Raw genomic sequence first — 71,125 nt, 5'->3', positions numbered from 1 at the left:
AATGGAGATACCATGGATTCTTTGCTCCAAGGCAGCCCTCTGGGTCAACGACGATAGACCCTCTGCACACAACAGAAATAAATAAGGAGAGAGAGGATCCCCTTGGCGTAAGCCCCGTGTTGGAGTTATAAGCCCTTGGGGAACCCCATTGATCCGAATAGAATAGGTAACTGATGAAATACACTGCATGGTAATGTTAATCCATTTTGGATGGAAACCTATTCTTTTCATAATTTGCTTCAAACCCCCCCCCCCCCCATTCAACTCTGTCATATGTTTTACTCATATCTAATTTCAAAGTCATTTCCCCCTTCAAACCATTTTTGGATGGAAACCTATTCTTTTCATAATTTGCTTCAAACCCCCCCCCCCCCCATTCAACTCTGTCATATGTTTTACTCATATCTAATTTCAAAGTCATTTCCCCCTTCAAACCACCCTTCCTTTGGCTAATGTGGTTCATAACTTCAAAAGCTACCAAAATGTTATCTGTGATGAGTCTATTTGTCATGAATGCACTGTGGTTCTCACTGATAATTGTTGGTAAAATAACCTTCAGTCTACTTGCTACACATTTTGATGCAATCCTAGAGACCACATTACTCAAACTAATGGGCCGATATTCAGCTATTTTCTTGGGGTTTTTAACTTTAGGGATAAGTGTGATGTGTGTTTCATTAAATTTTGGTGGTATAATACCTAAATTCAGAAAATCCAGTACACACTTTATAACACAATCACCAACAGTAGGCCAAAAATGCTAATAAAAGAGAGGGTTCATACCGTCCAGTCCTGAGGCTTTCAGTGGGTGCATTTGCTTGAGTGCCTTCCTCACTTCTGATGCTTGGAAGTCTCTGATCAATAGTGCATTCATAGGCTCCGACACCCGAGCATCTATAGCTTCAAGAAGTTCCTCCTGTACAGCGACTTGATTGCTGGCAAATAAATTCTGATAATATCTTACTGCAATTCCTTTTACCACCTCTGGATCGTCCTGCCACTGATTTGATTCATCCATTAAACTTGCGATAGTGCTCTTTCATTTCCTACTTGATACTTTCTCATGGAAATATCGCGTGTTTTTGTCTCCTGACTTTGCCCAGTTACTCCGTGATCTTTGGTGCCACATATCCTCCTCTATGGCATAGAGTTTGTTTAATTCCACCCTTGTCTCTCTTATTTGTTCCTACTTAGAGAGGCCCACTAGTTGTGCTTCCAGAGTTTGTAATTTCCCCTGTATACGCTCTATATTCTTCCCAACATGGCCAAAAACTTGTGAATTCCAAATTGATAATCCTGTCCTACATTGCTCCAGACAGTGCTCCAAGGTGTTCTCCCTTCCCATGTGTATCCCTGTTTCCCATGCTTCTTGAACAACCTCTGCACATTGCTCGTGTTTAAGCCACATTAATTCAAAATGAAAGAGCATCTTACCTCTTTTCTGTCTTGTGCTTTGTTCGAGTTTTAGCAGCAATATACAATGGTCAGACGCCGAGTTTGCTCGGTGATAAAGCCTTGCCTGTGGGAAAATTCTACTCCATTCAGTTGTCGCCACTGCTCTATCCAATCTTGCTCAAATACATCCATAATCTCTTCTATCAACTGCCCAAGTGAACCAAGAACCACTAAAACCCAAGTCTCTTAGTCCATTAATATCCAAACATTGCCTAAAGTTTGCAATCTGTCGACTAGATCTTTCAGCCCCCTCTTCCTTTTTGTTGACACTCAGAACCTTACTAAAGTCACCGATGCATACCCACTGTTTATTGAACCTTTGCCCAAGTCTGGTCAAAACCTCCCATGAGTCTATTCTCTTATGTGTTTCAGGATTTCCGTAAAACCCAGTTAATCTCCATATCCTAACTTCACTACCCGAGTCAATCAAAGCATCAATGTACCACCTATCTATGAATTTTACTGAGACCTTCAATTCAGACTTCCACAATAAAGCTAAGCCTCCGCTTCTGCCTACACTTGGCACAGCAATCCCCTGCACCAAGCCTATATCATGCTATACCCTTTTCATCTCATCCACTTCTAACTTGGTTTCTATTAGAAAAACCAAGCTGGGATCTTCTCTTTTTATTGCCCTCTTAAGGGCCTGAACTACCCAAGGGTTCCCAAGCCCTCGGCAGTTCCAACTCATTATACTCATTGTCCTCGGCGGGGTTGCGCAGCAACCTCCGCCGATCCCAAAAACTTTTGAAAAACCTTACCCAAAGCAATCTCGTCGATGTCAATTTCTGCTTTCTTGTCTTGTACCCTGTTCGGATCTGTCTCTCCCAGTGGAGGTAGCAACTTCCTCTTTGGTCCTTCCTCCATTGAGCCTCCTTCCATGGCCACTGTGTTTGTTGCCTCTCTATTAAGCCGTTTCCACGTTCCTTTCGTGCTCTTTGGAGAAAACCCATCATTCTCTTTACCCTCCAGACTATTTTCGCTGAAATCCCCAGAATGGTTGTGTCTTCTGTTCTGTCTTGTGATTTTGGGTGTTGTGTTATTTTTCAGTAAGGGCTTCTTTGCTTGGCTAGGCTTTTTTACATTTGTTACCTTTAGTGGCCCCGTATTAAATGAGTCTTCTTCTGTTTTAGCATAAGTGCCCAAGCCCATTGTTGAGCCCACCATTACTTCCTCATCTGGGCTTGGGCCCATTCCTTTTGTATCTCCACTAGCCCGGGCCTTCACCCCATCAATCTTCCCTCCTTTGAATTCAAAACAGTCACCTGCACTCTTCGTATCTTTTGTCTTGGTTAGAGATCCCAAAATACCTGCTGCAGCAGCCACGTTCTTCCCCAACTCCTCATCGATTTCTGCTAATGTCTTTTCAAACATATCTCCATTACCCACTGACATTGATGTCCCCGGATTTTTCGACGTAATTTTTGTTTCGTGTTGTACACGTTTTGCTTCTTCCGTCTCCGCCGTGAGTTCCACCTCCATTCCACCCGCCTCCTCTGTTGCATTCCTACTTCGATCTCCTTTGTTCGCCACAATGATGTCCATGGGCCTTTCACTTAAGCTACTAGCCCTCCCTTTCTCCCTAGTATTGACCTGTACTCTCTAGGGGCGTTGGAGATTTTTTGGTTTCACCCTTAACCAAGCTCCATATTGCTGGTTATGTGGCTGTAGTGAGCCTCGACTTCATAGCCATATCCCACAGTCTTTTTCATCATGATTCAGTTTGCCACACCAGTAGCAAAAGATCGGCAATCGTTCATATTTAAACGATACCCACACTGACGTTGGTCCTTCAAATTTAACTAATCTTCCCCAGCACAGAGGTTGAGTGGTATCCACCTTCACACGGACCCTAATATACTTTCCCAGGAGATTTGCCGTCGCTGGGATGTCTACCTCTTCAACTTCGCCCAACGTCCCCCCGATCCTCTCTCCAGTTTCCTCTATCATTCTTCTGGCTGGGATGTCATGAAGCTGAACCCAGAAACTAATCATATCAAAACTAATATTTTGTATTTGTTCCTCCTCACCCAACTTGTGTACTGCTAAAAGATACTTGTCAAACGTCCATGGGCGATTTGTTAGAACACGAATCATGTCTGTCTCATCTTCAAATAAAAAGATTGCTTTATTCTCACCTAGATCACGAACCTCGAAACTCAGGTCCGTCCTCCATGCACTTTTCAGTGTATTTGCCACAGCTTCAAGGTTGACTCTCCTTTTCGTGAAGAACTTTGCCACAATGGCTGCCCCTTCAACCAGCTCTGTGTCTTGGAGGTCATGCTCAACTACTTCTCTTTCAGTGAGGGAGAGGTTCCCCCATTTCTTCGTTACTTCATCTATGTTGCACTCCTTCAGTTGCCAAATATCGTTTCCACCCCGAGGGAGAAATTGTTGCCAGCCTTGCTAGCAAAAGTTTCTACTGCTAAGTTTTCACCAGAAAGCTTAGAGAGAAAAAATAGCTTTTAAAAGTTTCGTGCCATAATTTTCTCCGTTTCATTTATTCCTTAATCGTACACATAAGCTCTGCATTTATTTGCTGTCGTTAATTACGACAAACTTTCAATTTGTTTATCATCCTGTTATTATGAAGTACATAGCTCAGTTGTTGACTTTCTGATGATGTTACTGTTGGTTCATGTTTTGTGATAATTTACTATGAAAATTGAGTTTAACAAACTCGGGTTTCACTTGTTCTTTTTCTTTCTATTTCCAGATCGGATTGCCACACAAATCATGCTATTTGGAACTTGAATTTGAGTTGGAATTCAAATTTGCTAAACTTGAGATTCAAAAATGTGCTATATAACTATATAACTTCATTCAAGTGCCATCCTCCTAAAATTTCTCTAAAAATGTGCTATTTGGAAAATTTGGCTGATTTTTTTATTATTGTATATTGATTCATTGATTGTGGTCAAGGTTGTTGACTTCAAAAAATAACAAAAATAAATTGACAAAAAAGAGTCAAAAATTCCGGCATATAACAAGTTGGCAACTATCAAGATTTGTTTGTTTTAACTTTTTAAGAGCTTTAGGGTCCATTTGGTAGATATGTTTAAAAACTGAAAATTTTTATTTAAAAACTTTTGTGGAAATACGTGTGAGTGAAAAAATGTGTAAAAATGCATGAAATATTGTTTAAAAATTGAAAATTGTTGTTTAGAAACACTCACCAAACACCCCCTTAGCATTGGTGTCAAGTTGTCAAATTACCAAATTTAACAACCAATATAACAAAAAAGGAGCTGCGAGCATCCATATTAGTGGAGCCATAAATTTAACAATTAGACATCACAAAAAACTACTTTATCTATTTTACTACCTCATTTTAAAAAACATCCAACATCAATGGCTTATTTTAGTTTTCAACACAATAAAATAATATAAACAACATAATAAAATAATATATTTACTACAATAAACAAAAACCACTACCACCAACACAATAAAATAATATAATTTTTAATAATTTTTTTTTACCTTCTTAGCTACAGTAAAAAGCATGTTGTAATGGTGGAGGGAAAACCAAAAAAATTGGCCATTGAGCTACAATGCATAGTCTTGGTTGTGCACTGTAGCTCAACAGCCAAATTTTTTGGCTTTCCCTCCACCATTACAACATGCTTTTTAGTATTGGTAGTGTTAAAAATAGAAATATGACTTTTTAGCAGCACTAATACTAGTGCATTGAGTGGAGCTATAGCTAAAATTTTTAGCTCTTAAGTTACAATAAACTACCATCAATAGCAATGCACTATAGCTCCAAGGTAAACAAAAAATATATATATTATATTCCATCTTCCCCCCTCCCCCCCCCCCACTCTAATTAAATACTCCATCCGTCCCAATTTGTTTGTCTTATTTGAAAAGTCAAACTTTTTAAGAGAACATCACTTATTGTCTTATCTGTCTTATAAAAATGTATAAGTTTATAAAACTACCCTTAAATAAATTTATTAGATTAAAAAAAAAAAAGTGTTACTCTTAATGAGACAACTAAAAATGTGCCCTATAAAAAAAAAAAAAAAAAAAAAAAAAAAAAAAAAAAAAAAAAAAAAAAAAAAAAAAAAACAAACAAACAAACAAACAAACAAACAAACTTAGTCAGAAGATTGAAATATGACGGCATAAAAAAAAAGCAGGTTATGAAGAATGAAGATCCTAAGACTATTTTAGAAATCCTAAGTCTAGGAAGTCACACCTGGCTTTCCTGGCTCGGTCGGACAGTGTATACCATCATGCCATGCGCCCGAGACGATTAGATAGTCGTCTTTCATCCCTTTATTTGATTTGGGAAGGCAGGAGAACAATCTAACGATGTCGGATCGGGATTTAAGGTAGTATCCCGCCTCTTTTTGGCTATGACACTCATACATATGTACCAGGTCATGCCAGGTCAATCCTAATCCTAATTGTAGGTTCAAGGCATCGATAGCTCCTAGTATCCTAAAGGTGTTGGGCGCACACTACTCAGGAAAGAGCCTACGGTTGCGAAGGTAGTTTAGGGTGATGGAACCTATTAGGAGGGTTATTCCCCTTTCGATGAAGTCTATCATTGGGATTATGACCTCTCCCTCTCCTCGGTCCGTTAGTATACGCTCCGGAGAGCAGTATCTCAGATTCACCCCCCGCGGTATGCCATAATTTCGCTTAAATTCCTCTATCAACACCGGACTATCGACGAGGTGTTGGAATTTACCCATTTTTAGAGAGTGATTGAGGCAGTGACCAGGAAACTAGGGTTTCAAAGGTTGAAAATACTAGCCAAGAAGAAAATAAGGGGCCAAAGGATGCCGAAACTTACACAGGCGAGATTGGAAAACGATCTCTGAACTCACAATGGACTCTTGGTAGATCCTGGAAAGAAAGAAGACAGAAAATCGAAGAAGTTTGAAGGATTTTTGGATGAGTGAGTTTGCTGAGTATTCTGAAGATGCGTGAAGTAAAGAAAAATAACCTCCTCTGAGGGCTTATATACGGGGGCAGGTGAAAAGATGTAGTTCCTCCCGTCCAAATCCCGAAGAACGACCCTGTCCGTTGGATCAACAATCCACCGTTGGATGCTAAAGACAAAACGCCACCTGGAGCAATCAATACAACGCTTTGGAAATACGGAACTAACAGCGGCAATAATGAAGCGCTTGTCTCTATGCCCGCGCACGTGTAAACTGGAGTATTTACGAGTTCTCTAAAACTTTTTTATTTCTCTTTCCTTACGCAGCGGGTCAAAATCTTATTCTTTCTCCTCGGATGCGAGGGAAAAATTAAAATTTTGAGGGGCTATTGTAGGGGGAAAAGGCCCAGTCTAATGTAGTGGGCCTAGTCTAATGTAGTGGGCCTAGAGCCCCGTGCGAGGATTACTGTGCGTCCGAAGAGAATGAGAGGTAAGGGCAAGGCCCATCTAGAAAAGGGACCCCCAGAAAGAAAAGTGATTACAATCCGAAGAGATCGCCTTCTGTCCGAAGAGATTATATTCCTCTGACGCGAATAGTATGGATCAATTGAACGTATAAAAGGTCAAAATAATCTTCCGAGGACTCCTCCTGATCAAGATAAGCTCTGAGTATACTTTGAGACGATAAAGATGAAGAAATATCTAAAGAGAAAGCTGCTACCACCGTATTTAAGGCTCTGCAGCAACTTTTCTGGCCTCATTTATGTGGAGAAGACCCCTAAACAGTGTAACTTCACCTACCGCCACTCACACAAAGTTAAAGGAGATATTTGACATGACATATACTCAAGTAGGCTCACGGATGAGGTACAAGTGGACGATGGAGATGAGGAGAAGGGAAGATATATAAAGGAAGGAGGCTCCTGAGAAAGGGAGGGAGAAAAAAAGAAAAAGAAAACCTTACTGTAGTTTTAAGAATTGTAACCGCTATATGATCAATGATATGCCTCTTCGGAAACAAAGTCATTCCATTTCTTATGAGTAACTTCATGTTGGTTTATGCTTGAGGGTTGTGATTAATTGTTGTCGATTCCATAATCAACCTAGCTCTTTCACCCATTCTCTACAAATTCATTGTTTTGGGCTTAGGCCACAGATCCTAACCCTACAAATATGAATCTACTTTCAAAAAGTCTTTTTTTTTTTTATACATAAAAATAGGTCTGATTTTCTTTACAAATCCCATTTTTTTTTATTCATAAAATAGATCTGATACTTTTTAACAAAAATCTTATTCTTTCTTTTACATAAAAACATATCTGATTTTTTTTTACAAATCCAATTTTTTTATTCACAAAACAGATCTGAATTTTCTTGAAAAAGAGTACACATCCATAAGGCAAATTTATTTAAATTAATTTTGTCAAGTGTGTGTCGTGTGTGTTCAACTTATCATTCAACATCATGTAAAAAGAGTATATTGATCATTAGAGTCTAGAAGACCAGACTCTGTCTGGGCGGAATGGGTACCTAACACCTTTCCATTCCGTAACCTAGCCCCCAAGCTTAAGATTTTTGGATTGGTAGATTAATGTTTTGTCTTTTAATTTTGGTAGATTGTAACTAGGACCCAAAGCCTTGTAAGGTTAATTTACCAAAGTTGTACTTTTCTTTATTCAATCAATGACAATGAAAGTATTTTGATCATGTAATTTGTATTTATTTTTTCTTATTTTTTTGTATAAAAAATAAGTGGCAACTTTACACCACTTACTTAAAAAGAGAGGTGCCCTTAAAAGCACCCAAATCTCTTTTTTGAAAGCACCCAATTTTTACGATCTCTCACAATGGTGAAAGATGATCTCTTTGACGGAGCCCCCTAGATGGAAGCATATTACCATATGGTTTCCCATTAATTAGAATAGAAAAGGATGGTGTGGTAACACATCTCATCACTCTTTCTATCCATTTTTCTAGAAAACTCATTCTCTGCATGATTCCTTATAGGAAAAGCCATTCCACTTGGTCATAGGCTTTGCTAACATCTACCTTCAACGCCAGAGATCCTTTTTTATCCTTTTTCCTAGAATGCATAGTGTGCAATGTCTCATATGCCACCAAAAAATTATTTGTAATGAGACTTCCCAGCATAAAGCACTCTGAGTGGAGGAGATAATATTAGAAAGCACCTGTCTTTAATCTATTTGCTAGAACTTTGGAAATAATTTTATAAATAACATTACATAGACTGATTGGTCTAAAGTCAAACATTTTCTTTGGATTCTTCACTTTAGGAATTAGCACAATATTAGTATGATTTACAGTAGGCAGCATGTTACCATCATTCAAGAAATCTAATACAACAGTAACTACAGTATCACCCACTACATGCCAAAATTTTTGGTAAAAGAGGGCATTCATACAATCTGGTCCAAGAGCCTTTGTTGGTCCCATCTGGAACATTGCTGCCTTAATCTTCTCAGCACTAAAATCACTGGACAATATTTCCTACATATTAGGTGTCACCTTCTCTGAGACTATATTCAGACATTCCTCCATCTGATCACATGAACCTATACAAAACAAACTATCGAAGTAGTCATTGCTACCTTGGCAACATCCTCTACCTCATCCACCCAAGGATCCTATGCATTCTTAATGCCCTTTATATGGTTTCTTCTTCTCCTTTGGGATGCTTTTGAATGGAAGAACTTCGTGTTTTTATCCCTATGTTTCAACCAAGAAACTCTTGACCATTGTGCCCAGTAAATCTCCTGCTTTAATAATAGATCATCCATTTTTTTGCTGACCTCCAAATACTCGACCTTACTATCATCAGTAGTATTAGCCCTGTTCAAACTATCAAGTTGGTTCTGGAGTTGTTTAATGGCCTCGACATTCGGTTCTATTTTTGCCGCTCCCCATGCCTTTAAATCTACCCCACAAACACTTAGCTTCTCTTTTATTGAGGCTAACCCAATTTCCTTACTACCTACCATATTCCAAGCCTCTTGTATTACCTCCTCACAGTCATCCCAGAAAAGCCAGGTTTCCTCAAACTTGAACCACCTATCCATTTTTTGTTGTTTATGACTGAATCTCTGAACTTGAATAGTAATAGGTAAATGGTCCGATGCATAAGGAGGAAGGTGCATGATTGTACTCATTTAGAACTTCTCTATCCACTCCTTTGTCACTACAGCTCTATCAAGCCGCAACTTGTATTTGCATCCACAGGTCTCTTGTTTGTCCAAGTGAAAGGATAACCTCTATAACCCAGATCTTCCAACTGGTAGAGCTCCAAAGCATCCTAAAAGGCATTAATTTGGGATGTTTGTGGCAGCCTTGTGCTTTACTTCTCCGAGGCATTAAGAATGGCATTAAAATCCCCAACGCATAACCATGGACCATCCACAAAATTTCTCAAGTGTGCCAATAGCTTTCATGATTAAACTTTTTGTTGTGCATCGGACCATCCATAAAAGCCTATCATGTACCATACAAATCCATCTTCCTTTGTTACTTTCGCTAAAACATGATTGGCAGTAAAGTTAATAACTTCCATAGTTATATCATTCTTCCACAATAAAGCTAACCCTCCACCTGAGTCTGGATGTTTGACAATAACCTTATTCTGATATGGCAAATTACTATAAAGTTTACCAAATCCTTCCCTATCCAAATGTGTTTCCATAAGAAAACACATAGTAGGAGCTTGTTCCTTCACTAATTTGCGAAGGCTACGTCTTGTCCAAGGGTTCCCAAGTCCTTGGTAGTTCCAGCTTAAAAGCCTCATTGCTCCCGGCAAGGGTGGTTCTCTACTCCTGCCGATATATCATCAATATTTGCTCCTTCATTGCCTACCTTCCCACGCTTAACCAACCCTCTATCATGAACCCCAATTTGCCCTGCTTCAAGATTAGATGTTGAAAGTCTTTTTCCAAGAGCTGGTAACATAGGGGCCTTAGATATCCCACCAAGCCCAAAGTCCATTCGATTAATTATAGTCCAAGTGGGTTTGGGCTTTGTAAGATGCGACCCCCCTGATATTTTGGACCTGTTTCCATAGTTGTAGTATTTCCATCCTTCACGTAAGCATGGCATTTAATTTCAACATTATCAACTTGCTGGAAATTAGGCTGCATCCCTGGATTCTTAGACTGACCCTCATCAAACATGGTAAGGTTTCCCTCATTCGTCCCCTCCACCATTTTCACTTCGTGTTGTAGCCCCACCAAGTTAGTTGTCCAATTTGGATAATCCCCTGAGCTTTGATCACAATCATCACTTGTTACTACATCCCTAGTTGGGGAAGTTCGTGGCCGACCCCCCATCGCTCTTAGAAAGTCCATTACTGGTAGTCCACCTCTCCTTCATTTTTAACCACTACAAAGTGTGAGGCACAGTGCTTCAAGTTATGTCCTAACATACCATAGTAGTGGCTAAACATTGGTAACCTTTTGTATTTAAACGTCACCCACGTATGTACACCATCCGAACTATCAATAAAACCACCTTGTCAAAGTGGCTTTGCTATTGGCAATGCAACTCTGACTCGCATAAAGAAATTGAGATCATCCTGTCTTCGCTTCCATTCCACCTCTTCCACCAATCCCAGTCTGTTCCCAACTTCCTTCACTACTTGGGAAAAAACCATATCAAATGGGGCACCCCATATCGGGACCTAAAGAGAAGTGTATTCCATCTTTATGTTACCCACCTTCATCCTTTTCTGCCAACATTGGAGCAAAAGGTTTGATTATCAAATGACCAAGGCCTACCTCTCAGGATTCTAGACATATTGAACTCCAATTGGAATTTGAATTGGAATAGGTTCATTCCAACCTCAATGATTTACATCCTATCTTCCAACCCCCATGCTCTTTTCAAAGTATTCTTTATCATCCTTTTGTTGAAAGGTTTGCACATAAGAAATTTACCAATGAGACTTAAATTGCAACTTTCATTATGTGAGAGACCGCGCCCCCGGCCCATTTTTAAGTTTGTTAAGCCAAACCCACATGAATGGGTGGAGTCGTGTTATTGCCTCTCAAAATGGAGGTTCGACTAGTTATATTTTCCCCCTTTAGACTAAGGGTTTTACAATGGAGTCGCCACTTATTTAATTGTTGGAATAAATAAGAAAACCATAATTGAAAAATTCATCATTTTATTAATTTGAAATTGAATTTACATTGAACATAGGAAATTACATGGCTTTGGTCCTAGATACAATCTAAGATAAAGTACATGGCTTTATTTCCTAGTTACAATCTAGAAATTGAAAATTACAAGGATAAGCATTTGATCTACTAACCCTTGATCTAAATTCCGAGGCTATGTTGCAAGGTGGGAAGGTGTTAGGCACCCACCTTGCCCGGTGAAACCGGTCTTCTAGACTATGGTGGCCAACAATCATGTCACATCATTCAATATGTTATCAATCAATTTGCATGTAGAATTTGAAGTGTGTGCATGTGATAAACCCTAATTCAATTTATTAGGCATTGCATTTGGATTGAGAAATAAATTCTAGTGAATGTGTGTGGATGGTGATAACCTAAATTCAAGGATTTGAAAGAATTATAAAACAAACATGTTTTTCATATTTTTGATGTAAATTTAAGATCAAAACTAGTGATATGCATGAACATGTGATGAACAACCAAGAATATGTGAAGAACACATAAAAACATTCAAACATATTCAAGATGATTCAAATAATTACTATCATACTTTAATCTTAAATTCTCATCATGGTAACACAAAAAACAAGTTAGGGAAAGGGATTATACCTTCATGCAAGATTTATACGGTGGAGAAAGAGACTCTTGGTGGAGGTCCTAAGGATGGAGGAAAAAAAAAGAACTAGGAGAGGGAGAGTGAGTCTCACTCAATACCTTGAGTCTCAGGAAGACCAAGATATGACAAAACTACTCTACTTCACTAGAACTCAAGAGAGGAGAAGAGATGAGATTTTTTTTAGTGCCTTGAAATGAAGGAGGGGAAGAGTTTATATAGTGGTAGTAGAGGGAATATGAATAGAAGGCCACTTAATGAGGGTTGACAAGGATTATGAACCTAAACCTCATTTTAGCCTTGGGGAAAATCTGGTGCATTAAATGGAGAGATTGGTGGGAGTGGGGAGCAAGCCAAAATTCGGTTTTCCCGTAGCTGCTGTAACAGCTTGTAGAGCTAAATTCGAAAAATCATATCTGACCCAATTCTGATCGGAATTGTCTCGTTTTTGTGCTCAAATTGAAGCCCCAGATGTGTAATTTCTGGGAAAATTAACCTCATTCACAGATTCAAAACATTCTGAGACATATTGATGAAATGGTGAGCAGAGGTCATTTGTTAGAAAATGGTTTCAGCACAATTAACATTAATAGGTCCCAAATTAGCTCCCAATTAACATTAAATGGCTCCAATTACTCCCATTTCAAAATTAATTGGTTCCAAATTTACTCTAATTAAAAGATAATTACACAAATTACTCATTGAATAATTAATGTTTAACTATCTAATTAATTAGGTGTATGCAACCTCGCCATAAAATATAGTCCTAACCAATCAAATTATGACACATTATTAATATTAAATTGATTACACTTATAACCAATTGAAATCAATTGTTCATAATCACATATAGTCGGACTCAATTTGTGATAGTACATCTTAGCCATTAAAACTTAATTTGATGATAACTTTCAATCTGGTGGTCTGATTAGGGCTTATGACCAGTCGATTTGATTATTACAACATCAAGATCATTTTGGTGAAATGAGTCCAAGGATCTAATGGCTAGAATCAAGATGCATATTTCCAAGGCAAAATTACCCTTTTACCCTCCATGCATGGTTAAATACAGGTTGCAAAATGGGGTGTCAACACATTAGCCTCGAATTGCCCTTCATCAGAAATAGGAATAACTTCCTCTTCATCAGTTGTTAACTTCATATTCTCCAAGCTATCTATAGTCTCATCTGCCATTGTAACCTAGAAAGCTAGAAAAAAAAAAAACCCTTAGACCTAGGCCAAGGGAGGGAGAGGCTCATTGAGAACAAGAGAGCTCCACTGCGGGGAGAGGATCTTGCTATCCTTTTATTTTTAGAGAACCAGGGTGTATAGATGTGCACTGTACCTGAGAGCTAAACTTTTTTTTTTTTTTTTTTTTTTTTTTTTTTTTTTTTTTTTTTACAATTTTTTACTCCTGCCCGATTAAAATAATAAAAATGGTTCTCTCTCTCTTAATCACTCCGTGCCTCTCTCTCTCTCTCAGTGTTGAAGCTCTCATCATCTCTCAAAACTCTCTCAAGTAAACTCTCTCAACGTCACTTTCTCAAGCTCCCTCATTCACCGCCGCCAGCCCAACTCATCCTCAACGTCATCGCCACCGAAACTCAATGTCACCGACCCACTAGTCATCCCAAGCTGCCGATCAACCTCAAACCCACGCCGCCATCCACCTTAGACCCATGCTGCTGATCGCCTCAAATCCACTTCTCTTTTGTTTCTCTCTCTCTCTCTCTCTCTCTCTCTCTCTCTCTCTCCATTTTTAGCTCCGATCAGGTCCCACATTACCCGACTCACCTCAAATCGAAGCATTCCGTTTTGCTTTGCACTCATCATCACTGTTTATGATCACTGACCGATGATCGGGGCAAGTCTCATCAGCTAGTACCGAATCGAACAGAGTATCAAACATGGGTTTTGGTTTGGCTGTGTTGATTTTTCTGGGTTTTTGTTTTGTTCTTCTTCATTGGTTTTGATGGGCACGGTGAGATTGTGGTTATGCAGTGATTTTTATGGGTTTGATGGTGGTTGTGGTGGTGTGTTAGTGGTTGAATGAAATATTATTTTATTGTAATATTTATATTAATTTATTGTGTTAAAAGGTAAAATAGCTCCACTGCTGTAGGATGTGAGAAGATAAAATAGATAAAGTGACTTTTTGTGTAGCTAAAAAGTTAAAAATTTAAATCTACTGCTATGGATGCTCTTAAAGGGCCCAATTCTCACTATATAGTAATATGATATGATGTGGCAACAAGAATAATTTAGCATGGTACTATATAAGCACAACAAATAGCAAACTTTTTTTTTTTGAAACAAGCAATTTTTTATTTTCATTTATTCTGAAAACAAATACAATATGTTTATGCAATGCATAATAAACAGAATCAAATAATATATATATATATATATATATTGGGGTAATATATTATTATTGCAAGGGTGTGATCGGCAGCTGGGAGTGGTACCGTACTCAATTAAAGCTAAAAAGCAAGAAGATCTGGTGGGTAAAACTTAAATTCAGAAGTGAAAAAGGAAAAAGAATAAGAATCTTTTTTTTTTTTTGAGAAGAAAAAGATTCTAAAGCGAGAATGTGCTTGTACGTGGCTAAGCATATGCTTAATCCATCCAATCCTGGACGAACAATCACGACAACAGAAAATAAATAAATAAATAAATAAGATACAGCGTGACATTTACGTGGAGTAGGTTTAAAGAAAATGTGTTGAGTGGATAATTAGTCAATTACCAAAACACACACTAATTCCACCACCTATGCAAACGTACAGCTTTCTAAAATGAATAACTTCATCTACAATCAAAATGGGGAAATTAATTTGTCTAGGCTATAATTAATTAATACATACCAGTACTAATAATGGCATTATTTTTTTGAAGTAGCTATAAATTTGAAATATTTTTCAATGTGTTTGAACAAAATGAATTGTTCTTATTTATTTATTTATTTATATTAATATAAGCAACTCTACATTACTTGAGAGTTAGAATGATAGCCCATTTTTATTTGAAATTGCAATGTAAAGGTGAAACCTAAATATATTTAGCTCCTTGTCTCCTGTTTACAATTATAATGATTCAAGACCTGTCTATAAACATGATTAAATTTACAATTTGTTTTTAATAGTTCTATAGTTATAATAACTAGTATGTAGTCCCGTGCTACCGCATGGGAATGGATATATTATTAATCATAAGTTTATTTATGTTTAAAATGCTCAGTTAAGTCTAAATTCATATTATTAACCAGAAAATTTCATTAACAAAACTTAACAGTATATATATTTCACACAGAAAGATGAACCTTAGTGACAATGTTTATCCAAAGGATCCATTCACGCTTTTGAATCTTCAATCTCTATTGGTGATTGGAATTTTCGCAGCTTAAAAAATTTAAAATTAAAAAAAAAAAAAAAAAAAAAACCCTCAGAGTTGTACTTATTTTGTAGTTTTACGATGGGTCATTTTGTAACATGATGAGCATTTGTGAGAAGAAAAAACTTCTGAAGTTCCATGGCTGATAAAAGAAATTCTCTCTAATATCTTTTTATAGAGAGATGGGTTTGTGCGTGTTTTTATACATCCTTCATAGTTGTATTATCACGAAGCAGGTCCAATGGATTTAGATTTGTACTACCAATTTCCAAAGCATGAGTGTTTAATGTATTATTAATTTCATCTTATTAGCTTTTGCACATGATAGCAAAATTAAAAATAATTAGATTATACACGTGTATAGTAAAATTGGACTCCAATTTCAGATTCTAATTGAACAATTGGAATGATAATATATGATAGTAACAACAACAGGAAAATTCAAATAAAATTTCGGATTAAATTGTAACAATCTGAATAAAAAATTCCTATAGAAAGACAGGATGAAGTGATACATTCCAAGAAGGCGAACAAACTTGCGTAAATATAGAATAATAAATCTCTCTCCGGAAAATTTACATTGTTCATAACCTTTACCTTCACTGAAAATTTTAAAAACATAGTGACTCACATCTGCCCTCCAGACATCTACAGTTGGGTCCTCTCAAATTCGCGTGAGATTCAATTGATCGCTAAGTTTCTTTGCAGCCTGCAAAAAGTATCATCCATCGGTCCACAGTAGTGCTTTCTTCATTGTTATAGGTGTCAAACCTGAACAAAAAGCCAAATATAAAAATAGTGAATTTTAGGCATAATGTGCATCTAATCACATATTAGCAATTTATAACAAATGTAAAGATGCAAACTTTGTAAGTGAATAGTAAACAAAACTCAGTGTCAGAACCAAGAAGAAAGCACTTTAATTCGAAACTCAGTACAAATGTAAAGATGCAAACTTTGTAAGCAATTTATAACAAAGATACAAACTCTGACTTTGCTATCTTTTTGAAAATTATGCAATGTACCCAAACCAAGTTCTTATCACCGATATTAATCTCTTTGGTTTTCACGTTTGACTGCAAAATTAAGAAAAACTTAATTAGCACAGTAACTCACTTGACCAGATACATAGAAGTGGTTTTAATGAGAATGAGCCCACATACATTTAGCCACATAATGAGTTCTTATTACTGATATTAATCTCTTTGGTTTTCACGTTTGACTGCAAAATAAAGAAAAAACTTAATTAGCATAGTAACCTACTTGACCCGATACATAGAAGTGGTTTTAATGAGAATGAGCTCACATACATTTAGCCATATGATGCAAAATTCAACTTCAATTTCAGATTCTAGACACATGGCACAAAATTAGAGTCCTAATTTGGAATTCAATTTCACACCCTCTTTGCTACATATGGCACAAAATTAGTGTCCTATAAAATAAGAGAAATCTGTGCAATTCTTTTTAAAAGAATTCTACAATTCGTATCCACATTAATTACAAATCGGTGCAATTCTTATCCATAAAGAGAAAATGATTGTAATTAATGAATAACCCTTTGAAATGCACCTCATTTGGAAAAGAAAATAAGAATTGTAGACCTCTTTTCCATAATTCCATCCATGCGTGCATCCATGCGCCACTTCTTTTACAAAATTGGTGCATTTCATTGGTCTAAAAAAAGTCAAATAAAAATGATTATACTTAATGTGGTCTTTTTGGTTTCAATGTTAATAACACATTTGCACAAATATTTAAAAAGTAACATGGTAAAGATGAAGTAAAATTGGACTCCAAAAAGAACACAGCGTTAATTGATTGAAATTGGTGTATACACATGACACATAATTAGAGTTTTAATTTGGAATTCAATTTCACACTTTCTCTGCTTCACCTATTATTATATATATAGATGGAGAAAGTGGATATGAACTTTGATTCTCCTAATGAAAGAGAGTAAATAATGTCACTCAACTGCAAGACACTTGGCATTAGTTTTATAATTCTTTAAGAATTTACAATCGTAGAAATTATTATTAGTTCTTAAGAGTTTACAATTGTAGAAATTGTGGATTAAGATTATAGTCTACAATACTCTGACTGACTCTTCTATCACACTCAACTGTTTGTCAAGCTTTTTGGAAGTCTGTAAAGGAAGAGTTTTTTTTTTTTTTTTAACCTTCAGACATTAACAGTTATACAAGACATCATTGTGGAGACTGCTGGTTGCCCACTCAAGTGTTTCACTGTAGTTCCAGCTTAAAGCATTTAGTTTGAAACTAGCAACATCACACACAGTACATGTTTCTCACGATGAGACTTTTTTTTTCTTTTTTTTTTTAAGAACATTTTTTTTTATATAGGTTTAATGTCATAATTATTTATTTATACATATATATATATATATATTTCTTTTAACTCAACTCAAAATCCACATTAACCATTGATTTCTAAAAAAATAACACTGTTCTTTCATGGTTCCACTCAAATTGTAAAGGTATATAGACAGTTTTTGAAAAGAAAATAAATGAATACACCAAACTAAATCAATATATACTGAAACATAAACATAATCACATTGGTGGTAATGATTCATCTTCTACATTTGAAATTAAAACTGTCAATGTAGAAGAGAAATGTACATTTACAAACCAAATCAACTTATAAAATAAAATATAATAAAGGGTAAAATACTATTTTTGTTCTTAAATTTTATCAAAAATTTGTTTTTCATTCTTGAACTAAATAAAATTTCATTTTTCATCCTTAAACATTGAAAATGTTTTAATTTTGGTCTTTAAATTTACCAAAAGTTTATTTTTCGTCTATAAACTAGTGAAAAAAGTTATTTTTCATCCATATTTTGTCTCTAAACTATTAAAAAACATCTTTACAAAGTTTAAAGATGAAAAGTTGTGTGGATATATTTAAATTATTGTGTGTGCTAATATTTAAGAAAAAGATATGTCAAACGTGTATGAGGTATATATAAATAAAAATATTATATGACTATATGCTAATTTTAAGGAAAAAAAATGTGTCAAACTTTTAAAATTTATTATAACGGTTTAGAAAAATTTTGAAAATATATTTTTTAAGTAGTTGCGGCCATATCATTTTGGAAATTAGAGAAAAAGAAAAAGAGAACATAAATTTCGGTATTAAAAAGGAAAGGGATAAAAGAGGATAAAATTTAGGATTTTGAAACATCAATAGTTTTGGAAGTTAGTAATATATTTTTAGCAAATTATTCTTAAGTTTTATTTCTGTTTAAACGTTGTAACAAACTAACAATAAAGTCCTATTCCATATTTAGCCTTAAAGTGCTACAATAGGTTGCCTTTTTTAGAATTTCTTCAAAAAAAAAAACAAAAGGTTGCCTTTTCAGAAGCTTGACATTTTTTGACATTTTTTACCACAGTAAAATTAGTAAAATCCCCCCAAAAGAGGAGAGAATCTAGGAAAAATGAGAGGTGGACCCAGTTAACTAACAGCCACGTCAGCCACATAAGCATTATTTTCTGGTTCTACTTCGACCATTCAGTGACCAAAATGTTTTATTTTTTTATTTAAATATTCTCAGATCCACATGATTAGAAAACGGGCATAACTTAAATAAAGTTGACACCTGTCAAATTAAATAAGCCAAGTAACAGACGTTAACACCCGTCTATTTTTTTTTTTTCTTTTTCTAGTTCATCGTCCTTTTCAGAACCTAGAATTCTAAAGAGGGCAAAGCACATAGTTTTATAGTACATAGTATAAGTCTTTTTCTTTTTGTTGCTAAACACATAGGATGAGTTCAACTTCAAATGTAAATAAAGGGTTTAATGGAGAAAATCGCCTTTTATGCAAGAGATCTTGTGAGATTGTGCATGAGAAAATCCAAGAGTTTTGTTCATGATAATATGATGCGCACGAACCAGCCCCTTTGTCATTCTTTGCTTGATTTTGATTATACCTCTAAGAGTTTGGGTGTGAGAATCTTAATAGCCACCTGGGTTCTTCTCAGATTGTGCGTCTGAGAGATACGAAGCTATAAAACAGAAAAGAAACGGTGTTAACGTCTAGACAGGTGTCAAAAAAATTAAAAGGTAAGGTACCTAAGCAACCGTGCCTAAAAGGTAAGGTACGTATTTAAGTTTGGCCCTTAAAAAAAAAAAAAAAAAAAGCTGTCTTTCTCATTATTCTACGTAGCTTAAGTTCATTGCAATTTTCTCTTCTCTCTGAGAATTCCAAATTTTCTCAGTCTCAGCAATGGCTTCAACAGCCACAGAAAGCCTTTCAAAACTCGACCTCAATGCTGATTTCGCCCCCTCTGCTCCTAATCTGCAGCACAACCTTCACCTTCTCACCCCTCAACAGGTCCCTTTTCACTCCTCTCTCTCTCTCTCTCTCTCTCTCTCTCTCTCTATTTGTGTGTGTTTGTGTAAAAACATGTAAATTTTGCAAAAAGTTTCCACCTTTATATGTATAATGGAGTACAATTTTGGTGGGAGTGTTTTATTTGATTTGTTTATCGAATTTTTGGGATGGTGGTGGTGTGGCAGATTGAGCTGGCGAAGATATTGCTAGAGACAGGGCAGACCCATTTGTTTGAGCATTGGGCTGAGCCTGGTGTTGAAGATGATGAAAAAAAAGCTTTCTTTGATCAGGTATCGTCTTTTTCTTTTTTTTTTTTTTTGGTTTGGGAATTTAGATTATCTGAAGATTTAGATTTTCACATGGATTTTTTTTTTTTGGTTGGGGATCTATATATAAAATCTGTGAATTGTTTTAGGATTGAGAATGAATTTGTAGAGTGAGATTGGGGAGTTCCTGGCTCATAATATGGGGTTTTGGTTTCTTTTATATTGTAATGGATTTGAAGCGAATTTTAAATGTATACACGGCAAGAGCTCAACTAGAACCTTCTGGTGTTTCCAACGGAACTATTGGGTTCAAACTCTTCTCTTCACAATTATAATAATTGAATTATCAAAAGAAAAAATGTAACTCCAGTTCATGTAAAACGATGTTAAATAAGGGGCAGAACCACATAGAAGGTTGGGGGGCCAGAGCCCTCCCAAAATTCTCAAATAATAGATTTTTACACCTAAATTTACCTAACATTTTTGAAAGATATATGATGCCCCCCTCCCTCCCCAATTCTTAAAATTCTAGTTCCACATAAGAGAAAGATCATATGGGATTTGATTTGCAAACTAATCTGGCTTTGAAGAAACAGAATTGGGTCGAGTTGCACAATAAAATGAAAAAAAAAAAAAATGTTGTTGTCGGATGTGACTGGGATTTAGAACTTTGAAGAGTTAGTGTGCAGTGAAAATCTATGCAGATGGTATGTTAAATAATGTGGTTGGCAGATTCTCTTAATGACATTGAGCACATACTTTTCTTTTTTGGGCACAAATTCCTATATTTTTATTAGGCCTAAGGTACTCCATTTTTTTTTTTTAATTATGATTTATCGATTATTGAACATAAGTTACATTACTTGAAATGGCATAAGTGAGTTGGTTTGAATTAAATTTGATAAGCCACAATTAAGGAGACAAATTTTTGTTACTGTTTTACAGATTGAGATTAAACATGCCAGCATGTTTTATTGCTCATTTAAATGTCCCACAGATAATTAAAAAAAAAAAAAAATCTTTTGTTTATATATATATATATATATAATTTTGGGTGCATGTATATATTTCTCAATGAAATGAAAAATGAATTTTGATTTAGTAACACCAATGCCTTGTGGATGAGTTAAGTGAGTGAGGACCTTCTTTTTCCTCCTTAAAAAGAGCTTGTGTTTTCATCCTGCTCCTTTTTCCATTTAAGTTCTGTTTTTGGTTTCTGTACTGGCCCTTAACAATGGTCATTGTTTGAGTGGTCTTGGGCATGGGGATTTACTAATAGTAACTCCATGGCTGAGTTTTTGGTTTTATTAAAAAAAACAAAAACCTCCATGATTGAGCTTTTAAAATCATTGTCTTTTTGTGCATAACCTTTGTAATTCTTTCACCTCCTTTGTGTTTACTACTTTACTTCAATGTACATGAAGTAGTCTTTTTCAATAAAATGATTATATACTTATAAAAAATAAATAAACTGGATCTTAACAATGGCTCTTCATGTGCTTGATTAATTCTAAATTAGCTATTTGTCTTTCCATTTCTTCTTCTAATTGCAATCTTATTTCAGGTGGCTCGGCTTGATTCAAGCTATCCTGGGGGTTTGGCATCTTATATTAAAACTGCCAGAGAACTCTTGTCAGATTCAAAAGCAGGAAAGAACCCTTTTGATGGCTTCACACCTTCCGTAAGTGAATATAGATCTCATGCTTATAAATTCATGAATGAGGCCTTCAATCTAAACTGGCACAAAAACCTAGCATAAATGCAGCATACTATTTGCACAGAGACATGCAAACACATGCAAGTTTGACTTTGTAATAAATGGAAAATTCTATAATATCAAATTCCACTTTAGTGCTCTCATCTAATTGAAATATTAATCATTTGGTATGTGTAAATCTGTACACCCTGCCACCTGAGCATTTTCTGTTGTCACTCAGAAGCATCCAGTGTGCTTCTTAAAGACCTCGGGTTTGAAGGTACCTAGTCCAAAACACAAGTGCTACAGGTGTGCATGGGAATTTAAGAAGTTCATGTTCCTTCTATGTGACATGTGCGGTATACTGTGTCATCTAGTAGTTTTAAAACATAACGACTTGGTTCCATGGAGTACTTGTCTAAGTGTATGTTTGGACCAGAAATATTCCAGCCACCTTCTCTCTCCTCTCCCTGCTCCATCTACTTCCATCCAAACATAGGGTAATGTCGGTTTTGTTACTGTTTAGAATTATGGCAATATTGATTCTAAAAAAAAAGAATTATGTTTATGTTACTTCTCTATTAGGACAGATGGTGTGTTCTGGAGGAGACCTATTAATTTCTTTTGAATTTTTTTGATTCGTCAAAAACAAAGTGATACATAAGCTTTATAATTATTATTATTATTTCTGACTTAGTTTAGTCAGCTAAACAATGAAAATGTGTAAATACTTGGAGCATCTAAAGTAATCCTATTTGTATGTATGAGTTCTTTTTGTTTGGGCAATACATACATCCTCAATCTTGACCCCTTGTACTTCATCTATACAAATATGGTTCAGATATTCAGTAAGAAGTACTGAGCCCACAATTCCCTATTGTTTAACAGATTAATAAAACTTGATCATTGTACTTTTCTTTCCTGATTTGTGGCCCCATAGTACATCCCCAATGTGCTTGGTTTGGCACTTTTTCTATTATTAATAATATTCTTACGTTACTTATCAAAAAAAAAAAGATATATGAGTAAATAATTTTGCAGGTTCCAAAAGGTGAAGTTTTGACTTATGGTGACAACAACTTTATCAACTTTGAGGACATGGGCGTCAAGGAAGCCCGAAAAGCCGCATTTGTTCTTGTTGCAGGAGGGCTTGGGGAACGTCTGGGATACAATGGAATAAAGGTAACTGCAATATAATTGTTATGGTACTTCTTTTAGATCTTTTTTTTTCCTTGTGTTTCTCTTGTATACCTCCTGTTGACTTGGATTCGCGTCATTTTGTTTTAATAAAATTTTCTGTTATTCATGCAAAAATTAGTTCTTTTGACTTCTAAATTATTTTATTACTTATAAAATAAAATGGAATAAAGGTAACAACTCCTTGGTTATATTTAGTTCTTTGGTGGATTTTAATGTTTTTAATTTCATCAATCTGGACAACCAACATAATTTTATACCATTGGGGTCAGCTACATCTATTTTGTCCTTGTTGGCTTAACACTTAACCATCAATTTCGTCTTCTTCTAGCCCTGAATTGTCCTTTTATACCCCATTTTTTTTCCTTTTTTTTTTGGTGTCTTTGAAGTTTAAATTGAATTGAATCTCCTAGTAGATTGTCACTTGGTATAAATTCTCTAGGTCATATTTTGTTGCTTGATTTTCTCCCATTTTGCCCCCAATTTTAAGCAATTTAAAACTTCTTACTATTGCATTTCTTGTTGTATCCTCATTGGTATGCACATGTTTCTTGACCCAATATCCCCTGGCTGGAAGTAATTTATGTCTGGCATATGGTCATTTTAATTATTTATGTTCAAATTTCATTGCTCATATGGGTCTGTTTGTGTGTAATTGATCCCATTATTAGATTAGTAGATGCATGTGAACTTACATGAACACTAGGTCTTATAGTTAATATGACAGGGCAGTTGTACTAGCAGGCTGTTCACTTATTTATCCATATTTTGATTAAAAATGGTTCCAATATCTTCAGCTGATTGTCTTTACCATTTGCAGGTGGCTCTTCCAGCAGAGACCACTGCAGGAACGCTTTTCTTACAGAATTACATTGAGTCTATTCTGGCTCTTCAAGATGCTAGCTGCAGACTCGCACAAGGTTTGTTACCATCCAACAGTTATGTCATGTCATATATAGAAACTGGGGTTAGAATTCTATCTTGGTATTTTTTATTTTTTCAGTTTTTCCTAAATTGCCATGCACCATTTATTATCAATCATTAGTGCAAAACCTTCACAGCAAAAAGATAAACAGAAAATTTAGATACTATGTAAGTGCTGGAAAGAGGACCGATTATCTCTGATGTCATATGTTGGAGTCTTCTAAAACCATATCAGATAAAATTGTAAGATGCCAGTAGGAACAGAACAGGATGTAGTACCATCTCCTTAGGCAGCTTCTGTCATTCTAAATAGTTTCCTCTCTCTCCCAGAGTTTTCTTCTTCTTTTTTAGAGATCCTGTTGACTTCAAAGACTCTGTGTTGCGTCATGTGAGACCAAATAACTTGAAACTTTGAAAAAAAAGTTCAAATGGAAGATACAAATGAACAGTCAATTAGTACTTGAAAATTTGAGGCCAATGAGTATGAGCTCTAGCTCAACTGGCTACACCTTCCCAATGAATGGGCTCTCCACATAATCAAGCACTCATAGAGATGATGCATCAGTAAGACAGGATATTGCAAGAATTGCTAATTATTTTTTAACTAAATCCAATTTTTTAAATAATTAAGTAGAAAATATTGAAGAAAAATGAAAAAAAAAAAAATCCTCACTACTTCAGTTGTCCTGCCCAAAACTCATTTAAGTCACTTGAACCTATTAAACATCTTATACCCAAAGAATCCAGCTAAAGGCCTGCGTGATGCTCTTCCATATACCACAACCCTGGGTTATATCTATATGTTCTGGCCTGCTTAAAGGACCCATATTTTTCCACAATTATTATGCATTAAGTTTCTCCCTCCATAAATTCCTTAGCATCCCTCATCCAGACAAAGGTCATAATTATACTACCTTTTACCTTGTTGAGACCTTCCTCTTATGTGCAAAGGTAGCAACTGCAACCTCATAATTAGATACTCCACTCAACTCACATAAGCTTAATCCCAAAATTTTGGGTTGTGTTTGCACGAATCCTTTATCAACTAACTAGGGTGGGTTGTCTGAATCCTTTATCAATAAATTGCAGTCAGCTGTACATATGTTTCTCCGCCACTCTACCCTATTTGAAGCCATCATCTTGTCATCTTTTTATTTATTACCTCATTCTTCATGACTTCTATCCTGGTCTTAGTTGTCTTTCTCGTCCCTTTCATGGAACTTAAATCAGATCACTTTTCTTCATTAGTGCAACTGTTGATCTCCTTAGCACTTGGCAGACCACCTTGGGCGACTCACCCTCACCATTTCCTTAATAGGTGCCATCTCCACCTCTGAACAGATATCTTTATTCCGTATTTTATCTTTCTTGGTACTTCTATTCATCTATCTAAATGTCTTAAGTAATTGGGCGTCACTTGGTTAATGAAGACTAGTACATGAGGCTGATTATTGCATTAACCTACTTTCTATCTTTTTCTTTTGTGTTTGAAGTAACGTTGCCTTTTGTTTGTAGATGATTGCCAGACAAAGATACCTTTGGTTATAATGACCTCCGATGACACACATGCACGTACCATAGAGCTGTTAGAATCAAATTCTTATTTCGGAATGGAACCTACTCAAGTGAAACTTTTAAAGCAGGTATGTGATGGGCCGTTGAAGTGTTATGGAGAGAGCTTATTGTAGTTGTAAAATGGCCTCATTGAAATGCTAAGTTTCTATTTATTACAGGAAAAAGTTGCATGCTTGGATGATAATGATGCCAGGCTTGCAGTTGACCTACGTAACAAATATAGAATTCAGGTAGCCATCAAATTTAGTGTACTTCATAATTTAGTCATTGACATCAGATTAGAATTTTTTAATAAATTTTAAGGTCTCTGTAATTACTCTAACCTTGAAACCTCATGGTATATGTGTTTACTTAACCTTTTTCTATTTGTGATAGACAAAACCTCATGGCCATGGTGATGTGCACGCACTTCTCTTTTCTAGTGGCCTTCTGAAAGTTTGGTAATTCTCAAAAGCACACCTAGTTTCTGGAATTTGTTATTGTCCATATGAGGTCATCCTTATGCTCACTGTATAATTGTTGCCAAGATCTTTATAGCTCAATTAGCACCTCTTGATGTTTCCAATAGAGATGTCCAGGGTTCAAGTCCCCTCACCCCCAACGGCTGATTTTTTTAAAAAAAAAAAAAAAAAAAAAATATTAAGTAGAAAATATTGAAGAAAAATGAAAAAAAAAAAAAAAAAAAAAAATCCTCACTACTTCAGTTGTCCTGCCCAAAACTCATTTAAGTCACTTGAACCTATCAAACATCTTATACCCAAAGAATCCAACTAAAGGCCTGCGTGATGCTTTTCCATATACCACAACCCTGGGTTATATCTATGTGTTCTGGCCTGCTTAAAGGACCCATATTTTTCCACAATTATTATGCATTAAGTTTCCCCCTCCATAAATTCCTTAGCATATCTCTCTAATTAGGCAGTTCATCCAGACAAAGGTCACATAAGCTTAATCCCAAAATTTTGGGTTGGGTTTGCACGAATCCTTTATCAACTAACTAGGGTGGGTTGTCTGAATCCTTTATTAACAAATTGGAGTCAGCTGTACATATGTTTTTCCGCCACTCTACCCTATTTGAAGCCATCATCTTGTCATCTTTTTATTTATTACCTCATTCTTCATGACTTCTATCCTGGTCTTAGTTGTCTTTCTCGTCCCTTTCATGGGAACTTAAATCAGATCACTTTTTTTCATTAGTGCAACTATTGATTTCCTTAGCACTTAGCAGACCACCTTGGGCGACTCACCCTCACCTTTTCCTTAATAGGTGCCATCTCCACCTCTGAACAGATATCTTTATTCCGTATTTTATCTTTCTTGGTACTTCTATTCATCTATCTAAATGTCTTAAGTAATTGGGCGTCACTTGGTTAATGAAGACTAGTACATGAGGCTGATTATTGCATTAACCTACTTTGTATCTTTTTCTTTTGTGTTTGAAGTAACGTTGCCTTTTGTTTGTAGATGATTGCCAGACAAAGATACCTTTGGTTATAATGACCTCCGATGACACACATGCACGTACCATAGAGCTGTTAGAATCAAATTCTTATTTCGGAATGGAACCTACTCAAGTGAAACTTTTAAAGCAGGTATGTGATGGGCCGTTGAAGCGTTATGGAGAAAGCTTATTGTAGTTGTAAAATGGCCTCATTGAAATGCTAAGTTTCTATTTATTACAGGAAAAAGTTGCATGCTTGGATGATAATGATGCCAGGCTTGCAGTTGACCTACGTAACAGATATAGAATTCAGGTAGCCATCAAATTTAGTGTACTTCATAATTTAGTCATTGACATCAGATTAGAATTTTTTAATAAATTTTAAGGTCTCTGTAATTACTCTAACCTTGGAACCTCATGGTATATGTGTTTACTTAACCTTTTTCTATTTGTGATAGACAAAACCTCATGGCCATGGTGATGTGCACGCTCTTCTCTTTTCTAGTGGCATTCTGAAAGTTTGGTAATTCTCAAAAGCACACCTAGTTTCTGGAATTTGTTATTGTCCATGTGAGTTCATCCTTATGCTCACTGTATAACTGTTGCCAAGAGCTTTGTAGCTCAATTAGCACCTCTTGATGTTTCCAACGGAGACGTCCAGGGTTCAAGTCCCCTCACCCCCAGTGGTTGATTTATAAAAAAAAGAAAAAGAAAAAAGAAAAAAAGCCCACTGTATAATTGTCACTGCTCATCTTGGTCTACTTGTTTGATTACAACTATGGGCTCTTAATTAATTGATCTCGTGTGAGTGTGCTCTCACATGCATCTAATACTGGTTGGAACACTTAAAAATATTTGAACTTCTAGCAGATTGAAAGCCACTACGTAATAGTAAACTATAGCTAATATCTACATCTTTGTTTCGTAAACAATCATAATGATTTATGCCTCACAGTTATCTCCTGTTAACATTATTTTTGTGCGCCTATCTGAAGTGTAAATTGATAGGTTTACAATCCTTTTATCAATTGGAAGTTTAATAGCCTAAGGTTACCTTCAGAATTTTAGTACTGTATACAGTGAAAGTGTCCCGTAATGTGGTTTGATTTCAAATTTGGCATTGTAATATGCACTTTCATGATTGTAATAGTGGTTCATGATTATTTCAGGCATGATGCTGGATTGAGATGGGTTCTGTTCTTCCAAGATACAAATGGACTTCTCTTCAAGGTTGGTTGTTTCAATATTTCGTTCTTTAATCCAAGTATGTCTTATTATTTATAGCTTGATTATAAGACCAAAGCACTGATCATTGTTTACTTGTTTGTGTAGGCAATTCCAGCTGCTCTGGGTGTAAGTGCTACCAGACAATACCATGTTAACTCTCTTGCTGTTCCACGCAAAGCAAAAGAAGCTATTGGAGGAATTACCAAACTTACTCATGCTGATGGTATTTTGCTATTTTATTGAACGCATGTTTCCCTTGTTTGTTCATTACTGTCAACTTGCATCATTACTGTCTTTGCCCCGATGTTATTTGCATGGATTAGACTGTAGTAACAAAGCTATAGTTACTGACCCATCATTCAATAACATGAATGAAGACTCAAAAGTCATGTCTTATATATATGTTTGCATTATCAATAAGACAATTGCTGTGTCCTGACACTTAATGAAAAGGAGGCCCGGGGAGTGAGAGAAGGATAGGTAATAGAGAATATGTCACTGAAGAGATGTTGAAAATCCTTGAAACTTGTAATTCATTTGTTCAATGCCTTCTTCCTTGTGTTGCAGGGGAAGATAAAAATTGTCATATCAGTCTAGATTCTTACCAGTTCTACAACTTTGTTACTGTGCTTAATTCTTTGTATAAAACATTGTATATTCTTGTGAAACTTACATTTATTGTGGCATCCATGTAGACAATACCGTTCCTATTCCAGTCTTTAATCATTCACCAATAAAATTGTTCCAGGGAGGACAATGGTGATCAATGTGGAATACAATCAGCTCGACCCTCTGCTTAGAGCAACTGGAAATCCCAATGGAGATGTTAATTGTGAGACTGGCTATTCTCCTTTCCCAGGAAATATAAATCAAGTAATCTTCTTCAAGAAATTCATAATCTTGCCCCATTAAAAGGGATGTTTGTCCCTTATAATCTTCTTTTTTTTTTTCTTTTTTTTTTTTCTTTTTTTTTTTTTTTGCTTTAATTTATTGGATTTGGCATTTTCTTGTTTGTCCCTTATAATCTTCTTTTTTTTTTTCTTTTTTTTTTTTCTTTTTTTTTTTTTTTGCTTTAATTTATTGGATTTGGCATTTTCAACTTTAATATGAGTTCTGCTGAGTTTACTGGAAAATTCACTGATATTTTCAGCTGCTAATGAAAATCTCATTATAAGTTTTCAGAATTTCCCTCACCACATTAGCAGGCAACTGAATGGGGGTGGATATATCCAGTAAAGACTTCTGTATATAACTAATACAATGTATCATATTCATAAATTTGGTTACCTGAGCATAAAAATTGAGAACTAGTGTGTTATTTCATAAATTTGGTTACCAAAGTGTAAAAGCTGAGAACTAGAGTGGAAATTGGTAGAGAGTAGTGTCTCATGTATTCCCTTCTTCCAATCTCTCTCTCAATCTCTCTCATGGATGTTTAAAGACATTTACAATTTCATTACCCCGCATGCTGGGATCTATGTAGCCATGGAGTAATGTCATCACAACACAATGATAACAAAAAAATTATTAAAAAAAGGAGGTTAAATATAATTTTACTTGGATTTTTTGATAAATTTACCAATCCTAACAACATCAATTCTTTCTTTTTAAATGAAAATTGATAAATTACTATTGTACTAAAAGCTTAAGCCATTAGAAAATGATAAATTTAATCATTTAAGCATTGTTCTAACACCTTCCCTCGCTCATGGGCTTAGACTCTCTTTTGTAAGTGAGACCTAACACGTGGGATTTTTAACTTTTTAATGGAAGGTAGATTGGAGACATGATTTGAACTCAAGACTACATCCTCTATTAGCAAATCACAAATCTAATCATTTAACATTATTCTAATAAATATTACCAAAGGTATCATTGAATTAGCATAAGATTACAATATCATATATCTTGTTTTCAGTATTTGATTCAGATTTTGATATACTGCACATCTATTTAAAGGAACTGTTGTATGCTTAGGCTTGACTTGTTTGTCTCTTTTTTTTCCCAGTTGATTTTCGAACTTGGTCCTTACATTGACGAACTCACAAAAACGGGAGGTGCTATAAAGGAGTTTGTTAATCCAAAGTAAGTCTTCTGTACTTGCTACCTTAGAGCTTCTAATTTATCTACGTGGTTTTTCTACTATGTTTAAGTGCTTTCAGTTATAAATCTCTAAAAAAAATATAAATGCTTTTTTATCTTTTGACTTGGTTTATTTGTGAAAATTTCCCAACCCCAATACATCACACCTCACCAGTAGAACAATGTGGGCTTTAGAAATTGTACTGAAATAGAAAGAGTGACAATAATTCATCTGACTGATTGGTTAACTGGGTTAATCACATCTTACATTTATTAAATTATAAATTTTCTAGTTTCTTGTTTTACCCTCTAGCATTGGAGAAATGTCATTCTTTCTTGATTTCTTTTATGCTCACAGAAATGTATAGGGATTAAAGCAGTTATACTTTAGTGGAACACTATGTAGGAAGCTGCTTAAATTTCGGACTCCCTGGCAGGCCATATCTAACTTAGATTCAGCATGTCTGTTTATTCATTTTGGGAAATTGTTAAAAAATCATCTTCTCTAAGCATACCAAATATCATATCAATACATCTCCAATAGCTATTCGATCCAATAACTTCCATATTTATATAAATAATCTTCAATTTGCAGCAGTATATAGATAGGATACCTACCGATCTCTGGTTGACTTGATTTTTAGCAAGCATAATGGGCATTGAGAGAACATGAATTACCAAAATGATCTTGCTTGGTGTCAACAGACTCCTATAATCTTTGTGTGTGTGTGTGTGTGTGTGTGTGTGTGTGTGTGTAATGTTGCAAATACATACTAGTTCTACCTTTTGCTTATCATTAAATCCTATATTCTATGGTATCTTACTGCAGATACAAAGATGCTAGCAAAACTTCATTTAAATCCTCGACAAGACTAGAATGTATGATGCAAGACTATCCAAAAACTTTGCCTCCATCAGCAAGAGTTGGATTTACGGTAATTTATTCTTTCTTGAGTGAATAAGTGGATTTTCAGCAAGTTGAAACCACTTACAATCTGACACATTTTTCGTTAAATTTGATTGCTTAGATGTTTAGATGGATTTGGTGTTTTGCCCTCTTATAATAGCACTTCACATTATTTTGTGATGGCGTATGCTATAAAGGCATTGCCACTATTGTGGCACTCACTGTTTACTCAATAGTTATTCTGCGATGATTAGGTGATGGATGCATGGCTTGCTTATGCACCTGTGAAGAACAACCCTGAGGATGCTGCTAAGGTAAGAATATTGTATAAATATTTTGTTTGTTAGAATGCTATTCTGGAGGGTTTTCTAAAAAAAATGAAACTTCTTTTTTGACGAAGACAAGTTATATTCGGATCTGACGGTTTATTAAATAATTTTTATATTTTATAAAAGTTTGATACAATGCATTTCCTTGATTGATGGCATGGGGATTTTATGATGTTGGAACTAATTAAAATTCATGCCATAGTATAAGACAGACTACCCCCTTTTTTCTATGACTACTTTTACGTACGTTTATATGGCCAATATATGCTCCTCCATACAAGAGATCCTCAATTATCAAGTGGTAAACACAATGTGATGGTTTTGTTAAAGAAGATATTCAGAAGTTTTGCCTCATTTTATGCATATTTGTGGTCAGTAACGCACTTCCATTGTTGAAACAATTGTTTGAACCATCCTGGAAATTGTATCATCCATATTAGATATTTGTACCTATACATAGATTGCCTGATATAGTGTTATGATTAATTCACTTAATATTCCCAAATTAACCAGTGTGTGATCTACTATCGTGTTATCAAGTGCCTCCAAAGATGTTAGATGTTTTTTAAGTCCCTGTTTAGCTACACTTATTTTGTTTATTTGTTTAGATATAAGTTCTTAAAGCCTCACTTTTTTCTAGGTACAACTATACTTTTACAGAACTTATTTTCAGGCCTGTTAGTCTCTTTGGTAGTGTTTACAAAAATTTTGCTAGGTTTTGGAAAATAGGTTCACACAGGTGTTAGAAAAGGTAATTTCCAGCTCTCAAAATGCTTTTGTGGGGTTCAAGGGAAACCTAGTTCAGCACCTCTTGTGGTGCTTGGGCAGTGGGTTCATACTCTACTGCCCAGCACTTTTTTGGGGTGGCATTGGAGATGAACACAAATTCCATTTGATAAATTATGATAGTGTGTGATGATGTTGTGCAAGGCGTCTATTGAAAAACATAAGAAATGGACAGAACAAAATTGGTCATTCTCAACTAGAGGTGATGGTGCCAGAATTCATTTTTGGAAGGATCAGTGGATTGGTAAGTTCAAGGACAAGTACCCTGAGTTGTACAGACCTGCTAGAGGCAGAGATGCTCTTGTAATAGAAAATATGGAAAGGGCTTAATGGAAAACTTCATTGGAATATCGATTTATTAGAGAAGCTTAGGATTGGGAGGTAGAATTGTTGGATTACTTTATAATGTGTTGTATGTAGTTAATGTTGACCAAGAGGGAGATGATAGAATGCTGTGGCTTCTGTCAACTAAGTATGGATTCCAAGTTAAAAGCTTTTATAGGGTACTAAGATCTGGAGGTGAGGGGGTTGCCTCTTTCCATGGAGGAGAGCATTTGGAAGGTTAGAGCTCCACTTAAAGTTACTTCCTACACTTGGATTGCTGTGTTTGGTAAAATCCTAATGACGGGTAATTTGCGAAAAACGGGGGGTAATAATTGTGGATTGGTATTGTATGTGTAAATCCAATGGGGAGTACGTGGATCATCTTCACTGATATTGTTCGTCATCAGAATGGTCATTTGTGGATGGCTGCCCCCACATTGCTTGATATGGTGTTTATGGAGGGAGCGGAACAAGTAGAGTTTCAAAGATACAGAGAAAACTATGCCTGATCTCAAATTATTTTTCTAAAGAACTTTGTTGGATTGGATGCTTGTTCTTGATTTGATAGATTTATGTAATTGATTGATTGTATGGTCCCTAGTTGTATACTCCCTACATACTTGGGCGACTCTTTTTTTTTATATCAATAAATTTTTATTTACTTATAAAAAATAAAAAATCGTCACTGATATTGTTTTGTCTCTTTGGAGTTGTGGGATCTACTCTTATGATGTCTAATTCAGTTACAGCTATGTTGGCCTCTTGGAAGGTGAATTTGGGCAAAACTCAATAGTGGTGAAATTTGAATGGTAGCTTCATTATGCCTAATCTGGTGTTACTTTTGAGTGAAGGGAGTCACCAGTGCCACCTATCAAGTTTGCTTTTCTCAAGACTTTGGATGAGTAGACATAAAATTCCATTCAATTCTCCACTTTTCGTTTCATGGACTTCTCAAATGATTATTGTTCAGAATTAATTTATTTGTTCTTCAAATTTGTTATTGTTTTCTTTTTTCCTCTCTTTGTATACACCCCATGAATTAGAATAGCGCTTCTTTTTGTGATTTTTTAATAAAAATTTATTACTTATATGTAAAATGGTGAAAAAGTACACAAAACCACTGTGATTTCTCCATAAATCAAGGAATCTCCCCCTGGAAGTTTTCAGTATAACATGTAACCTCCTGGTAGCTCAAGCCGATCTATTAACAGAAAACAATTGACAATGAAACTGAATAACCCACTCATGTTACTTGTTATGGATAGATATATCTGTTTTTTTTTTTTATTACTCATTCATACTTATGCATGCATTTCCCTTTTTTTTGGTAGCTCCATGCCGCCTCCATCCAGAAACCTTGGTCTGTCAATATTGAAAGTATTTGTTTACCTTTATTTTATTTTTTTGCGCAAGACTATTATTTGAATGGTTTAAGTGTTTAGCAATTCCGTATCCTTTATCTTCTTTTCTTAACTAGGTTTAAATGTGAACTTGGGTTTAAGTTCAGTTTGATTTTATTTCTTATCATCTACTTAAATTTTTTAATTGAAGGTACCAAAAGGAAATCCATATCATAGTGCAACTTCAGGAGAAATGGCCATCTATCGTGCAAACAGCCTTATTCTTAGAAAGGTAAGTAATATCATAATTTATTATCGAGTGTTACGAATCATGGTGCTGACTGATGACACTTGCCATTGTACCACCGTGTTAACTTTATGTGTAAACTCTAGTAGATGTGAAATGTGAGTAGTTCAGTTGTTGGTAAACAGGACTGCCTGAAAAATAATGCAACATAATCTACACAAATCTAGAGTGCTTGTAGATTTTGAACCCCTCTCTCTCTCTCTCTCTCTCTGTTTGAATTATGGGGGTTCTTTTTGTCTGTCTACTAGGTTGGTGTCCAAGTTGCCGATCCTGTAGTACAGGTGTTCAATGGGCAAGAGGTAGAAGTGTGGCCTCGTATTACATGGAAGCCAAAATGGGGTCTTACGTTTGCAGAAATCAAAAGAAAAGTTTGTGGAAGTAGCACCATTTCTCAGAGGTCAACCATGGTCATTAAGGGCCGTAATGTCTTTCTTGAGGATCTCTCCGTGGATGGAGCTCTACTCATTGATGCTGTTGATGATGCAGAGGTAAGTTAAGACAATCTGATAGCAAAGATGGTTAGAAAATTGCGAATAGACCCAGCTTGCCCATGTAGCGAAATTTAATGTTCTCTTTATTTTTTTCTTCCTTGACAGGTTTCTGGTTGCATGCTACTTTTCTTTTACCTTGTGAACATACATTTGTTTTACATGTTCCAAGTTATACCCTTCAAAAAGTCTCTTTATTATCATGAGTGTAGCAAATATAGCCTAATTAGTGTTATTTTCCTAAATTTGTAATTAGTGCTCTTTCTAAACACACACGCGCGTGCACACACACACACACACATGTTATATATATATATATATATATATATTAGGCCTAAATGCAAAAACACCCCTTGGGGTTTGATTTAGTAGCAAAAACATCCCCCGAGATTTCAATTTTTCCTTATAACTCCCTAAGGTTACCATATCTGCCAAATTGATCCCTAGGACCAATTTCCATTACTCTAATGGATGGAGAAATTACATGATCATCATGTGATTAGTGACATGAATCAGTTGGTGGATCCTCTTAATGTAGTCATGTCTTTTTTTCATCCATAAAAACTAACGGAATTTAGTCTTAGGGGTCAATTTGTTGGATGTGGAAACCTTAGGGAGTTATACTGAAGAATAAAAACTGAGGTGTTTTTGCAACCGACTCAAACCAAAGGGGATGTTTTTTGCATTTTAACCCTGTTTTCCTTAATCAAAAACATCATCTCAGAAACTATCTGTATATATCCTTTTCATTACTGTTTACCACCTGTTCATTTTGTTTATTTTCCACTGTTGGTGTCACTTGTGTTGGTTATTTAAATTTGTTTTACTTTGTTAACTGTGTCAATCCTTTTTTCGGGGGTATTTGAAATGATTACGTCTTAGACCTCTGATTATGCAATTTTTTTTTTTGATGATTTTACCTTTTTAAACAGGTAAAAGTACGAGGTTCTGTACAAAACAAAGGTTGGACGCTTGAAAATATTGATTATAAAGATGCTTCAGTGCCAGAGGAACTAAGGATCAGGGGTTTCAAAATCAACAAAATAGAGCAGCTTGAAAAGAATTACTGTGAATCTGGAAACTTCACCTTGGAACCCTGAAGGTTAACCAGAGAATTTTATCATATCATGTATTCCTGCCTCTAGCCAAAAATAATTTCCTTTATGATAATCTTTCTTTTATGACTTAATTAATAGCTAAAGTTTGATGTGAAAATTCTTTTGGCAAATAATGAGATCTGAGCTCTCTGTCAAAAAATTTTGTAGAATTTTTTTTACATATCTTTGTATTTTTTTTCTTGTTCAAGACAGAGTAATTAAAAAAAATGATTGTCCCTCATATAAGAATAAAAAGGTTTGTGCTGAGTTCTGTAAACACATTGGTATTTAATTAATACTGTGAATGCAAGTGCTCAGTCAAGTTTGTAAACGCGTTAGCATTTAATTAATACTGTGATTGCAAGCTTCTCTCTCTCTCTCTCTCTCTCTCTCTCTATATGCGTTTGCAAGGAAAATTTTGTGTTACATTTTTCAAGAAGTAACATAAATTTCCAATGACTTTTTTTTTTTTTTTGGTTATAACTTATTTCCAACAATGAAAATAAAATTTACTTTATTTAAGATGTTGCTCTGAATTGTACTTGCACAATTTGTGTGATAAATGGAGCTTACTGATGTTTCGCTGGATGATGCTCTCTTGGGTAATGTACAAGTGTGCTTCTGGAAAAATTAAGTTAAAATATCTCAAGTGCGGTACATTAGGTCCTTAATTAAACTTATACACCTGATTACACAAACCAATAAAATACCCCCAAAAAAAAATGTTATCTTTATTTATTACTTCAATACAATTATATGTTTGAGTTTAATTGATAAACTAAATATATTACATCTAAGTCTAAGGTATTGTTATACATAAAGTAATTGCCCATTTCGTATAATTCCATCAATAGGCATGCCTTGAAGTTCCCAAAACAAAGCGGTATTGCATTTTTCAGCTTTCAAATAGATACAAAATTGGTATGAAATACCCCATAATGCCATCATTTATGGATGATATATATTTGTTGCAAGAAGAATGGAGAGGGGAAGGAAAGTAAAAGAAAGGAAGGATTAGAAAGTCATGGTGATATTCCTTTGTATTCTCATTTGAGATTCCCAAATGCCCCCAAAAAAAAAAAAATATTTATATATATATATATATTTTTTTTTTGGGGGGGGGTGTGGGGAAGGGGAGTTTGTGAATGAAAATTTTCTTCATCTAATTATCTGGAATTACAAGAAAAATTAATGATTTTTTATGCGAGTCAAATAATATAAAATGTTTTCTAGTTCATTTTTCAGTGTTACAAGTTACAATAGAACATAAGAAAACAAGTTTGTTCTTTAAAAAAAATGTTTAGAAAATGTATTTCGTTGAAACAACCGGAATGTAAGTATAAAATTTGGATGCTAACTATGATCTGTTGCATGGTCGAATCCCCTGAACAAAATACACAAAAGGCTTCACAAATTTCTGACCATATATATTTGAAATTTTTGTCAAATGCAGCTTCTCGGTTTTTGCTATGGGGTAATTCTGCGGCAATTACCTTAGCCAATTGCTAACTTTTTCCGGTGTCCAAGTTTTGACTCACAAGTCACAACTAAAGTGTCTGGCTTCTTATCTTCACTGCGATAATGGCTCTTCATGCTAGTGAAAGGCTGCTATCTACAGTTACAGACCACCATTATCAATTTGCTTCTTCTTCTTCTTTTTTCTTCTTTTCCTTCTTTGTTTGACTTTATTTACTAGAATGAACTGAAACTCTTGTTTCTTAAAGGAATACAAATTCTTTGTACCACATTTTGTGTTTCACTTTATTTTCCACTAATTACTGGCTTGTTTGGAAGTTTAGAGAGGGAGGAGAGTAGAGGGGAGTAGAGGGGAGGGGAGTAGTGAGGAGGAGAGTAGAAGAAAATGATTCCCCTCACCTTGTTTGGATGTTTTTAAAATTAGTAAGGGGAAGGGAGTAATTAGCCCTTCCCCTTGTGTAATTTTGTTAATATAATAAGGGTAAATTAGGTAATTTACTTAGTTAATAGTTTATGTACTCTATTCTCCCTCCAAATCTCTCCAATTTGGGGAATTAAAAATGGGGGCTAGAGGGAGTTGAAACCCCTCCAAACCCCTCCCCCTCCTTCCTTAAAAAACTTCCAAACAAGGTAATTAGATTACTCTCCCTCCCTCTACTCTACTCCCCTCCTTTTAAACATCCAAACAGGCCATACAACTTGTCATATGTTTATTTTTTTTCCATTTTAAATTCTTCTTAAGATATTTTCCAAAAGAAATAAATAAAAGAATAGCATATATAGAAACAAAACAAAATTAAGAACTGCCCATGCTTGGAGGTTGAAGAACCTGACAAAGGATCAAATAGACAGGAACCAATATCGACAAATATTAAGGTGCTGACTAGAAGTATGGATCTCATTTTGAAATAACAAGGCCGTGGGGGATAGAGATTATTACTTTTCATCGTTTACTAAGAATTGAGATATCTTTAGTTGACGAGCAATTTATTTATTTATTTAAGTGTATATGTGTGTGAAGCTCTCTCCTGGAGACTTGAACCCCGACCATTACTCCCCACACCTTACAAATACTTATACTTGTGGAATGATCATCACACTAAAGGTGTGCAGTAGTATGAGTAAGTGTTATTATGTTCTTCAGAATTACAATTGAGATGGTACTCTAAATTAATAAAAGAAGTCATTTATTACGAAAATCTAATTTATTTTCATATAACCTTTTAAATATTTGTAAAAGTTTTATATTAGTGTGTTTGACATCAGCTTATAAGTTTAGTTTTTATTTTTTATGTACAGTTTTTTAAAACCTTAATTTTTCTTGTTTTTTTCACTTTTTCAAAAAATTTTAAGATATAAGTATACTTTAATACAGTTTCAGCAAAATACTCAATAAGCTATTTTCAAACAAACACCTAGGTGACTAGTTTTCGTTGGCTTATAGTGTTTGGAATTAAAGTGAAATCAATGAAAAAGAAAAACGGAAAATTAGAGTAAACTAAGACATGATCACATGAGTTCATCCTATTCCTTAAGAGGATATTTGACCCTTCTTGGTTGTATATGTTAGATTATTTCTTTTACTATATTCTAATTTAGTAACATGTATTATTTAAAGTATAATTTTGTAGGATGTACAAAATAATAATAACTAATTTGAGATATCAATGAATTAAATAATTTTATATTTTATTTTATTTGAGAGTATATGTTTTCATTTTTTTTTCCACATATTTTCAAACAAATCAATAAAACATAGTTTAATTGATATGTTTTTTTTCCAACATGTATAATTGACATTAAGATCTAATCATCCAAATCATTGAAAATTTATTAGTGAATAAATTTTAAAAAAAAAAATCATATAAAACATGAAAATGTCAATATTTATCTAAAGCGTAAAAAATTAATTTGATAATTGTGTTGTTAACTGTCAAACGTTTAAAACATTAAAAAAATATTCAGTTAAAAATCTATGTCGCAAAAATACTCTACAATTCAAGATCTAGACTTTTTGCAACAAGAGCAAATGGGTTGAATTTGCAACTACCACCAGCTTACAAGTTACACAAAACTATAGCTCTTTCTCATAAGTTAAAGGATAATATCAAATCATATACCTACCACAACTTTCCAATAAAAATTTCCTCTAACAATCTTGACGGACCCATGATTTGGAACCAGTCTGATACGCAAACTCTCTGTTTAATGTTTATACCTGCCAGTAGAAATCTATATTGTCCAATTGAATCCTATTAAGATAGACAAAAGAGAAATTTCGTGGACATTATAGATGGAAAATTTATTAGAAGACCTGTGTACGTGTTCAAAACCTTATCTATAACATTCTCCACAAACTCTTAGAGGCTGTTTGGTACATAATTTCAAACACATGTTTTTAGTTTTCAAACAATATTACATGTATTTCCACACACTTTTTCACCCGCATGTATTTCAAAAAAACTGAAAACAGTTATTTAAACACACATACCAAACAAACCCTAAATTTCCCATCGTATAAAAAGTAGAATATTAGATAAAAACTCGTAGGCATACAGTTTTCTAGAACCTAAAAAAGGGGAATGAATCAACACATATGTGATCAAAAGTCTATTTTAGCAGACTCCCATTAAGTTTCTTGCTAGCTTCCTTGAGAGTCCGTACAATTTGGTACGAATAGTACAATAAAAAAGGACTAGTCTTTAGAAATTGGCCTATATATACCCCATTAACCTTAGCACCATTTGCAACTCTAACAATTAAACACCATATTCTCTCATTCATATATACCCTATATGGTGACTTTGTCAGCATGTCTCTCATCCAAACCAACGATTTGCAAAGGATATTTGAGAAGCTTGACAAGAATGGAGATGGCTTAGTGAGTCTCGAGGAGCTAAATTGGCTTCTTGGAAAAATAGGAGTCCAAATAAGCCTAGACGAGCTCGAATCACTAGTGGGAAAATCAAGCCTCGACTTGAATGAATTCTTCTCATTTTATGGTTCCATATCATCAAAGCAAAGCAATACTAGTAGAAGCACTAGCAACGAAGTTGTGGTAGTAGAAGAAGAGGAGGAAGAGAATGAAGAGAGCGACCTTGTTAAGGCATTCGAAGTGTTTGATTTGAATGGTGATGGGTTCATTTCTTGTGATGAGCTTCAAAAGGTGTTGTCAAGGCTTGGGCTTTGGGATGAGAATAGTGGCAAGGATTGTAGAGTTATGATTCACGTTTATGACACCAACTTGGATGGGCTGCTTGATTTTGAGGAATTCAAGAACATGATGTTTCTTAGTATTTCTTGATTCACATTCATTTTTGTGGAATTTTTCTACTATAGCTATAGCTATTTCCGCGTAAAGAGAAAGGCGAATTTGATTGTGTTGGTCAACTTAGAAATATTAATTGGTCCAATTTGCTATTTTCATCTTTACTTTATACTTTATTAATTATCATATTATTTTTTATGAGTTAGCGTGATCATTATTGAAAAAAAAAAAAAAAAAATACAGATCATTATTGTTACTGCATGAATCATGGTTTGTACCATTTCAATTATACAGATACCACCTGTCTAAGTCTAAATGAAAAGTGCATTATTGTTAATAATCATGATTTAGAGCTTCCCTTGTTGGACAAATGTAAACCAATTAATTAAACCTAATGAAAAGTCAAGTCAATGCTGCAAAAGAACCAAGGAATGTTCCAGTATTCTCCATTTTGTCAATTTGCTACTAATATATTACCCCATCCATACGCCACTTTTCGCATATCTTCTTCATGTGCCAAGTCCATAATCAAAGTCTTATACAAGTCTTTTGGCCCGAGTCAGAAACTATGAAATAATGAAACTCCATTTGGTCTTCTTTTTTATTTTTTGAGAGAGAGAGAAAATAGGTAGAGCCCACAGTTGATTCTTTTTAATTTGCAACCTGCATGAGATCATGGAAAGAACTAAGAACTTTTGCGCATGACATGAGTAAGCATTAGCATCGACATGCAATGCAATTTCTACTCACAAACAAGATTATTTAGCTGCTTCATATATATTCTATTACCTATCTCTTTTCACTTCCATTTTTCACGTGCTTCCCAATATCATAAGAGTAAATGCTTGGCAACAATTAACAAACTTACAATTTGCCTATTAGTATATGCTATATACTAATAGTATATACCTTCTTTTTTTTTTCATTCATCAAAAAGTATATATGTATATTCCCAAATAAGTAATGATTAGCATTGTGCACCCAAAAAAAAATTGTAGAACTCAGTAAGTGTACGCACTAGAAGGGTCTCAACTTTGCTATGTGACAATATATATATCAACACGGCGAGGGCAGACCGGCGTGAGAACTGAGAACTGATGAAGGGTAATTTGGTAATTGATCTCACCTAACGGATATATATATCAAATGCCCAGTCCAGTTTTTACAAAATGGACCGAAAATGTCCATAACTGAAACGCACATTTCCTTCACAAATATAAAACGCAACTTTTGTCAAAAAGTTGCGTTTTATAATAACCAAACGCTGAACTTGGGCTGGCTTTTTAAAAAAACCAACTTTTGGACTCAAAACGCCCAAACAAACGGGCACGAAATAATAACCACAAAATTCGCCCCAGATTTCTTGTCCACAATCCACATATCTGAGAGCAACTTTGATTCCGTCCTTTTTTTCTTCTTTTTTTGGAAGAATGAAATAGATTATTAGATGAAACAAATCTTAAGTCTTTGCCCAATATAAAAAAACAGACGAGTAATGAATACTCCAATTACAGTAGATGACCCTATTAACTAACAAATTCTTAAACAGGTGTTACTCTTTTTTTTTTTTTTTTTTTTTTTTCCTAACAAATTCTTAACTTTGTTAATTCCATTCCATCCTAGTTTTTGGGAAATATTTTATACTTTTCGTAATTAACAATCTTGTTCTTGTTTAAAAAAAAAAAAAAAAATCTTGTTGGTGCCTTGGTGGTCTTCCAAACTACTTCTATTTCTTTCTCTTTTTTTTAGGTATTATTTAATTAGAGAAGTTATTGACAAGCAAATTTTTATGAGGGTGAATTTTGAAAAGATTGCTAATTTAATTTAGTCAAAAACAATAAATACAATAATTAAGAAGAGATACACTTCCAGGAAAACTCACAAGAGTTTCACCTATTCCCTATGACTTTGGTAAAGTCTTTCACAGGATCAGATCGCCCTGCAACAATATTTTTCAGCCCATTGCTTTGAATTCTATGGGACATATTTTTCTTTTTTATTTTCTTGTAATTTTAATATATTTTTCTGAGCCACTTCCCCTTCCACTAGTTCTAATGTCCAAATAGTGTGTCAGCTACAGGGGAAACTATAGGTAAGAGTGGTTACAGATGTTGGTAGAAATGGATGGTTTGGAAAATTTTCATTTTTCTTTCATTTATAATAGATACATAGAATTTAAATATTTGTTTCACGATAACTACTCTTTTCATAAATTAAGGTATCATTGAATTACTTTCCAGTGTAGGTGGTTTCGAACTCATTGATTTGAAGTTATAACCTCCATTTCAAGATGATTTTATCATCTGACTATATAAGTTTGTTTTTAGTATTAGTGGGGTACAAATACAAGTTCCTTATTCGATAACATTTGAAAATTCTTTTTACATATCAAGTATCTTCAACTCTGCATTTCATAGTGGACCATTTGATTTGATAGTAAAATTATGTTAAGACTTGTACGCCAATGCCTATAGACTATAGTGTGTTGCTGCGAAATTCCCATTGATTAATCCAAGGTGCAAAATCGTGTTTTGGTTTAAGTCTTTGTCATTTTTAATGTATAAAGTCAATTTGTTGATTTACTTGATGAAAAAATTAAAATGGGATAAGTACATATAATTTAATTATGTTTTAATACCTACCGAATTGGTTGCAACATTTCAACCAGGCAATATTCAAGTCACGTGTCACTCAACTTAATTTAATTTAATTAACCAAGGCTTGATTCTCCCTTACCTCAGCTCATGCCACTCAACTTAAGAGTTCTTTTAGCATTTTGAGTCCCCACCCATATGACTATAATAATTATTATTTGTGTTAGAAAAATTGTTTGTTTTATACATGTATGTAATAACGGATATAAGTATTGGAGGAAACTAAATAGATTGTCCCAAATGATGCCAATCTATTTAGTTTCTTTCAATCCTCATATACGATATTGACATTATCAATTTGCTTATTCACTTATTCAATGAGATTTGGAAAGTTGATACAAACGAATGTAATGTTGGACATGAGATATTGGAGAAAACTAAATAGATTGTCCCAAATGATGCAAATCTATTTAATTTCCTTCAACCCTCATATAGGACCTTGACATTATCAATTTGCTTATTCACTCATTCAATGAGGTTTGGAAAGTTGATACATATGAATGTAATGTTGGACATGAGATATTGGAGGAAACTAAACAAATTGTCCCAAATGATGCCAATTTATTTAATTTCCTGCAATCCTCATATATGACCTTGACATTATCAATTTGCTTATTCACTCATTCAATGAGACTTGAAAAGTTGATACATACGAACGTAATATTGGACATGAGATATTGGAGGAAAGTAAATGGAATGCAGCCAACAATGCTAATCCATTCAGTTGCCTCCAATTCTCCCATACAACATTGACACTTAAAATTCTTTACTCACTCTAAGAGATCAAGGTAAAACTAGTAGAGCAAATATTTGCTTTATTGATGGTACAAGCTGGTGCTCAAGCTGCTATTTATGGACCATCCAACACGCAATTCACAAGAGTGAAGGAGAGTTCATGCAGTCTACATGAACTGCATGACTTTCATGTTAAGTGTTAACAAACAATTATAAGTCTCTCTATACAATTTAAAGACAGGAAGTTCAAATCTTCATAAATAGCATGACCTACAATCGTACAAGTAGTTAGGCTCTCTCTCTCAATTAGAATTGACTGGAGCATACAAAGCCTTTTTTTTAAAAAAATTGGTGGGCCAACATTGGGTTAACAAGTTTAGGCCCAAAATATTTTGGGTTAAATTAGGGCTCTCCATGTTCGAGTCATTCCGGCTCATATTGGTTCTTATTAAACTAAAACCCTATTGGAAAACTATAAACCCTAAACACACGCAGAACACAAAGAACCAAATACCACTAACGGTAATTTTCCTCTTATTTGCTCATTTTTGCTTCTTCTTCTTTTTTCCTTTTTTTTCTCTCTCTAATTCTCTTGCTTCTGTTACATAGTTCTTAAAATTCTAAATTAAATTTCTAAAATTTATTTAATTTTGATTTTAATTCTGGAATTAGCTGTGGCTGGGTCTTCAAAAACCCTAGCCTTTTGCTTTTGTAATTGTTCTTGATTATGCTAAATGTTTTATTTTATTTTTTGAAAATTCAATCAGGAAGATCTGAAGCTTGGGCTGAATTTGTGAAATTCAAGGTTTGTGGAAGCCATGGCTCGTGTCCGAAATGTAAGTGACAGTATTGTTATGTTTGGTTTTTTATTTTTACTATACACTGTTTGGTTACTGAGAAAATGAAAGAAAGGAAAAGAAATGAATTGTGGGTTTTATTTGTTTTTCATTCGGAGGTGGGAAAATTTTGTAGTGTGAGAAGCTAAGTCAAATCCAATGGGCTGTAGCTCAATTGGCACCTCCTCCTTTTGCCTTAGGAGTTTTGTTTACTTGATTTTTTCTGTTTCTGATGTGTTTCTCTTGTTTTATTTTCTGAGGAATCAAATGGGGTTCTAGTTATTGAGCCAAAAAAGAAGAGTTTGCATGATTTTGTTTTGTTTGATTTAAACAGAAGAAGAAGAAGGTGTTTATGAAGCCAGTTGTGAAGAAGAATCAACCTAGTGTGGATCATATCACAGGCAATAAGATTCCTAAGAGCTTTGTGTTTTCGAGAGGGAAGTTGCCTGGTCCTCTTAGGCAACTTCAAATGGACTTGAGAAAGTTGATGCTTCCCCATACTGCTCTCAATCTTAAGGTAAAAATTATTTATTATCTGCTTTTCCTCCCTCTGTGTGTTTGTCTCCTAAAGTGCCTTTTTTTTGTAACATGAGATTGATGGAAATACACATAATGTGTTGGTGGGTTTGTGTGTCCTTGTCTCCTAAAAATTTTTTTGTGGTAATATGGGATTGATGGAAGTATGCCTAATGTGAGGACGATTTTTAAGAGTGTAAAATAATTATACTACACAAAAAGGATTGCAACATTTTTGCCACCACCGCATCTCTTTGGTGCGATGGTCACTCTACAAGTATAAGTGTTGGTGGGGTGCGGAGGGCAAGGACTGGGGTTCAAGTCTTCAGGAGGGAGCTTCACACACATATACACTTAGATTAGACTAGAATAAATTTCTATCTTGTATAAAAAAAGAAACATTTTTGCCACAACCTTAGAATTCTTGTTTAGAGAAGATTTCTTCACTTCTTTTTAAGACTTGTGTATTAGGAGTTGGAAAGAAGTGGTTTGTAGCATATGAATGGTGTTTTCATCATAATATGTATTGAGGAGTTTAGAAAGGAATTTAATTATGCCAGGTAGATCATGTATTTAATTGGGTATATCTTAATTCTTGCAAACTGTGATTTCCCCTGTATTTATTTTTGATAAATGTGATTCCCACTGTGATGTGTTCAGTTACAGCAATAGGCTAACTTTAGATTGGAAGTGAATTCTCCACTGCCTATGTGCTGCATTCATCTATATCAGTCCTAATGTTTTGCTATAATTTTTTTTTTTTGGTAATCCTAATTTATTATGCCAAAACTTTTGAATTAATTGTTTATATATTTAATATTGCAGGAGAAGAAACGGAATAATCTCAAAGACTTCTTGAATGTTGCTGGGCCTATGGGTGTAACACATTTCCTCATATTGTCAAAAACTGCAACTGCACCCTTCCTGAGGGTTGGAAGGACTCCACAAGGCCCAACTCTCACATTTAAAATAAATGAATACTCATTGGCAGTTGATATTGCACAATCTCAATTGCGTCCTATTGGTGAAGTTAGTGCCTTCCCTCCTGGAAATCTAACTGTAATGTAAGGATCTCAGAATATCATACCTTTACATAATCCGGACCGGTCCTTATATAGGGTACTTTAGGGCGGTTATTTGGTTCAATAACTTCCCCCAGATTCGTGGAATCCGGATGTAACTTCTTTAACGGTCATAACCGCTGCTAGAAGTTACGTACTTGGGAGAAATTGACGGGATAAGCACCGGTTGATGAACCACTTCAAAACCTGCTAAGTATCGTGTGGTCGTCCATGTGCAATGCTTATGAACGACCCTTTGTCATGCTGTTCTTTGGTCGTCCATGGGACTCACCCGTGGACGACCTTTTTGACTTGATTACGGGATCTACCCAATTGGTCGACCTCTCAGGGAAGAGAGGTCTGGACGAATAGGAGATGGCTTAGTTGTTTGGCAAACTGCATGTCATGGACGACCCCTCTGGACGAATAGGAGATGATCACTTTTTCGCTATCCCATCAGAAGTCATAACACAACGCCATGTATTCATTCAGTTGTGGAGGAAATTTTATGCATAAAAATTATTATTTTCACATACAATGAAGAATGATAAAAATATAATTCAGTTCTAGCTTTCCTTCATCCTTTTAGGCCACATGATTATAATAAAGCAGACAAATTTAAACACAATAATAATATTGATATTCTTTTTATTGTCCTTTCAATTTGAATAAGAGAACAAATAACAAAATACTTAAAAATAAAAGTTAAATAACACATAAATTTTTAAGTTTAAACAATCCAAAAATTACAAATTTTATCATCACTACAAAACAACAAACAAAAAAAATACTAGATACAGTCTCTATGCTGTTACATATAAATTAAGGGAGGATGAGCCTGGTTGTGGGTTAATTCGACTTGGCTCAGCTTTTTAACGAATCGGGTACGAGTTGACCCATTTAGAATTGACTGGAGCATCATACTAAGCCTTTTTTTTTTTAAATTTGGTGGGCCAACATTGGGCTAACAAGTTTAGGCCCAAAATATTTTGGGTTAAATTAGGGCTCTCCATGTTCGAGTCATTCCGGCTCATATTGGTTCTTATTAAACTAAAACCCTATTGGAAAACTATAAACCCTAAACACACGCAGAACACAAAGAACCAAATACCACTAACGGTAATTTTCCTCTTATTTGCTCATTTTTGCTTCTTCTTCTTTTTTCCTTTTTTTTCTCTCTCTAATTCTCTTGCTTCTGTTACATAGTTCTTAAAATTCTAAATTAAATTTCTAAAATTTATTTAATTTTGATTTTAATTCTGGAATTAGCTGTGGCTGGGTCTTCAAAAACCCTAGCCTTTTGCTTTTGTAATTGTTCTTGATTATGCTAAATGTTTTATTTTATTTTTTGAAAATTCAATCAGGAAGATCTGAAGCTTGGGCTGAATTTGTGAAATTCAAGGTTTGTGGAAGCCATGGCTCGTGTCCGAAATGTAAGTGACAGTATTGTTATGTTTGGTTTTTTATTTTTACTATACACTGTTTGGTTACTGAGAAAATGAAAGAAAGGAAAAGAAATGAATTGTGGGTTTTATTTGTTTTTCATTCGGAGGTGGGAAAATTTTGTAGTGTGAGAAGCTAAGTCAAATCCAATGGGCTGTAGCTCAATTGGCACCTCCTCCTTTTGCCTTAGGAGTTTTGTTTACTTGATTTTTTCTGTTTCTGATGTGTTTCTCTTGTTTTATTTTCTGAGGAATCAAATGGGGTTCTAGTTATTGAGCCAAAAAAGAAGAGTTTGCATGATTTTGTTTTGTTTGATTTAAACAGAAGAAGAAGAAGGTGTTTATGAAGCCAGTTGTGAAGAAGAATCAACCTAGTGTGGATCATATCACAGGCAATAAGATTCCTAAGAGCTTTGTGTTTTCGAGAGGGAAGTTGCCTGGTCCTCTTAGGCAACTTCAAATGGACTTGAGAAAGTTGATGCTTCCCCATACTGCTCTCAATCTTAAGGTAAAAATTATTTATTATCTGCTTTTCCTCCCTCTGTGTGTTTGTCTCCTAAAGTGCCTTTTTTTTGTAACATGAGATTGATGGAAATACACATAATGTGTTGGTGGGTTTGTGTGTCCTTGTCTCCTAAAAAATTTTTTGTGGTAATATGGGATTGATGGAAGTATGCCTAATGTGAGGACGATTTTTAAGAGTGTAAAATAATTATACTACACAAAAAGGATTGCAACATTTTTGCCACCACCGCATCTCTTTGGTGCGATGGTCACTCTACAAGTATAAGTGTTGGTGGGGTGCGGAGGGCAAGGACTGGGGTTCAAGTCTTCAGGAGGGAGCTTCACACACATATACACTTAGATTAGACTAGAATAAATTTCTATCTTGTATAAAAAAAGAAACATTTTTGCCACAACCTTAGAATTCTTGTTTAGAGAAGATTTCTTCACTTCTTTTTAAGACTTGTGTATTAGGAGTTGGAAAGAAGTGGTTTGTAGCATATGAATGGTGTTTTCATCATAATATGTATTGAGGAGTTTAGAAAGGAATTTAATTATGCCAGGTAGATCATGTATTTAATTGGGTATATCTTAATTCTTGCAAACTGTGATTTCCCCTGTATTTATTTTTGATAAATGTGATTCCCACTGTGATGTGTTCAGTTACAGCAATAGGCTAACTTTAGATTGGAAGTGAATTCTCCACTGCCTATGTGCTGCATTCATCTATATCAGTCCTAATGTTTTGCTATAATTTTTTTTTTTTGGTAATCCTAATTTATTATGCCAAAACTTTTGAATTAATTGTTTATATATTTAATATTGCAGGAGAAGAAACGGAATAATCTCAAAGACTTCTTGAATGTTGCTGGGCCTATGGGTGTAACACATTTCCTCATATTGTCAAAAACTGCAACTGCACCCTTCCTGAGGGTTGGAAGGACTCCACAAGGCCCAACTCTCACATTTAAAATAAATGAATACTCATTGGCAGTTGATATTGCACAATCTCAATTGCGTCCTAGATGTCCTCAAGATCTTTTCAAAAATCCTCCTTTGGTAATTTTATATTCTCCACTTATACCCAAAAAGAAAAATCACTCAAATTCACAAACAAACAAAAATTCATGACTATTTGGTTTCTAAAATGTTAGAGAAAGGAAAGAAAATGCTAAAACGGGTCTCTTTCTATGCAATTTTCGTCTCTCTTTTTTCTCCAATGACCAGTAGTCTTGTGCATCATTACTAGCCTTTAGTATGTTACATAACAAGTTAATTATAATATCTCAGTGCAGGAAAACTGATTTGTAACTCCTTGAATGGTTGGCACCTGCATCTCCATATGTCTTTACGCCCTTATCTTTTATAAGCTAATGTTAGTTAATTAATGCTTGTCTCAAAAGTGGAAAGTGCTGCAGCTATACAGTTGCATAATTTGACTTAAACATATGGTGAAATTTTTACTCTTGTTTATTTAACTTCTGCCCATGTTAATCTCTGATTATATCATTGGCAGATTGTTCTTTCCGGTTTTGGTACTGGTGATCAACATCTAAAGCTCACAACCATAATGTTTCAGAACATCTTTCCTGCTATTGATATAAATACTGTGAGTTTTCAAACAAATTTCAGGTTGGTGCCAGTGACAGCAATACTTATGATCTTATATCCCCCTCTTAATGTTGTTTTAATGTGTGTTTTCAGGTCAAACTTTCTTCTTGCCAGAGAATTGTATTGCTTAATTACAACAAAGATACAAAGCTTATTGATTTTCGGCATTATTCCATAAGATTACAGCCTGTGGGCGTCTCCCGTAGAATCAGAAAAATTGTGCAGAACCATCAAGTTCCTGATTTGAGGAATCTTCAAGACGTGAGCGACTTTGTCACAAAGTAAGTATTCTTTCTAATTAATTTTGTATTTTTTGAAGTCAAGGAAAATTATGTTAGCATGTAGAATTGGAATGAGAATTTAAAGTAGAATTTGTTGTCTTTGTGTTTCTTGAGGTCTGCAGGTTGTTCATTAAGAAAGTGTAGAAGTATAGCCTTACCTTGAAAAAGTAAGGCTTTAAAAATTTGTACATAAGTTGGCAGTGAAAATAAGAAACTCATAACCAACAACCAACTATATCAATAAGCTCTTGCTCAAATGATAATCCCTCCTCCCACAAGAGTGTGCTCATAACTTACTAGTCAGAGAGAGAGAGAGACTCATGACCAAGTACAAATTGAGAAGAAAAAGTACACATCCTTGTAATACCATGTGTATTTGGATTGATTAATCTTGGTCATTTGTTCTGGTTTTATATTTATTTACCCTGTGACTTTTAAAGGGCTGGGTATGGATCAGAAAGCGAAGCAGATGATGAAGCAGCGACTGTGACTTTGGCTAATGATCTTGGTAGAATTAACAAGGCTTCGACAAAAAGTGCTGTCAAGCTTCAAGAGATTGGACCCAGAATGACTCTTCAACTCATCAAGATTGAGGAAGGATTATGTTCTGGTGGAGTCATCTTTAGCGAATATGGTATATATCTCACATATAACATGTTACTTTTTCCTCTAGCAATGAGATTATATTTAGGGCCCGTTTGGATACAGCTGAAAACTGAAAACTGAAAAATGAAAATACTGTAGCAAAATAATTTTTAAATGTGTAAATAGTACCGTGGGATCCATTTTTAATGAAAAAATTGTTGAAAAGTGAAAATTGTGGGTCCGTGAACAGTAAAACTTGGGTTGAAAAGTCACATGTTGCGACTACCGTTCAATGAACAGTAACCGCAACAGTGATGAACAGTGAAAATTCGGCTGGGAAAGGCTTGACACGCGTGTGAAAAAAAAAAAAAAAAAAAAAAAAAGGAGCTGAAAACGTAACGGCCAGACGCAAACGCGTTGGCCAACGGTCTCTTAGTTATAATAAGGGTCCGTTTAAATACAATTGAAAACACTGTAACAAAATAATTTTTAAATATGTGAATAGTACCGTGGGACTCATTTTTAATGAAAAAGTTGCTAAAAAGTGTATTTGTGGGTCTTGTGAACAGTGCACGGGACCCACTAATGCTGAAAGTCAAATATTATGGCTACTTTTCATGAACGTTGTCGTAACAGTAAATTTCTCTCAGCGTGCAAAAAAAAAAAAAAAAAAAAAGAGAGTAAAATGCTGGAAATGCAAAACGCACACTAAACCTGTTAACATATTTGAAGTAAACAACTAAGGATACCATGGATGATTGACTACAAGGATGCCATAAGACGTCCCTATGCAGATCACCATGACCTACTTTGTCCATTCCTCCAAAAAATTTCTACACAGCTTGATTTCTTCTGATTCTTTATGCACACAAAACCCGCATTCCTTGAGACCTTCATAAACAATTTAATTACATCCTCTAAACAGAAGTTACTGCTTCCAAGCTCTACGTCCTTCTTTTATATATATATATATATATAGGGTTTAGGGTTTTACTAATGTGTGCTCTTAGGACATACATTAGTAAACATTTAGGAAACTGTTTATGGAAAAATAAAAAAGTAATCAACATTTTTAACAACTTTTTCAATTCCCCATAAAATGTTTCCCAAAATGGATGACTAATATGGGTCACACATTATTCATCCATTTTTGGAAACATTTGCTCAGGTTTTATACTGATGATGCCGGTTAATCTTCTTTAACTTGGTTGTAACCTGACTTCAATGGACCTTTTGACATTCTGTGATTTGTCCTGCCTTCTATATTATATTATCAATCTTTCATTACATACTTTTGATCCATGGTCTAGGCTTCCCAGATTTAATTTTCCCTTAAGTGCATTTCTTACTTTCCAGTTATGGAGTCCCGTCTCTTCTCCAATTCACATATGTTCTTCCCTTTTAAACTTTGTATTCTTATACAATCAGCAGGTCTTGTGATAATCCGCACCTTATGATTTTTATTGGATACTTGGTTCTTCATTTTATTCTGTTTCCTTTAATTATTTTTGTACATCTCTTTTACTAAATATCATCCCTTTCTTGTTTCACCTTCAGTATCATTCTTTTAGTACTTTATATTATAAATCACTCTTCCTTTATTTGTTATTCACGATCCTTGCTCTTTGCAGGAATTAAAAGATCACTATTAATTTTTTTTTTCACAAACTTATTTATTCTCCCACTGTTATTTTCAGGAAATGGTGATGGCAAGAAGAAGCAGGACAAGGAAGACACAGATGAAAATGAGGAAGACATGGATGAAGATCAAGAAGATATTGAAGAAGATCCGGAAGGTGAAGCAGAAGACTAGCTACTGGCCAAGTTGGGAACTGAAGTGGATAGCAGTCTTTTTGATATTCCATACCTTACTTGCTCATCCATCAAGGGAAATCATAAGGTGCCGATAATCACAACCTGCTGATCTCTCTCTCTGGTCAGTAGAGAGAGACAGGGAGAGATCTCCTTATTACGGATTTGGGTGGCACTGTTGCCCACAGTCTTAAATATTATGTTCTTGTATTGTTGTAAATGAAAAAAAAAAAAAACCATTAATTGAGTTCAAGAAAAGAATCTTTGGGTCTGAATAGGCTTGGGTGTATTCTATGTCTATTTTGAATACATTGGGAACAGTATGCTGAAGGCATGGGCATTGCCATGCATAATCAATGACTTTTAATTTTATTATTTGATAAGTGCATAATCAAGGACTTCGTGAAAACATTCAAAAACCTTTTTTTGATAAGGGCTCCATTAGTCTTCTGCTGCCGCTTTTCTAGCTGTGAATGAATATTTAAGAAAATGTTGGCATGCTTAATTGTATACTTAATTTTTGCGCCAAGCGATGAGGTTTGACTTGTAAATAATTAATAATAACACTAATGCACTAGATCCCATTTGAACTCTGCAGTTAAGAGTGTTTTGGCGAGATCAGTACTAGGATGAGTGATCTCTTGGAAAGTCCTTGTGTTGCACCCTTTTCTTTTTGGTGGGTTCCAGACTTTCAATTAGCTTAACTGGTAAAGTTTCTTATGGTTAAATAAGAGATCTAGGATTCAATTCCCATTTACACAAAAAACCAATTGATATTTTGGTCTAATAATAAAGAGCTATCATCAAGAGCGAATATCATAGGTTGAAACTCTCCAACTTGTAAACAACAACAACAACAATAATAATAAGGATACTTGTCTTATTTTTGCCACATTAGACTAAGGACTATAGATCGGTGAAATTTCAACTAGAAATAAAAGAGTAACTCTACAAAATAAACACAACAATTTTTCACAATAATTGTGTTGATAAGTTTTTAGTTGTTTATATCTAGGTCTACAATTAGCATCACCTTTATCACTTCAAAACTTGTAAAATATTTTGTTAAACTTATTGGAAATAAATAATAATAAAAATTTAGCATGGCCCACAAAAATGGGTCTAAATAGAAGAAAATTTGGTCAGAAAGTCTATAAACATTAATATACATATATATATATATATATGTATGCATGTATATGTATTTAACACTTCCTAATATGACAAATTGTTTAGATGAAAACCAACTTGCCAAATCAACATGTGTATAAACAATATTATCAAATTTTTTGTGTATTGCCCCAGACTACTTGTCTGGTTTCTCAAAAAAAAAAAAAAAATTGTGTATTGGAGATTTGGAAATTTGCTTATGGTGCAAGAAACCTATTGGAAATTTGGAATAGAAATTTAGCCAAACTACACTATTAGTCCCTGAAGTTTACCCTGCATGCGCAATTGGTCTCTCAAGTTTCAAGCGAGTGTGATTGGTCCCTCAAGTTTTCAAAATGAGCAATATAAATCATTGGGTTAACTTTCGTTAGTGGTGTTGCTTACATGGCTAACGGAATAATGACTTGGCATTTTTTAAATGATGTGACGTTTATTTTTATTAAAAAATTCTAAAATTAAATTTACACTTAAGAAAGAAACTAGACCCATTCCAATTCAAATATTTATCCTAACCCGGTACAAAAAAAATCTCCATTTACGGTGAAAGAGCTAAATTGATGATTTTCAAAGGAAGCACAAATTCATAAATTTATTTGCATTGTTTTGACTTGTAAGTTAACACTTGTATTATGAAAATTTTTGTTTTTCGGCTGGGTTTGGACCCAAGAGCCACTGCCACAACCAACTTATTTACGGATGCAATGTGCATTGGAGAAAAAATCATTAATGACGAATACTGCTTTATACTAAAGATAGAGACGGGCAGCAATTCGCGAGGCTCAAAGCGGTCCAAACTGTGAGATCATCCACAATAAAATTAACAATAAATCTAAGGGCATATTAATTTCATACTCAATTAATGTATAAAATTATTATGACTAGTGATAGACATATGTGAATGTAATTTCTTCTCAAAAAAAAAATATGAATATAATTTTTTTTTGAATATATCTATAGTTGGTAATGAGAGGATTAGAGTCATAAATTATATTTATTGTAAATACTAGAAGGTGTCAATCGAGTTATAAAATTTTTTTTGTTATGTAATTGTGATGTTATTCTCATTGTAAATTAACTACTTGCCAAGATGTAAAATTGGATAATTTCATCTATACTTTATAGTATAGTTGTCAAATTAAAGAGGCAGTAGTGAGATGAAAAGTTAGAATCAATTGTGAGTTCTTGTTAGTTCAACTGGTAAAAAAATTTATGGTTGAATAAAAAATTTGAGATTCAATCCCCACTTATACTAAAAATCAATTGGTGTTTGGGTCTAATAATAAAGAGCTATCATCAAGAACGGACGCCATAAATTAAAACTCTCTCAAAAAATAGTTACGAGCAATTGTAAAAATATTTTAGTTAGCCCTACAAATTCCAATATAGAAGGAATTTAAAAATAAAAATAAAAATGATTAATATGATACTTCTTCACCTACTAGTCCTATACTGATGGACCAGTAATTGATTACACACTTCACCCTGACCGAGAAACGAAATGATACCTTTCCGACACTGAACTTCTAAAGCGTGCATGACAACTTAAACCTGGTCCCCTTATCTCTTCTTATTTTAGAGAAGGAAGGTCCCCCACGTGGTCCCACTCCCACGTGAGCACCGATACTTCACTGACTCTGAATTCCCAGTCCTTTAATTCACTGATTTGAAAATAAATCCAAATACAACAACTTCTTCGTCAATCCCATTTTTGTATTTTTTTTCCTTAAATTCTCTCTCTCTCTCTCTCTCTCATAGACTCATAGTATATTTATGATATATCTGTTCTTCTATTTTTCCCCCCACTGTTTCTCAAGAAACAAACAAAGTGAGAGAGAAGTTGAATCATGACGACGACGACAACGACGAGGTTTAACGATGTGGTTAAAACCTTTGGGTTTTTGAGCTTTCTTCTTCCTCGTGACCACCATCCAATGTCCATACTCATCATACTCATTGCTGGAAGTCTTGTCTGGAGTTTCATCTCTACCCCTTTGCTGTTCATCCGAGCTGTTGGACTTATCTTGTGCCGAGAAGCATGCTTGAGGAGCCTCAATTTGAGTACCTTTGATGACATAGGAGCAGGCCTTCTTCCTGTGCTCGATTCTTCCACATTCAAAACACAGGGCATTGAGACCCTCATATAAGACTATTTCAACTATCGGCCCAATCTTCACCGTTTTAATAAGTGGTTTGTCAAGGTTGACTTGAACACACAATCTTGTAAATCTCCCTCGAGCTCTATTGGCTGTATGAGCATCGATTCTAAGAACTGGGCCTATTGCTTCCCCTATCTTCCTTAACACTACAGGATCATAGTATTCAATCGGTAGCTCGGGGAGTCTGAATCACACTGCTACACTAGAAAACGAAGCCTCGGATGCCTTAAACTCAGGTTCCCAGAGCCTTATTGTGAGAAACTATTGGCCAATGAACCAAGGGCCTCCCTTAAGGACCTTATCAATATCCTCCTGACATTAAAATTTTATGAGAAGAAATCATGGCCAAGATCAATTCAGTCAATGCGCCTAGTTGATTTCTAGAGCTCCCTGATCTTGGACGAAAGAAACATAAATCCGAGGGACCTCTCGAAGGATTTCACAATCAAGGAAGAAGTCCAAGGAGCTCTTATTCTTGCCTTACCTTCCTTAGATAGGGCAACTACTACAAACCCTTCGCAAAGATTGTCCTCCTCCACATTGGACTCAGCTTCTTTTTCCCTTGTTTGGCCTAAACCAAAGGCCTGTTCAAAAGCTCCTATAATGGCTCCCACCAATCTATCTCTATAAGACCCAAACCCCCCCTGTTGGGGGTGTATACTTCCTAGACGTGCCGAAACCGAGTGATGGTCTTTGAGTTTCTTGTTGCTTCTGGCCAGTGAGTCAACTTCGTCTAGCGAACGTTCTCTGTCTCCCATTGTTTTCCCTAAAGTGGTTCATAATCTAACACTTCTTTCAAGATTCCATTTATATAATCTCTCGTACTTTAGTAGTCCAAAGTCTAACTCTTCTTTCAAAGTCAAGAGTCACAAAGAAGTCATCCTAAACTAAAAGAGTAATGTTAAAAATGCCAAAGCTATAATTATTTTACAATTTTTTTTTTTAAGTAATGTTAAAAATGTCAAAGCCACTAACTATTTTACAATTTTTTTTAAAAAAATTGTTGATGTGTTAGGTGGTTATTGGTAAATAAAAATGCAATGTCAAATGAAACCAGTAAGAATTTGTTACATCAACAATTTGTAAAAATGTTATAAAATAATTTGTCTATAGCATTGTGGGGTCAAAGAATTTGGCAACCTCGGCCCATTTTATACTAAGCCCAAAACTCATGCCGAGGAGGAAGAAATGTCTGAGGACGAACGAAGAAAGTCCAAATTGCCAAGAAACATCATCGAGAACAATCCTGTTCTCGGCCAACTGAGATCATAGAAGGGAAGAGTGGCACGCCATCAAAGGCAGCCTCCCAGAGCATCCCAAGAAGAAGGACAAGTACAATGGGTCAGCCATGGGAGCATGGTGGAGCAGCAATTTAAGGAGGAACTGTCACCTCCGCATTAAATGCCCACAACTAACATTCTGGCCGCATTAATGAGGAAATGACCCTTGAACAGTACTACTTTGGTTGCTGCAACTCACAGAAGGTTTGGAAAGGCAGCTGATGGGACAAGCACTCGAGTAGTGACTTGCATGGTTAACAAATGGAAGGCCAAGATCAACTGAAATGGGATATATAATGTAAGAGATCTTCTAGGAAAAGGGATCGGGATTTAGAAACAGAAAACATTGTAGCAATTTGTCTTATCTTTGAAACCTTTGTAACCAAGCACTGAAGAAATAATAAGAACTACAAGCTCCTCAGATGATAAGGGCTGAGGACAGAATTTCATACTTTAGTCCATGTCCTTGTTATTCAAATCAACTCATAACCATGTCTAGTTGTTGTAACCCTCACTAAGGCCTAATTCTTAAACTCATTCTCTATAATTTATTATATTGGGCTAGTTGGGCCTGAGTTCACTCATCCAATAGAAGAAGTGCTCAAACTCAGTCCCTACAAGCATTATTCATAATACATTGACAACAAATCTTAAGACTTTTTTGGCTTACCAACAAGTTATTATTAGTTCTAATTTGGACCTATCATTGAAATTAATTTTTTATCCACTAGTGATAATTTTCCATCTAAGAATATGTTTTGAAAATATTGTGGACATAAAATTTTTCTAAGTAAAATTAAAAATAAATCTAAGGGCATATTAATTTCATATTCAATTAATGTATAAAATTATTATAGCTAGTGATAAACATATGTGAATGTAATTTCTTCTCAAAAAAAAAATATGAATATAATTTTTTTTTAGAGATATCTATAGTTGGTAATGAGAGGATTTGAGTCATAGATTATATTTATTGTAAATATTAGAAGCTGTTAATTGAGTTATAAGATTTTTTATTTTATTTTATTTTATGTAATTGTGATGTTATTCTCATTGTAAATTAACAACTTGCCAAGATGTAAAATTGGATAATTTCATCTATACTCTATAGTATAGTTGTCAAATTAAATAGGCATCAATGAAATGAAAAGTTAGAATAAGTTGTGAGTTATTGTTTGCTCAATTGGTAAAAAATTTTATAGTTAAATAAAAAATTTGAGATTTAATCACCGCTTACACTAAAAATTAATTGGTGTCTTTGTCTAATAATAACGAACTATTAAAAAAAACGGATATCGTAAATTAAAACTCTCTCATAACAAAAAATAGTTACAATCAATTGTAAAAATATTTTATTAGTTAGCCTTACAAATTCCAAAAAAAAAAAAAAAAAAAAAGAGAAAGAAAGATTAATACGATACTTCTTCCCCTAGTCCTATACTGAGATGGATCAGTAATTGATTACACATTTACGCACTTCACCCCGACCGAGAAACGAAACGATACCTTTCCGACACCGAACTTCTAAAGCGTGCACGGGAACTTAAACATGGTCCCCTTGTCTCTTCTTATTTATTTAGATAAGGAAGGTCCCCCACGTGGTCCCACGTGAGCACCGATACTTCACTGACTCTGAAAGTGTCCCCAGTCCCCTACATTCGCTGATTTGAAAATAAATCCAAATACAGCAACTTCTTCGTCAATCCCATTTTTGTCTATTTTTTCCTTAAATTCTCTCTCTCTCTTTCGCTTAATTCTCATCTCATAGACTCATAGTATATTTATGATATACCTGTTCTTCTTCTTTTTTCCCCAACAGTTTCTCGAGAAACAAACAGAGTGAGAGACAAGTTGAATCATGACGACGACGACGAGGCTTAACGACGTGGTTAAAACCCCGGCTTTCGTCAAAATTACAGTGATTGCCCTTCTCTCCCTCTCCCTCTTCTTCCTCTTCAACCCTTTCTCTTCCTCCTACAACCCTTCTCTCATCTTTTCCTCTCTCCCTCTTCTCCTCTCCAATACGACACCGTCTTCTCCACCCCCTCTTCCGACTACGCTTCACGAAACGACGACGACGACGACGTCATCTCCTCCGCCTCCGCCGTCTCCGTCGCCGCCTCCTCCTCCGCCGCCGAAGCCGCCGAAGATGGACATGTTGATAAGGATGGGGATAGTAGACGAGAATGGCGCGATGTCGACGGATTTCGAGGTCGGCGAGATCGACGAGGGTTTTGACGACGAGGAGTTAGAGCATGAGAGAGAAAAAGAGAGAGAGAAAGAGAAGGAGAAAGAAAGAAATGGTGGTAAGAGGGTTAAGGTTAAGAAGTTTAAGGTGTGCGAGGATAAAAGTCTGAGCAACTATGTGCCGTGTTTGGACAATGTGGAGGAGATTAAGCGCTTGAATTTGAGTGAGAGTGTTGAAAAATACGAGCGGCATTGTCCTCCTCAGCCCTTGGATTGCGTGGTGCCGAGGCCCGAGGGTTATCAAGTTAGGATACCTTGGCCTCAGAGCCGAAACCAGGTTACTTTCATTTCCACCAATCAAATATGCCTGCTTTTTCTGGTTATTTTATTATATTATTTTTATAATAAATTGTGATGACTATTCATAATTCATTATGATTATTGTTGTTTTAGTTAGTTGTTTGAGTGATTTAAGGTAGAATTGTTTGTGATCGCGTAGTTAACAGTTCGGAAATGATGGATTATGTGTTTAAAGTCTAGAGCCCGTTTGGTAATGCGTTTTCAAATTGCACTTTTTCAAATTATGAGCTTTTTTGAACTTCATTATATAATTTGCCTCAAAATTATATGAGATTGATTGATTTACAAAAGTAATGTATTCTTGAGAAGCTAGCGATGGAACCGAATTGATGATATTTAGAAGGGGAAAAAAAAGTTTATGTTGGGGACTTTTGGTGGCAAGGAAAACCAATTACTCAGCTGTTACATCTTACAAGAACTGAATTGTCTCCAATTAAGTGTTCATTCTATTTAAAACATTTTCCATAGTTATTCAGTCTGTGGTACATCACTGTTTCATCTTGTTCAGACCTTTGGGGGACTTTTATTTTTTCACTAACCATGAGATAGAATTGCAGGTGTGGTTGACTAATGTTCCCCGTACAAGTCTGTTTGAAGCTAAAGGTAGTCAGAAATGGATATCGATAAAAAACAATATGTACGTTTTTCCAGGAGGTGGAAGGGCGTTTAATCACTTGGATCGGATTTCTAAGGTCGGTCTGTTCTGTAATTCTCATTACATATTAGTATGCATGTGCATGACATTGATTGCCGTCTCTTTAATTGAAAGCACAGATGATTCCCGACATTGGTTTTGGCCAAAAGACCCGAGTAGCATTGGATATTGGTAGTGGAGTAGCAGATTTTGGTGCCCTTTTGATGCAACATAATGTGACCACTCTGTCAATGGCGCCAAAAGACGAATATGCAAACCAGATTCAGTTTGCTCTAGAACGTGGTGTGCCTGCCATGGTAGCTACATTTGCTACGCGTCGTCTGTTGTATCCTAGCCAGGCTTTTGACTTCATCCATTGTTCAGAATGTGGAGTTAATTGGGCCCAAAATGGTACACTCCCTTTCCCCCCTTGTATATATAGCATTAAAGACATTTTTGGCTTCTAATATTTGATCAGTAGCTCTTTTCTGATTTTCTTTATCAAGATGCTCTAGGTCTATTTCCAGCCTGTTGATAAATTAAAAGCTTATTTTTTTGTGAGCATTGGAACATATCTGAAGTGACTCTCAGCCAAGGGCCTTGTAGCTCAGTGGCATTACCTGGTCTCCTTTATAAGGGAGAACCAGGGTTCAAATCCCCCTCCCCAAGTTGTTGTGTGTGTACACACACACACACACACACACATATATGCAGTGATTCTCGGCAATACAATTTTTTTTTTCACGATTTTCTCTCCAAAACAAATAAATGAAAAGGGAGTAAAAATAAAAAGGGATTGTAAATGTATTTGATACTGTTTCGCTGAATCTGTTGACATTGATATTCCATTTTCGTTGGCTTGGATGCAGATGGAATTATGCTTCTTGAAGCCAATAGGATGCTAAGGGCAGGAGGATATTTTATTTGGGCAGCAGAGGCTGTTTATAAACGTGAAGAAAACCTACGAGAACAATGGAGAGGTAGCTCACAATGAATGTTCTTCTAGGTTTTTTTGTCTTATTCAGCACTTGTTAGTTATTAGTTTGTTGCTGTGCAGTCTCATAATCTTTGTTTCATTTTATTATCTTCACCCCCCCCCCCCCCCCCCAAAACAACCAAACCAAAAGTTTTCCTCTTCTGGTGATAATTTTCCTATTTATCTTACAGATTCATATTTGGGCTTATTTATTTACACTTTCAGGAATGGAGAACTTGGCTACTCGCATTTGTTGGGAACTAGTAAAGAAGGAGGGATATCTTGCTGTATGGCAAAAACCTTTGAATAACAGCTGCTATCTTAATCGTGCTGGTGAAGTGCAACCTCCATTGTGTGATTCTGACGATGATCCAGACAAAGTTTGGTATGACCTTCACACCCTTGACTTCACTTTGAGTGAATGTATGGATTTCACATATGTCAATTTAAATTAAATATACAGACAGATAGTGTAAATGTGCTCTTTAGCGCATGACCCTTGATGCTGCGATAGTCTTTCCGAAATTGATCTTTTAGGGGTTAATATTTCAGTTCTGGCTATAAATAGTTGAAATTATAACAAAACATTACCTTTTATTTAGAATGGTTTCCACAATTTTGCCCTAGGGATAAAATGATTTTAACCTGTCTTTTGCTGAGTTGAGTCATATAGAATGAAACGTTCATTCTTTGTCATCTTTTCTATATTTAAGCTTGAATTAATTATTTAAGAGAGAGGAATTCTGTAGGGTGTGAATGCATTTACAGTGTGAAGCAACTTAAGGAAAATAATAGGAATGTAGTGATAATCTGGCTATTAAAATAAATAAAGGAGAAACAAAGTATTCCAAATCTTCATTAAGATTCTCATATAAATTTTGTAAAGGCAAGAATTTTGGCTGGAACCAAGTAGTTTTCTTTGTACTTCAATATCACTGTTCTGTGAGAAAAGATAGGGAAATATGTTTTGTATTAAAATTCTTCATGTTAATTTAGCAACAATTTCTGATAGTTGTTAATCTGGTTGCTTTATTGGACATACGTTATGCTTTTCATTTTCAACATCCCACAAGAGCTCAATAAGGCTTAACAAGCTATGAAGGAGAGGACTGTCAAAATAAATAATATGTAACAACTTTTATACTTTTTGCAGGTATGTTAATTTGAGAACATGCATCACTCGATTACCAGAGAATGGATATGGAGCTAATGTTACTACATGGCCTTCACGCCTTCATTATCCACCAGACAGGCTCCAGAGCATAGAGATGGATGCCTACATATCCAGAAAGGAAATCTTCAAGGCGGAGTCAAAGTATTGGAATGAGATAATCACTGGTTATGTTGGTGCTTTTCACTGGAGAGAATTCAAATTAAGAAATGTGTTAGACATGAGAGCTGGATATGGAGGGTACATCATTCTAACAACTCTTGATATCTTTGCCATATTCTTGCATAGTAATTGGATGTTTTATAAACCCTCTCCATTTTCAGTATTCCTTTTAACCTTAAAGAAAATGGAAATCATTTTACTGTGGCAGGTTTGCAGCTGCTCTGCATGACCTTGAGATTAATTGCTGGGTTATGAATGTTGTTCCAGTTAGTGGCCCCAATACCTTGCCTGTCATATATGACCGTGGACTTATTGGAGTTAGGCATGATTGGTATGTACTAATCACCTTCAAGTATCTCTTTTGAAAATTGCCGCTGCTTTCGTACTTGCCCTTGGTAGTTTCATAGCCTCTTTTCAAACTCCATACAGCAGTTTATCAAGAGCCATTTGTTTGTTACTTAAATACAAAGGAAAGAATGGCCATCTTGGTCCAGCCTAAATTGTGAAAATAATGACGTTGTCTATGGTAACAAATAAAATCTCTCACAAACAATTGACCTGGATTGCTGGAAAGCACTTGTCAAAGTAAACTTTGTATAAAAAATGAGAAACTGTAAGACTATCATGTTGTAGTATAAGAAGATGCAAGACATCAGTAGGACTATTGAAGCACACATGAAAATTTTGGATGCTGATAACGTTTTCGAACTGTAATTTTTCACTTTAATTGTTCACAGTTTCCTACACGTGACTGGATATTTATAAAAGATATATCAGTGGATGCTTTTAGAAGTTGTGATAAATGATAAACTTTCCACATTGCTTCTTCTTGTTACTAAAAACTTGGACTTAAGTTGTAATGCTTGAAATTCTTATTCTAGGTGCGAACCATTTGACACTTATCCTAGAACATATGACCTGTTGCATGCAAATGGTCTCTTCTCTGTTGAAAAAAAGAGGTATGAATTTTGCTCTCTCACATTTCCGTTTATTTTGTTTGTGGATGCAAACCTCATTTTATACTCAGTACATACTAACTTTTCGCCAAATGTTATATGTGTCAGGCAAAGATGTGATTTCTCAACCATCATGCTTGAGATGGATCGGATGCTAAGACCAGATGGGCGTGTCTATATACGTGACACAATATCTGTTATTGGTGAAGTAAATGAAATTGCATCTGCCCTGGGATGGGTGCCTGCACTACGCGAAACTGGCGAGGGACCTCATTCAAGCTGGAGGATCTTAATATGTGATAAACGTATGTGACCTGCTTCATAGTGTGAAACCAGTAGTGAGTTCTTAATATCTTTCTTGCCCTCATTGTGATTCGTCCTCACTGTGAAAGGAGTCTCCCTGAAAGCTCACCGAGATTGAAAGCACTGCGACTAACTATACCACAGATTCTTTCTCCAATGTAACCAATGTTACATCAGATTGGTCATGAATAGCAGATTAGCGTGATGGCCCATAATTCACAATATGATATTTTGAATAATTATGATTTTAAAAGAAAAAGAAAAAGTTTTGTTTTTTATGATGTACCATTTCGATTGATAGGATTTATAAGATCTGTTGCGTACTTCTAATAAAAACTGTCTCTAAGTTACTTCTTTGTTTCTGTTTGTCCAGAAGAAAGGAAGAAGAAAAACAAAAAACAAAGAAGGAAAAAGCATATAAACTAGGGGACAGTTGCATCTAAACCCAGGTAGAAGCAGGGCTGGTTGGACATGAGATTGTCCAATTAACTGGGCAGGGTCTCTGCAAAGCTTTCTTGGTTACCAGCTGCCTTCTTCATTGAATGCTATTATTTTTTGTTTCTCCTCTATGAATGCCGTGAATTGCCCCTGATTGTCTTGTATATTATGGCCACTTCCCAACACATAGTACTTTGTTAGAGATGGAACTGAAAAAAAAAAGAAAAAAAAGAAAAAAGAGAGAGAGAGAGAGAGTTGCTTGAAATCAGTTTTGGTAAAAACTTTTGGAACGCCCAAAGCCTTTGCTGCCGAGCACACTTCTCATTCTTAAAATAGACTTGATTATTAGAACTGTAACACGAACAGATTAGCTATGTGATGTACAAGAGAATTTGTTTGGTCTCTGATAAACTCGCCTATGACCTGTGAAAAATTGCTTGGAGAAGAGCTTCATAAGTTTATTTTCAACCTACACGTAAGGAAAGACACTTTAAACTCGTTGTAAGGCAGGTCTTAATGGATATTTACCCGAGAGCTGAGGATTGGTTACTAAGTGATTTGGGAGGCCATATAAGTATCATGGAGACTAGCTATGGTTCTCTTTTTTTCTTTTCTTTTTTTAGCTTGCCAAATAAACCATCAAAGAGAGGTATCCTTCAACTCCTTTATTAGGGGATAACAGCATAGAATTAGATCTCTAATGTCTCTGCCTTTTGCATTGAGGGCAATGGGGACTAGATGTCTCTCGTGACTAAAAAGTTTCCAAAATGCATTCCCTAGATGGTTAGGACGGAAAAAGACGAATACCAACATTTCATTAGATAAGTAAGATTAAGGCTTAACTATACCCAGATTCTTTTTTTCTTTTTTGGAGGAGAGAGAGAGGGGGGGGGGGGGGGGGGGGGGTGGGGGAGGGTGGGTGTGTTTGTGATGGTTATGTTAGGAAAGGGAATTTATAACACTCATCTGATCAGTCCAAATTTTACAATAGCATTACATTAAAAGGAGGTTAAGAAAAAAGCATGAAATCTTCTTGTCCGCACAAACCAGTCTTCTAGGACTCCAACGAATTTTGTAAAGATTTGCTGCAATGAATTCACTAGAAACTGGAATTTGGATCTCTTTGGTTTCAAACAATTCTCACAATACTCTGTTTGGGATCACAAGAAGAATAGGTGTATCAAGTTACTTTCGATTTGGCTCAATAGAACGAAGTCATCAAGATCTGAATATAGTTAGCTTTGGTATGGCAACTCCAATGAATAAAAAATTCATGCAATCTTAATTTTTTAATAGAAGCACAAAGCTGATTCATTTGAGATTGTGGAACTTGTTGGCATGGGTTTTGTGTGTTTCAAACACTATGCTTTTTGTTGCTTGTCACACATTGGTTAGGAATGAGCTTATCGTTTACCTTAAGAGATATCTTAAGATAGTAGGCTTAGTATTGGATTTGGACTTACGTATGTCACACACGTGACCGCGTAATTGGCATGACTGTTTGATTGGCCTGTTAGAGTGCATAATGACCATTGGACACACCTCTCAACTCTCTTCTTTTTCCATAGATTTTTTTGCACTAGTGTTTCGATTCAAGGAAAGGCATTTTAAGTAGTTGTTCTTAAACCTTCATCTTTGGAAGTGTGTCCATTGTGAAGGCTGACATTATAACCTACAATTGAAGGGTTATTCTACTAAGAGAGTCAATTGCACCAAGTTCTATTTTGTGTGGCACAAATTATCCTTTTAAGGACAATGTTTTTGTACTATTCTATAATTTTGTGAGATTTTTCTAACTTTCTCTTTTAATTTCCGTCCTTGCTAATTTTTTAGGGTTTGTAGTATTAAATCAAAACTAGTTTTTCACTCAAATATTTCCAACAAAACTCCCACCAGTTGGGCTGGGCTTGTTTTTACTTTTTAGCTCTTCCATAAAAGGCTATTCTTGAAAATTCTAGGTACAGCTTCCAAAAAAAAAATCATAACCTAAGGCAGTATTTCTGAAACAATATTTGGTAGTGTAATTAGAACAATAGTTTTCAGTATTTAAACACATTACATGTATTTCATATACTTTTTCATCTACACATATTTCTAAAAAATCAAATAACATTACTAAAGCAACATTACTAAACACCTCCTAAATCTTAGCCAAAAACCTTTTAATTCAAATGGTTAGCACTCTTAGTAGTATCTTCAGCAAAATTCAAATCTCCTCTTGCTTGTCAGGAAAGGGAAAAAAAATGTAAAAAAGAAAAAGAAAAAGAAAATGGTAACAACTAATCCTGGGCCAGGAACCCAATAAAAAAGCAGCAGTGGGACGCACTCTCTGGTCAGAGCAGAAACCAGGCTATCTTCCACGCATCCCCAAAATCTACTGGGTATGTTTGAAGTATGTTAAAATTTTCCCGAGCCAGACGATTTGAAAAGCTTCGTAAAGCACCCAGCTACAACAGCTCCAAATTCCTTTTTCATGTTCAACCAAAGTAGTGAAAGTACGCTCCCCTCATCCTTCAATTTCAAACTAAGCATCAAATTGAAACAAATGGATATAACAAGAAATAAAGGCTTATGGGCATGGCTTTGGTAAAAAGTAAGCGTAAGAACGTCATGGACCAGCCATTGGTATGTTATATTACATAAAGCCAGCAAGAGTAACAAAGTGGGCCTGACATTGTCATTTCATGTAAGGAAAATTACACTTCCCGTTCTTGAGGTATAAAGAAACGACAGTAAATTGGATTTCGGGCAAATAGGGATTTCAAAGATAAACCATGGACAAATTAGAAACATCATCACTTAATCAAAGGCAAGTTAGTCTACAAAAATAGGGCAACTCAAGCGTAAAATAGGGATTTCATTGTATTTGGCTCAAGAAGGGGGCGACTATCATTTTACAAAACTTTGGAGGCCACTGTCATTTCCTAAAACATCAGGGGAGGTTAGCATAATTTTCCACATTCATATATCATTCAAAAGAAAACATTCATGTCATTTCATAGATGAGATGTACTAATGGTTAGTTTCAGAGTTACACTAATGATTCACAGAAGACTTACAACAAGATGAGAGCTGGAGCAAAGCAAATCTTTCAACAAAACTAGACATATTTTAGATTTGGGTGCCAACAACCATTAGAATGCCTTTCCAGACTAACAAAAAGATTTTAGTTTATCACAATAAAGATTTCACCAGACAATGAATTATGATCAAGAACTCATATCTCAAGTCAGGAGAATAATCATTGCTTCAGATCAGCATACCAAGAAAACCCAGAACTTGCCTATGACTTCATCGAAGAATCCTTGTGGGTAGCAGTATTAACCTGTTTGGAGAGATAAGCTTCATAGATTTCCACTATTAGCCGAGGATCCTTTTCCACCAGCTCCGCATACTCTTCCCGTTTAGTAAGCTTATCCATGTTTTCTGTGATCACTGACAAAGCTGCATCAAGCAAAAGCTTGGCATTGTGCTGGTGTGCTATGGCATAGCTCAGCATTGAATTCTCCCAGTTCAGTTTCGAGACCAAGAACTTCTCACAATAAGCCTTGAGATGCTTTACCTGGTATTTTTCAGCCAATACTAAAAGATCATAAGCCATTTGCTCATCAAGGCCTGCTTCAGCAGTGTACATATAGTTGACAAAGGCGCGTAAGGCATCATACGATACATCACCAATCTTGATGGTACCACTCCGGCTTTCTTCCATCTCATTCTCAAGCATCGCTTTGAACACTGGGGAACGGCTTATCTGATAAAATAAGAAAATGTTCAAAGAAGTTAAAGCCTTGAAATATCTGTCCCAGTAGGAAATAGCACAGCTGAAATATATACACTGCATTAACATATAGGATTGGAACAAGTGCAAATACTATACGAACATGTTCAAACATAGGTATTAGGATTCTCTCCCTTTGAAATGAATCCATTTCATGGTTTAAATTAGATATTACAAATCTAAAGGTGTATGCAAGAAATAAAAGGAAAAAGTTATTTCCAAACTGGTTCGGACAAAAATTCATCCAAACCACCACAGTAGGATTGATAAAGCCATACACATTCATGTACTTCTAGTCACATAGCTTCTTTAGAGAGTCATGTGATTTGTTTAAATACTATACATGAGCCGCCACATGATGAGTTGGACCAAATTCCTTCAATGAAAAACCTTTTGTGAAGGTAGTCCTTCACGTTTTCCAGTGTTTTGTAACATCATAAAAAATGAGTCAAAGAAAAACTATTTTTGGTTAAAAAAAAGTATGGCTTATTTCTAAATTTTTTGAAAAACAACTGTATTTTATGGCAAGCTGGGAAGTTTCAAACTCATTTAAGGGTTGCTACCGTCAAAGAAAAATGAGATAGTTTTATAGAAAATACTTTTTTTAAAAATGACTCATTTTTTTAGAAAACATTAACTAAACAAACAGAGCATTAATGATTAACCATGAAGTAGACTTTCCCCATTTCACTTGAAATGTGAGAGCACCCTGTACATTAATTGTTTGATCAAATATAATCACCTCACTGCAGCAAACAATATATACCTATATGCTCCCATTTTACATGTAGCCAAAGATTAAATCACTAAACACACTAATCAAACTTGATTATTTCACACAAAACTCCACAATCACGGTAATCATTCACAGTCCAGTACAGTAAAGTTCCAATTTTTACAAATTACAGTTACAAAAAATCACAAAAATTTACTGTTACTGACCAGTACCGCCTTATGGGCCGGGACGGGGATGGGGGGCCCAGAAGGGGAGCCATCGTCGGAGGAAGCAACGAGAACGACGTCGGTGAAGCAAGGCCCATTGGGCCTAGAGAGGTGTTGGGGATCGAAGGGAGACCAGAACCTGAGAAAAGCGACTTTGGCTTTCAAGTCTTCGATCTCCCTCTTGCGATCCTCCTCGGTCTCGTTGGCCTCTTCGTAGCACTCTTTGCACGTGCCAGAGTCACGTGACTCGTACGTCGCTTGGCACGACAGGCACTTCATCGTCGTCGTGATCATCATCTCCGTTTGACGCTCGCTTGAGACTGAGGTGGAGGATGATTCTGAATCTGATCCGCTGCCCGATGAATACTGTCTCGCCGCTCTGTGATGCCGGCACCGTTGCATCCTTTTGAGAAAAAAAGCAAGGTTTAAGTAATAAGACCCAGTTTTGTTTTTATTTTATACAAAAGGATGACTCCTGTTTATATAGCTGTCATTTTTTTCATTTTCTTTCAATTAAATAATCAATCCTCGTATACAAATGTTTTTTTTTCCTACTTTACTTTTTCGTAAAATGCTTTTTTAGTCTGATTCATTAAAGAAAAAAAAAAAAAAAACCTTTATTGGCTAGGAATCTTGGCAATATCTTTGCAACTTTACAGTAAGTTTTTTTTTTTTTTTTTAATTATTTTTTCAATTTAGAATTGATTACTATCCGATAGTAATACTATGAGGTTAAGTGATAGCTCAATAATGTCTCAAATCGTACTCCACTTCCTACTCTCTAATTGTCTACCTACTAAAAAAGAAAGATCAATATTAGATAATGGAGACAACATTTTTTACATTCTTTTGGTTGATGCATAGATTTTGCATAACCAATCTAGACCTTAAGCATTTACAAAAAAGAGAGAAATGGTTGAAAAACCCTAGGGTGAGCCACAAGGAGAGTGTATTATGCCTAAGTTAGCAAAGAGTTTAACTATATTTTGTATGAGTGAACTCCGTTTATTTATTTTGTATACCTTTTGTGTCATGTAGAATGCTCTTATATAATACTTGAATGAGGCCTTTAATTAAATTCTCCATTAGGAGTCTTTCTCCAATCTTTTCACTAATTAAGTGTATCCCTTATCGGAATTGACTTTAGGCAAGTTTCCATTATATTTAGTATTTACTACTTCCTTCTAAGTCTACGGTGGCTAGTTCTTTTCTCATGAAATGACCCTTCATTCCCTAGCTAGACTAGTTCAACTTTCGTTTATTGTTGGGAATAAAATCAATTTGGGGATAAGTTTTAATTGCATTATTTGATTTTGTGTCTTTAGGGACTTAGAAGACTTTGCTCTTGTCCATCAATTTGGGTATTTATTGCTCCAGATGGTTTTTCACTAAACCTTGTCCATCCATCTAGGTGAGCTTCTCTTCCATCTTAGTGACTTAAAAATATTATTGCCACTTGTTGAGGGTCATTTTTGTAAAACAGGCCCAACTTAGCAACGCAAGCAGCAAATAGAAGTGGCAAGTATAGAATTAAACCATTAAGCTCAAGCGGTAGGAATAATGGATCACATGCCCATAATATGAACAAATGGTTCTTGAGGAAGCAAATGGGCTCAAACGGCTCGGAAAGAGAGAAATGACATCCATGAGCAGTATATGGTATGAAAAAGTGAGAATGGGCCGCGGTAAGGCTAAGGCAATGTAGACAAAGAAAGTAGGGGTTGATGGCAAGCCCATGAACCCCAAGGATGAGAATAAGGAAATTGGGCCGGGGAAGCCTAATCAAGTTAGTAAAAGCCCATGGGAATGCAGAGTTAGTGAGTGGGCCGAGGAAGTCCAAAGGAAGTAAATGGGCCGCAAGCCCAAGGGAAAATGAAAGGGACATTGGAGCCCATAAGTAAGAATACCAGTGGCCATATTAAGCCATTAGGGGAAA

At 35.2% G+C, this 71,125-nt stretch overlaps 6 protein-coding genes and 1 pseudogene across 11 annotated transcripts; 6 read left to right on the top strand and 1 right to left on the bottom strand.

Annotated features, from left to right (window-relative positions):
• Positions 1-19,253: 19,253 nt before the first annotated feature.
• On the top strand, positions 19,254-36,226 carry LOC111984090 (UDP-sugar pyrophosphorylase). Of its 4 annotated transcripts, none has more exons than XM_065771216.1 (18): positions 19,254-19,638; positions 19,794-19,909; positions 20,095-20,199; positions 21,740-21,856; positions 22,913-23,053; positions 23,889-23,988; positions 25,508-25,635; positions 25,726-25,797; positions 25,943-26,007; positions 28,178-28,238; positions 28,341-28,458; positions 28,984-29,108; positions 30,244-30,320; positions 31,147-31,252; positions 31,479-31,538; positions 34,215-34,295; positions 34,559-34,798; positions 35,731-36,226. In XM_065771216.1, the coding sequence occupies exons 2-18, from the start codon at positions 19,802-19,804 to the stop codon at positions 35,896-35,898; spliced, it is 1,872 nt and encodes a 623-aa protein (XP_065627288.1). In that variant the 5' UTR covers positions 19,254-19,638; positions 19,794-19,801; the 3' UTR covers positions 35,899-36,226. The 4 variants fall into 4 exon arrangements, with proteins under 4 accessions (XP_065627288.1, XP_065627281.1, XP_065627270.1 ...); XM_065771209.1 differs by having other exon boundaries at positions 19,254-19,668; XM_065771198.1 differs by having other exon boundaries at positions 19,254-19,673.
• Positions 36,227-40,110: 3,884 nt separating this feature from the next.
• LOC111999233 (probable calcium-binding protein CML44) lies at positions 40,111-40,837 on the top strand. The gene has a single exon (XM_024031354.2). The coding sequence runs from the start codon at positions 40,184-40,186 to the stop codon at positions 40,673-40,675; it is 492 nt and encodes a 163-aa protein (XP_023887122.1). The 5' UTR covers positions 40,111-40,183; the 3' UTR covers positions 40,676-40,837.
• A 3,585-nt stretch (positions 40,838-44,422) lies between these two features.
• Positions 44,423-46,448, top strand: LOC136066280 (peter Pan-like protein). Its single transcript, XM_065770325.1, has 4 exons — positions 44,423-44,550; positions 44,796-44,864; positions 45,199-45,381; positions 46,206-46,448. Exons 2-4 carry the CDS (start codon positions 44,847-44,849, stop codon positions 46,446-46,448), a joined length of 444 nt encoding a protein of 147 aa, XP_065626397.1. The 5' UTR covers positions 44,423-44,550; positions 44,796-44,846.
• Positions 46,449-47,450: 1,002 nt separating this feature from the next.
• LOC111999274 (peter Pan-like protein) lies at positions 47,451-53,051 on the top strand. 2 transcript variants are annotated; one of them, XM_065771192.1, is made up of 8 exons: positions 47,451-47,560; positions 47,806-47,874; positions 48,209-48,391; positions 49,216-49,446; positions 49,904-49,996; positions 50,092-50,279; positions 50,720-50,913; positions 52,562-53,051. In XM_065771192.1, the coding sequence occupies exons 2-8, from the start codon at positions 47,857-47,859 to the stop codon at positions 52,675-52,677; spliced, it is 1,023 nt and encodes a 340-aa protein (XP_065627264.1). In that variant the 5' UTR covers positions 47,451-47,560; positions 47,806-47,856; the 3' UTR covers positions 52,678-53,051. The 2 variants fall into 2 exon arrangements, with proteins under 2 accessions (XP_065627264.1, XP_065627266.1); XM_065771194.1 differs by having other exon boundaries at positions 47,492-47,560; positions 47,810-47,874.
• A 171-nt stretch (positions 53,052-53,222) lies between these two features.
• LOC136066724 (5S ribosomal RNA) lies at positions 53,223-53,342 on the top strand (annotated as a pseudogene).
• Positions 53,343-58,778: 5,436 nt separating this feature from the next.
• LOC111999262 (probable methyltransferase PMT10) lies at positions 58,779-64,871 on the top strand. Of its 2 annotated transcripts, none has more exons than XM_024031387.2 (10): positions 58,779-59,806; positions 60,387-60,521; positions 60,604-60,874; positions 61,333-61,443; positions 61,665-61,824; positions 62,593-62,850; positions 62,981-63,103; positions 63,654-63,731; positions 63,837-64,033; positions 64,408-64,871. In XM_024031387.2, exons 1-10 carry the CDS (start codon positions 59,141-59,143, stop codon positions 64,455-64,457), a joined length of 2,049 nt encoding a protein of 682 aa, XP_023887155.2. In that variant the 5' UTR covers positions 58,779-59,140; the 3' UTR covers positions 64,458-64,871. The 2 variants fall into 2 exon arrangements, with proteins under 2 accessions (XP_023887155.2, XP_023887154.2); XM_024031386.2 differs by having other exon boundaries at positions 58,780-59,806; positions 64,405-64,871.
• A 2,566-nt stretch (positions 64,872-67,437) lies between these two features.
• On the bottom strand, positions 67,438-69,648 carry LOC111999235 (BTB/POZ domain-containing protein At4g08455). The gene is made up of 2 exons (XM_024031357.2): positions 69,190-69,648; positions 67,438-68,220 (listed from the first exon to the last, which is right to left on the bottom strand). The coding sequence occupies exons 1-2, from the start codon at positions 69,589-69,591 to the stop codon at positions 67,753-67,755; spliced, it is 870 nt and encodes a 289-aa protein (XP_023887125.2). The 5' UTR covers positions 69,592-69,648; the 3' UTR covers positions 67,438-67,752.
• Between the last annotated feature and the right edge of the window lie 1,477 nt (positions 69,649-71,125).

The sequence above is a fragment of the Quercus suber genome, unplaced genomic scaffold (assembly GCF_002906115.3).
Source record: "Quercus suber isolate HL8 unplaced genomic scaffold, Cork oak 2.0 scaffold_4, whole genome shotgun sequence".
NCBI classification, from domain to species: domain Eukaryota; kingdom Viridiplantae; phylum Streptophyta; class Magnoliopsida; order Fagales; family Fagaceae; genus Quercus; species Quercus suber.
This window is presented reverse-complemented; position numbering and strand designations above follow the sequence as displayed.

Coding starts and splice junctions, on each gene's coding strand:
- LOC111984090 (XM_065771216.1), top strand. CDS start 19,802: ATGGCTTCAACAGCCACAGAAAGCCTTTCAAAACTCGACCTCAATGCT. Junction 20,200..21,739: donor AAAAAGCTTTCTTTGATCAG/GTATCGTCTTTT, acceptor ATCTTATTTCAG/GTGGCTCGGCTTGATTCAAG. Junction 23,989..25,507: donor TAGCTGCAGACTCGCACAAG/GTTTGTTACCAT, acceptor TTTTGTTTGTAG/ATGATTGCCAGACAAAGATA.
- LOC111999262 (XM_024031386.2), top strand. CDS start 59,141: ATGACGACGACGACGAGGCTTAACGACGTGGTTAAAACCCCGGCTTTC. Junction 59,807..60,386: donor GGCCTCAGAGCCGAAACCAG/GTTACTTTCATT, acceptor ATAGAATTGCAG/GTGTGGTTGACTAATGTTCC. Junction 63,732..63,836: donor TTCTCTGTTGAAAAAAAGAG/GTATGAATTTTG, acceptor TATATGTGTCAG/GCAAAGATGTGATTTCTCAA.
- LOC111999233 (XM_024031354.2), top strand. CDS start 40,184: ATGTCTCTCATCCAAACCAACGATTTGCAAAGGATATTTGAGAAGCTT.
- LOC136066280 (XM_065770325.1), top strand. Junction 45,382..46,205: donor ATACTGCTCTCAATCTTAAG/GTAAAAATTATT, acceptor TTAATATTGCAG/GAGAAGAAACGGAATAATCT.
- LOC111999274 (XM_065771192.1), top strand. Junction 49,997..50,091: donor CTGCTATTGATATAAATACT/GTGAGTTTTCAA, acceptor GTGTGTTTTCAG/GTCAAACTTTCTTCTTGCCA. Junction 50,914..52,561: donor AGTCATCTTTAGCGAATATG/GTATATATCTCA, acceptor TGTTATTTTCAG/GAAATGGTGATGGCAAGAAG.
- LOC111999235 (XM_024031357.2), bottom strand. CDS start 69,591: ATGCAACGGTGCCGGCATCACAGAGCGGCGAGACAGTATTCATCGGGC. Junction 68,221..69,189: donor CGGCCCATAAGGCGGTACTG/GTCAGTAACAGT, acceptor TTATTTTATCAG/ATAAGCCGTTCCCCAGTGTT.